The sequence below is a fragment of the Saccostrea cucullata genome, unplaced genomic scaffold, assembly GCF_032062105.1.
Source record: "Saccostrea cucullata isolate Sc308-1 unplaced genomic scaffold, CSIRO_AGI_Scuc_v1 ctg3701, whole genome shotgun sequence".
NCBI classification, from domain to species: Eukaryota; Metazoa; Mollusca; class Bivalvia; order Ostreida; family Ostreidae; genus Saccostrea; species Saccostrea cuccullata.
The window spans coordinates 1-67,467 of NW_026918355.1; the positions used below are offsets into that span (position 1 = coordinate 1).

General features: G+C 32.0%; 4 protein-coding genes across 4 annotated transcripts; all 4 read right to left on the reverse strand.

Annotated features, from left to right (window-relative positions):
* Positions 1 to 539: 539 nt before the first annotated feature.
* On the reverse strand, positions 540 to 5,026 carry LOC134263775 (techylectin-5A-like; the record flags this gene model as incomplete). The annotated part of the gene is made up of 4 exons (XM_062746156.1): positions 4,812 to 5,026; positions 4,257 to 4,402; positions 2,649 to 2,745; positions 540 to 704 (listed from the first exon to the last, which is right to left on the reverse strand). Coding segments are annotated over exons 1-4 (439 nt in total), but the record flags the coding sequence as incomplete, so codon positions are not given.
* A 6,805-nt stretch (positions 5,027 to 11,831) lies between these two features.
* On the reverse strand, positions 11,832 to 13,882 carry LOC134263723 (ficolin-1-A-like). Its single transcript, XM_062746108.1, has 5 exons — positions 13,858 to 13,882; positions 13,335 to 13,480; positions 13,038 to 13,134; positions 12,318 to 12,464; positions 11,832 to 12,070 (listed from the first exon to the last, which is right to left on the reverse strand). The coding sequence occupies exons 1-5, from the start codon at positions 13,880 to 13,882 to the stop codon at positions 11,832 to 11,834; spliced, it is 654 nt and encodes a 217-aa protein (XP_062602092.1).
* A 5,515-nt stretch (positions 13,883 to 19,397) lies between these two features.
* On the reverse strand, positions 19,398 to 22,026 carry LOC134263752 (techylectin-5A-like). Its single transcript, XM_062746139.1, has 5 exons — positions 21,736 to 22,026; positions 20,854 to 20,999; positions 20,554 to 20,650; positions 19,805 to 19,969; positions 19,398 to 19,719 (listed from the first exon to the last, which is right to left on the reverse strand). Exons 1-5 carry the CDS (start codon positions 22,016 to 22,018, stop codon positions 19,481 to 19,483), a joined length of 930 nt encoding a protein of 309 aa, XP_062602123.1. The 5' UTR covers positions 22,019 to 22,026; the 3' UTR covers positions 19,398 to 19,480.
* Positions 22,027 to 25,726: 3,700 nt separating this feature from the next.
* On the reverse strand, positions 25,727 to 29,515 carry LOC134263784 (ficolin-1-A-like). Its single transcript, XM_062746165.1, has 5 exons — positions 29,414 to 29,515; positions 27,748 to 27,893; positions 27,314 to 27,410; positions 26,976 to 27,140; positions 25,727 to 26,217 (listed from the first exon to the last, which is right to left on the reverse strand). The coding sequence occupies exons 2-5, from the start codon at positions 27,748 to 27,750 to the stop codon at positions 25,871 to 25,873; spliced, it is 612 nt and encodes a 203-aa protein (XP_062602149.1). The 5' UTR covers positions 27,751 to 27,893; positions 29,414 to 29,515; the 3' UTR covers positions 25,727 to 25,870.
* Between the last annotated feature and the right edge of the window lie 37,952 nt (positions 29,516 to 67,467).

A 67,467-nucleotide genomic window follows, 5' to 3' on the forward strand; every position in this document is an offset into this window, starting at 1 on the left:
GTAAATGCGTTGCCTGAAGAAAAAAAATATATCAGTGGTTATATTAGAAACATTTAATGTAATCAGATTAGTATAAGCTTATATTAAAGATGAACACGACTCGTAAATAGACAAACGCCATTTTCGATATCATTATCTACGATACATCAGCACCAGAGTATTCTCTTCAAATGCGCCATACCTGACTGCTTTATTATCACGGGTATAGTCGTGGCAGCAAGTGTTTGTGCTGCTTATCTTGCATTACTTTTTTTTTTAAACTTTTTATAGCAGTTATGTGTTACTGTGTTTGTTAGTATACTGCACTGAACTGTAAAACTATAATTGTAAGTTTCGTTGGTATCTTACTTTACTGCATTAGACTAAGAATTATGTTATATTATCGCGCCCGTCTCCACCTTCGTCGGCTGATTACACTGAAGACAGAATACGTCCTGCAAATTTTATAGGGGTCTGCAGTTATAGCGATTCTCCGAACAAAAGGGCGGACAAATTCTATTCACGAATCGTGTTCAGCTTTATTGACTGAAGGAACTTACCAGCGTCTCCACTATAACCTGAGACCTTTAAAAAATATCCCGACTCCTCATTCCCAACATTGAAGGTGCTGTAGCTTGCATGTCGAGAATTTCCTAAGAAATCCTTCAAGTCGAATCGTATAGTGTAGTTTCCTGAGTTTGTAATAGTGTGGATTTTGTCATTCCCTATAAAACATTTTCTGCCAGCGTGAAATATAAATATACAGTTTTCTTTGCATTTTAAGAAAGAAACAAAAATAATACGTATTCCAACCGAAAATTTAATGCATGAAAATGAAAGATAAAAACACGGAATGGACACTCCGTTTTGCGTTTGTACAGTTTTAAGTATATGAGGGCTGTTCAAAAAATAATATTCTGAACTGTATGCCATACGAATATGAAAAGAATTAAATCTATTCATATTTGCATTAAGGTAATGAAAAAAATGTGTACGGGGCGTCCATTGTTTTGTTGATATATACAATACTGTTGTCATCTGACATAAAACTTGACGTTCTCTCATAATTGAAACTTTAATGAATTTATAACTGTCTATATGACAATTTTTCATCACATAGTTTTATTGTGAGAAGCTGGGAATCAAGGGCTATTCGAGACACTGCATTATAAATGAATGATAAAGAACCGGCAAACTAGAGTGAAAAATGATAGCTTCATCAAAGCTACTATAAAACTTGTTCAAAAAAGATATATTCACTGAAATGTTTTATAGACAAATGAGCAGGTGGATTTCAATGATAAAAATGTAACGGGCATAAGAAATGAATACCGTCCTTGCCGACGAAAAAATATAACAACTTATGTACTGTTTGCCGTATTTCAACAAACAATATTTGATGCTGTATGATTGTTTTTACGTCAAAAAGTATGTTTTATAGACATCATGTCGGGAGTAGTTTAGACTATTTTTAAGAATCGTTTCACGGTAAAAAAGCTTAGTTATCAAAGGTCACCCTACATTTTGAAAAATGAGAGAAAATCACAGCATGTACAAATTTCTTAACAATAACCGGGGTATGTTAAAATATCAGTAATTGTATTTATCCACGTTTGTTTGATATTCAAACAGATAATGGAATATAAATTGCTTAATATCCTCAAAACAAAATTTCCAATAAGATGTACTTGACAAAAGCAGTGAAGGTCTGGTGAGAGCAAAGAATTGCAAGGGCACAAGGACATATTTTATATGCCATTTTTTTAAATATTAGTGGTACTATTGTTCAAATTCGTATTCGGGGAGACGGTTTTATATCAAGAGCAGTCTAGAAAGCAAAAATAAAGTTTTAAATGTTCATTAGAAGAAGGACACAGATTCAGGAATCCACTACATTAAATTTCTTCATGACAGCGTCCAAACCCGCACGCCCTGAAGAGTAAAGATGTTTTTTGGGATAAACAGATAGTAAATATTCCTTCACAATAACAATATTCGCCAGATCTTTGACCTTTTGACTTGTTTCTATTTCCAAACCTGAAAAATACCTCTCGCAAGGAAGAAACAAGTACATGAAATTATTGGATCTGCCATTTTCCAGTATACTTTGGGTCATAAACAAAACTTAGTTCTACAAACAATCAGAAATAGGATAGAAAATATTACGGACATGTGTTTTAATTAAAAGAGATTAATAAGTAAAATAATGAAGATTAAATTATTGTAAAGCGTCTTTTGCTTCTATCCACCTTGGACATTATTTATTGAACAGCTTCGTATCTCGTAAAATCTTAATTTTGCTATTTAATGATGTGAATTCAATTACTTAACAAATATAGTAAAATCGTGATATTCTTGTTTGATTCTGGATTTTAACTTCAATAAATGAAACAAAATAATCTCCAGAAGACATGTGATTCCCTTATGAATGACCTTAACAATTTGTTAGCCCTTTCCCCATATGCTAAGTATTTGTACGGCGTATGACTTAATGTAATTTGTTTCATTCTGTTTTCGGGTTTTTTTTTTCAGAATTACATAAAATACTTGTATTAAGATATATTGCTGGAAGAAAAATTGAATGGATTTTGCACCGAAACTTATTTCTTTAATATCAATAAAAATTTCGCTTCGAAAAATAATAATTCAAACTAGTAATATACATGTACCTAGCCAAAACTCATTTGACAGATTTCCGAATCCAGTTTTGTAGTCATTCCAGGTCCTGAAGAAATCTTCAGATCCATCCTGTCTCCTTTGAATAACCTTGAAAAAAAATATATTGAATATAAAATTATCACACTTATTAGGCTATATAAAGTTGATTGTTTTGTTTTCAGGCCCGGGTGTATCCATTTTGAAATATCCGCATTATTAATTGTATTATTTTTCGATTTCCAATATTTTTCTTTGTGATAACTCTTTGAAAGTTAGCAGAGTTGATTTTTTGATAATACTACCAGAATGTAAATTAGGCCGGTCGATAGGTCAATACTAAGGAAGCAAAATACGCATGCAAATCTCGTGCACATCTGCCTCTGTTTCAACGCTGAGGAGCCCAAATATGCATGCAAATCTCGAGAGGCTGTTTTTGTTTTTGATGTCACTGGACGAAGGCTTTTGAAATTGCCTGTTATGTAAATTATTCCATGATTCCCACAATCGTTGATGCCCAGGCATCCTCTAGTCACTAGACAGTGATTCCTAAAGTATTCTTGATAAAATAAAAAAGTTGGTATTGCGGATACCTATCTAGAAAAAAAAAACAGCTAATGTAGAATTTAAAAGAATAAAACGGCCTGATAGGTGTAGATCAGTTTACTGTTTAAGGTTGTTGCTAAAGACTGTAAGTTTTTTTAAATAAGCTCTACTTGTCTATTGCATAAAGATAAAAGAGTGTCTCACGCAAAAAACGTATACAACCATTATGGTATCTTCTGGCTTCTATTACAATATAATAGCGAAATGTTCCTTGATTAAAAGCTAACCGAACAATAAAAACCCGGAGTTTGATAATTTCTTTGAGTAATATAGTTCAAAAACATCTATTTTGCCTAAAAGTGCTTCCACAATCCCACTGTCCTCTCATGATCAGTAAAATAAATTTTTCACTCTATTCGAACGAATCTTACCCGAATTTTTTAATTTCGTTCTAATGAACCGAGAATTTTTGTAAAACTTTGATTAAACTGGGATTCTAGCAGCACTTTCCAAGTATTTTAAAAGACAAACTTTCCATCTGCACAATCCTATGTTTTGAAATATCCAACTCATTGTTCCTCTATTGTATTATTTTTGTCACGAATGACAGAGGAAAGGCTGAACAAGAAACTTAAATAGCTGACTGTCTTCGAAATAGAATAATGATATTCAATTAAAATAAATAAGCATACCTGTAAAATAAAAAAAAACTCCCTATGAAGTTCACATGATATTCACGATATTTGCCTTGAAACTATATTGAACGTATCTTTGTAAGCATAGCAAAATAAAAAAAAACATTTTACATGTTTCTATTCATTTTCTAGTGTTAATTCACCTATTAATGTCTTCATAATGTATCAGTGATTTAGTCATGGTTGAATTTTCTGTATGCTTCCTTATTACCCCTGTGTATGAAAGTCCATAGAAGAATACATTGACTTAATTGAATATCACTTAAATTTGAAAGGAAAAATCAATTTGAGTGAAGTTATTATTAGATTTCTGATACAACACATTAAAAGTAGATAATTGTGTATGTTGTCGATTTCAATTTGATGTAAATAGGTAAATACCGTCCATCCACCCCCGTCTGTCTCCTGATCACAGTAAACCTGAAACCAAGTTCCATTATTCGGGTAAATTGTGTACACCTTACTCTCTCTGTAACCTCTCAGCAACAGGTCTTGACAGTCTTTTGGAATAAACGTATTACATGTGTCTGTCCAAAGAAAATTTCACTCATTGCAAAATATTCATGTTGCAACTCTGTATGAACGTGTACAAATAACTTCACTGAATATCTAAGAGAAACCAAAATAGCATTAAAAGAATTACAACGTACCTAACGTAATTTCCTTTTTATATCAATTTTAAGTCTATATTTTAAAAAATTAGACACGATGTCTGAAAGCAAATAGTCATGATTGATGCCTTTTTGTATTTCCATTTTTTGTAATTTGGAATATATACGTCCAGTATTTAACTTATGCAAAATATTGACAAGAACAATAATTGAACTGAAGGTGGTTCTGGTCAGATTTACAAGATTGTATCAAAAACAATACTTAATATAAGATCAGATCAATTTCAAATAAAAGGAAAATTAAAGATCAATTATTTTTTTTTACCTTTTCCACAACTTTGTAATAATTCATGCATTGCTGTCAGTTTCGTGTTTATTTTACTGATATCCTCTTTTGTTGCCCATCCTGTCTTATAATCAGTTATCTCTCCTCCTGATTTAAGTGTGTCATTGCAAATAGCGTCCTTCAATTTTGTAATAGTCGTTTCTGTTACGCATTGATCAATTGGTTCAGGTAAAATTGCACTTGCAGCTGGTACCAATAGGAGTATAAATAGCATGCTATTCATTTTAATGCCGATCCTCTGTTGTTATCTAGAACAAAGTTAAAATTTAAATCACTCAGCGGAATCTTTCTCAGTGGATAACATGCTAAAATATGTACAATATATAAGCTCATATATATATATATATATATATATATATATATATATATATATATATATATATATATATATATATATATATATATATATATATATATATATATATATATATATATATATATACGACAGTTCTATAGAAAAAAAATATCGACCTCTGCTAGATCTTTTGTGATTAAATGGGTAAATAAGAACATCAGAACTTAACTGATCTGGAAGCTACGAATTTCGTGAAATGATTTTCGAATCCTTGCACTTTTACAAAGTAGTTTTTATCTTTAATATAAAAAAGAAATATGTCGTGGCTTACTATAAATATGTTTATCTATAATCAAGAACATTCAGAGCAGAGATTTGAAAAATAAAACCGCATTCCCCAGTAGTTTTACAATTTAAATATATGGAGATAATATACAGTACCCGAGCTCAAAAGTTTATTTATCAATACAAAAAAGAAAAAGAGACATTGTCCTTTGAAAGATCAGAGAATGTGTCCGGTATCGTGGAGGAGTGAGCATCCCCTGCACATCGGTCACACGAGTTTCGAATAAGACATGAGTGCCCTTCAATATTATAGAAAGAAGTTTAGTATATGTTTTAATATCTAGAACCCGATAAAAAGTAAATTATAAAAAGCACATGTACAATGTCACTATGCAACAACGACTATGTAAAAGTTTCATTTAATTTCATTTAGGAGTATAATAGACAATAAGATAATAAGATATGGGTACCCAAACCGTAACAGACGGAGAGGTACAGACAGACGAACAGCCAGATGAAAGGACGTACGTCCATCCCGATCACTGCATACTCTCAAACTTTTCAAAATGGGCATAATTAATTCTTTTCTTAAGGTATCTCACTCGTCATCTTTTAGGAAATAATCAAGCAAGATTTTTCACTTCAAAACTTTTTATTGTAATTCAATTTTTATAAAATACTTAAATTAAGCAATGTAAACTGTACAATATTTAATGAAAATAAACTGTGCAAAAATTAACGAAGAAGTAGGATTTGTGGGGGATTAACTTCTTGTGGTGGAAGGATATTATGCTAAATTTCTACAGATCTGCACAATTTGATGTTTAACCTGAGTTGTATATGCTTTTTTCGGAGATTATTTATTTTCTGTTATGATGTGCTAGGAATATTAAACAGGTCTCATTTTATATTCTTATTCTCTCACGTTTATTATAAAAAAAATTGCAGAGAAATGAAAATGATTTAAGATGTCAAGATAATATTCACATCTTTCTTGCCTGAAAAGTTTGACCAATAATTCAAAATTAACATCACTGGCCCCAACTCTTTCCCCTTATTTCAAACTATTCAATACTTGTGACTGATCAGCGCGAGTTGTAAAAGTTTTGATACTACAAAATATTATATTGCCTGTATAGATTTTTAGTTCCCCAAACACTTTGTATGTTTCTAGATCTGCTTTAATGAAATTAAAAGCGTCACACAATTATTTACGCGTTTTGATTTGCAAGATTTGTTAAAAAATAAATATTATTCAAACTATTTCATGTAAATTATGATTACATTTATTGCCATAGTTACATCTGATAAAATATAATAAACATGAAAGTAGTTCACCGAGGAATTAAAATTTAAGTGCAAAAAGGTCAGCTTAATTGTAACGTAGCTCAGTAAGATGCACACCCCCCCCCCCATTTATTTTCTGCGATTTTGATTCATGGTATTGAGTAATTATTCAAAAAACGCTTCTTAAAAAATCCTTAAGCAAAATTAACAAGTGACTAACCTTAAGAATTGAGGATAAATTTTACTTTTTGAAAGTGCAAGAATGTGTCAATCAAATGAGTTCTGGATTTGTAGTTTCAATAATTTTCAGATAAAATTAATTTATATTGTATCTTTGTATGAAATGCTTTAGGAAGAGTTTAGAAATGATAGTATATTAAAAAAATGAGATATTATAAACTTCAATTCTGTGTCTAACCCCATTTAAAATATGGACTGTCATTTGTGTCTTATCCCAAGGTATTTAAAAAAAACAGATTCTGGAATTGATATCTTAAATTAAAAAACTATATATTTGTTTAAATAAAGAATTATCATGAGCTAAATAATTCCAATGTTAAGCATAATTTGCAAAAACTCGAATAAAAAAATCATTTGGTGATATGATCGTATAACTGCAGGAATTAAATCTAGAATTGAAATGGAGATTGTTCACTTACCTTTGATATGTAAAGCTTATAAACTGTTACAAGTACATATACGATAAAATAACGTAAAATACATAAGGAACACTTCCTTTATTTCCTCTCGCCAAAATCATCGTGACGTGGAAAGATTTTAAATGTGCAGCATACTTTTGCACAGATGGTGCAATATAATGTTTATTTCTAAAGATCGTGTCTAATCATTTACTACGTCTCAGAGCCTCTGGTGGATCGTGCCAAAACTTCACGCTTTGACGGATAATTCCACACCAAATACCCCTGCAACATGTTTACCTATTTATCGAATGTTTCAATCCCAACTCAAACATTGGACTTCCTGTTCACCTAGCTAGACTTTGTTTCATGATCAAATTTTAAACAGGCAAAGCGTATTGAATATAATTTATTTCTGGTTGATTTGAAATTTTTGCAAATAAAAAGATATGTGGGATGAAGAGAAAATAATACGAGGGTTGTCCAAAAAGTTCGTGGACAATGACGTTTCTGTGAAAATAAATGGTTCTGTATTAAATCTGTTGTATATCAAAATATTTCTTATGAAAAAACAAGTCAGAATGATGAAGTTTTTATTGATGGAACGTAATATTTTTGTAAAAATTGGGGTCTTTAGAGGTCGCGGAAAGTGCGCACGGACCAAGGTTAAAATGATGTAAACTCTGATATAAAGAGTTCGACTTAAAATGATTATTTTCTATATAAAACACGTAAAAAATTAATAAAAAATTTATGTAACACAAATAAAGAGGTTATTATCATTTTAGGATAACTGAAATATCGCTTACTATATAGACAACGAAAATACACAAAAAAAACCTTAACAAAAAACGTGTCAAAACTCAGCAGAAGAAGTGACGTCGTCCGTCGGCACGGGGCAGCGTCCGGTCAAAAACTTAAGATTTATAACGGTTGAAACGATGTAAGATACACAATATTTGTTAAAACGACATAAAATTATTGAATTATTTTGAATGTATCGATTTGGGATTTGTATATACGATTTTTCAACAGTGTGTACAAATTCGAAGACACTACAAGAATTTAAAAACACATGTAATTAACTGTAAATGGAGATTTCTATTCATGACGTTGTTATAAATCTAGCGCAGTGTCGGACTGGGCTGTTCAGTTTGGGTATACAAAGTGTTAATTTAAATGACGCTCGTAAATTTGTGTGCACTGTTTTGAATTTTCAAAATTAAATAATTATAATCTATACTTTAAGATTATTGCTAGCACTTCGAAGTGCGTTGCGCCTTAAAAAAGAAATGTAGTGTGTGTCCATCAACATGTGTTAAGTCAAAATCCAAATGTTTGACGTTATAATTAAATTAGCGTAACGTCAGACTGGTCCGTGAGCTCAATCTGCGATCTTTGAAGACCCCGATTTTTACAAAAATATTAAGTTTCATCAATAAAAATTAAATAATTCTTACTTATTTTTTCATGAGAAATATTTCGATATACAAAAGATGCATATAGAACCATTTATTTTAACAAAAACGTCATTGGACAAACTTTTGGACAACCCTCGTGCAAATATAAGGAACTTACGTAACATAGTTTCTGTAACACCTAAACTTATCTCAGTATCATTGTAACTTGATCTTGAGGAAAAAACGACCTTTTTCAAAGAATAATTTAACAATATCAAATCTTCTTGGTTTTACCTTTATAATTGTGTATTTTGTTTCGAATAAAAAAAAACTTTTTACGACTGATATGATATTGAAAATTAATTCCTATATTCCTTAATATTTACATACATGAGTTAATCTCTGGTGATGTTCTTTATATTTAAAGCAAGCTACTTGATTCCCAGTACATTGTATGTTGAGATAAAACTTTCCTTTATCACTCAATGGCTTGGAATTAATCAATTCTTTGTGAAAAACCATTCGTGTTTTTTAAAACCATTTTATTTCTTTTGTTTCTCTCTATGATACTTGTCAATGACGATAGGGATTTTTCTTTGTTTCTACATGAAAAGAAAACGTTAAAGGAGCGGTACCTTTTGATCCGAAGACCAATGATCTTATTTAATTGGATATACACTTGAAGCAGACATGTAGACATATTGCAAACCTGAACACAAATCAAATTTTACATGAGCTTTCTTTTTTGCTCAAATGTATACGAGCCACCTTAGAAATCAATCCACTTATAATTAATTTATACAGGGAAATTTTCGCCCCTTTCGCCCTGTACTATTTTGAGCGAATTAAAAACGGGGCGAATATTAATTACACAGCATAGTTTCTTAAAAAGAACTGTGACTTTGCGAATATAAAACTGGGCAAAATTGTTTGCAAATGTAAAAAGGTGAAAAAAAACATGTATACAGTAGCTAACTGAATTTAACAATACAAATTTTATTTTGATTTTCTTGTCTTATTATTTATAGATTATTCATTTTTCATTTTCAGTTACGAACATTTCTTTTGTATACCCTACAACAAAAGGACAGTCAAACTAGAGCTCTATCTTTACAACTTAAGGGTCCTTCAAACCATGTGACTTGTGACGTATATAGAAAAAAAATACTTTTACTTCCGGTTTTTTTGAGAATATACATAAACGATTTGTCCTACCACCATTTGTACACAATGAACACACGGCAGGATCACGGAGTGACCGATAAAAAGGATATGTTTTTTTTTTTTTTTTTTTTTTTTTTTTTGAAATAAAAGAACAACAGACGTCTTGGATTATGTTAGTAAACATAATAATTCGTAAACAACAGGTACTGGTGGGTATGACGAGAAACGTTTAGGTTATTTTATTCCCTTTAGAGAAGTGGACAGGCTATCGCCTACATCCGTGGATGTAGGCGATAGCCTGTCCGCTTCTCTAAAGAGAATCAGGTTATTTATACTTTCAGGCTAATCAACCGAGTCTGTTTTTGATAGTTGAAATTTCGGCACACTAATTTATGTGTTACAATTATACATTATATCATTGTGTGTTTATAAATATTGATAAAAAAAGTGTGTGTTTCTAGTTTTCCTCTTTCATATTTAACCAGTTCAGTGGCCAGTAAATTACTTAATGTAGTATAGTGACGTATGCGGAGACTTGCAAAAGTTTTTGAGTCCCGGGCAACAGGAAAGATAACTCCAAAAAGGAACTTTGATGCCAAAGATTTTTAAAATGTTTTTTTTCTACATCAGTGGATTTAATTTTAATTCAATGTTTTGGATGTAATCTAACTCATTAATGTTTCTTCTCTACAAAAATAGCCCTTATTGATTTTTCTCGAGATTTATTTTAGAGAAAACGAGTTTTATGTTCTTTTTATAAATAAATAAATTTCTTTAAAAAATGTGTTGATCGATCAAATTAGGTTTTATGGTTATTCTGTGAGCTTAGAAATATACGAAAGGGCAAGACAAAATTGTTGTGCTAGGTATAAAAACGCCTTTTGAAAAATTTCTTGAAACGTGTGAAATAATTATTTAAAGAATCAATATAAAATACATTTTAGACCCTGGTCAGTTTTTAAAGGTTAATATGCTTGTTAAAAGCAATGCTCAATAATATGAGAACATAAGCTGTGGGTGTGTGGAGGACCCTTAAAATTGTACATCACAATCACAAGTCTCACAAGTCTTGAGTTTTTGTAAAGAAATTCAAGAATTTATGGTTATCCTGTCCCCATCTAATTAGCAGCATGATATGAAAAAAATTACCAGGTTTTGCTTGTTTTTGAATTAGTTTCGTTAGTACTTTTTTTCTTTAACATCCTTCTCGAAATTTTTCACAAATATGGAGGCTCAACCACTTGCTGCCGGAGAGCTGTTTTGAGCAAATTTAGAGAATTTTGTCCTATGGTCGTCACTTACGTCCAGTTGAGCTTTCAGGATTTTTTTGTGGCAGTACGTATACTGCAACACCGAGTCACGATTTATACTGTCTCACTTGCAGGAAGAATTTCATGGCAATCCGTTATCCTCTCATAAAAGCATTGTATGAATTACGGCCACAGTAAACTGACAGACAACATACAGATCTTTCATTTTGGTTAGGAACTACGTTTACATCCTATTCCCATTGAAGCTTGATCACTCGTCACCCTGTGATGCCATTGATTAGCTGCAATAATTCCCCTCCCCCTTTTTTTATGCGGGGAAGGGGGGACAACTCCTATTTCAATTAGTTCATCCTTTAATATTCTACGTTTATCTATGTCTTTAACATTGCAATTTCATAAATTGCTTCTATAACTCTGCAAAAATGGATATCAATTTATTATATCAATCTTATACCAATAATTAATCCTCTTTGTAGATGAATTTGATTAATATAATAAAAGGTGATGTGTGCATTTCAATTCATTTCGGGGTTCCTTTGCAAAATGATTTTATAAACATAATATCAAGACAAAATAAGCATGAAAAATAAAATTATTATGTAATATTTTTATTTATGTTTTAATTAAGTGTTTGTTTTCCGTCTTCTTTTAAAGCCATCTTATTTCCTGATTTTCATGTCAGCAAACATCAGGGAATAGTGATATCCTAGCCAAGTAGACCAGTTAACACCATTAGCATACGATGTGTGTTTTCCTTTTAAGAACAGACCATTCAGATTAGCCGCATGACAAACTTTGTACCACCATCCCCTTTTGATTCTATTTGCACAAGTTTTATCATCATCCCTATCCTTTGTGACAAATGTTGCACCATAATGTCGAGTCGAAAAGGAGTCGCCTGAAGAAAAAATAAGCTGAAATTTGTATAGTAGGAAAGGGAATTGGCACGAAGATATATGGGTGGACTGGGAATCGAACCTGAGTCTCTGTATTACTAGTTAGATACTCTAACCACTCAGCTATCCAGATCGAGATTCATAGTCCGTACAGCCAAAATTCGTCAAAATTAACATTAACATGTAATCAGAAAAGTATAATAGCTTAAAATAATGAAGCAAAAAAATTACCAGCATCTCAACTGTAACCCGAGACGCCCAAAACATATCCCGACTCCTCATTCCCGACATTGAAGACGCTGTAGCTTGCATATCTGGAATTTCTTAAGAAATCCTTCAAATCGATTCGTAAAGTATAATTTCCTGAATTTGTAATTGTGTTGATTTTGTCATTCCCTGTCCAAAAAAATATGTCAGATGTTCATACAGATTGTTTTGCATCATTGAAGATATGTGTATGTCTTTCTACAAAAAAGTCAGAACAAAATTAATGATAAACACAGCGAATCTTGTGTTAGGCTTATGAATCTGTGATAAAAAAAAAAACTTGGGTTTTTGTTCTAAAGATGTATGAAATTACTGAGTAAACATAGAAATTTCATGGAATACTGATTAAATAAAACTAAATATTTAACAAACGTTTAATAAGGATTTAAATTCTAATAAAGGAAACAAATAAATTCCAGATGATACTAATCTCAACAATTCTCTTACATATCACCAACTACATTTGCTAGACCTAAAAGTATCGGCTAATATATATACTGCATAATTATACTCTAATTACTCCCATTGACCTTTCAAGATTTCACTGACTTATTTTACTATCATGACAGAAAAATTGTGGTGGTCTTGAAATGTTTCCCAATTAAAGTAAGTGAATTATTTTTAATTGAAATAATACGTCTTTGCCTTAATGAAAACGTTTGCTTCAAGTCAACTACCACTAGTACATGTGTGTTTACATACCTAACCAAAATTCATTTGATATATTCCCGAACCCATTCTTGTACTCATTCCAGGTTCTGAAGAAATCCTCAGATCCGTCCTGTCTCCTTTGTATAACCTGTTAATGGTAAAATTTATTTAATACACTTATTACTTATAATATAGAAAAATTAATCTTGAAAAAAATAAATGTTACTCAAGAGAACACATGGCTAGAAGTATCTACTAGAATATGACCAAAATTACTATCATGCAACAACTTAAAATTAGGAAATTGTGTTTGTTGTCAATTTCAATTATATGTCACGTGATAATTACCGTCCATCCCCCACCATCTGTCTCCTGATCACAGAAAACCTCGAATCTTGATCCGTTGTTTGGAGAAATTGTGTACACCTTACATTCTGTATGGCCTTGTAGCAACAGGTCTTGACAGCCTTGTGGATATGACGTATTACATGTGGCTATCAAAAAAAAAATGATGAAAACATTTCTGATTTTTCAATTACCAGTAATACAAGTGAATGCCTAGAAATGCCATCGGAAAAAATGTATAAATTACAATAGCAGTCAAAAATTTATTGCTGTGTATTTTAGGTTATTCAAACTGGAAATAAACTCAAACTCGGAATAAACTTTTTACAGACCTGTTCTTTTCATCGAAAATCTTCATATGAAACATTATTATCATAATTATTATTGAAGAACTATATATGTTATGGTACGAAATATTTAGCTGAAAAATTTAGTAGGAAAAAAACTTTAATCAACATATTATGCAAAAATTCATTGACATGTTTTTATTTGTTTTTTATTTGTTTGACCAATGAAAGCAACCCACTTTGAGGGGATTTCCTTCCATACATTCGGCATTTCTTAAGTATAATTTCATTCTTACATTTAGCATAAGTTCATATTTTTAAAGATCAAGTACATGTACAATGTCTAAGAAATAATTTAGTTAGAGCTCATTATGATCAGATTTGCAAAATTGTAACTAGGGCAACACTTTATTTGTTAAGAACTGATTCTAAAATAAAAAGAAAATTAAAGACTTAATTCATTTTTACCTTTACCGCAACATTGACAACTTTGAATTGAGTCTAGCATTGCTGTCAGTTTCATGTTCATTTTATTGATATCCTCCTTCAATGTTTCACTTTTTTTGTAGATAGCTTCCTGCACTTTTACAATATTTGAGGCAAAATTGAAAAGTGTTTGAATTGAGGTCTTTTCTGTCGCACATTGATCTTTAGGTTCTAGTAAAATTGCACTTGTAGTTGGTACCAGTAAAAGTACAATAATACGATCTTCATTTTAGTGCAAATCGTCTGTTAATAACATCAAAAGCAAACTGAAAATCAGTATGTAAAATCAGAATGTCAAATTTACAACGGTCAGTAATATATATACAAAATAATTATAAATATAAAAACTATAACAGAGATAAATTGCAATAAAAATCAGCCTCTACCAGATCGCTTGTTGTAATATTTTAGTAAAAAATGCAAGCAAAATAAAAGGAAATCAATTGATTGTTTAAGTCAATAGTTTAAAATTCCACGAAATCAGTTGACACTTTGATTGTATAACATCATCATTGAAATAAAATCAACAGCTATAATTGAAAGCTCTCCACTTACCTTTCCTATAAAAAGCTTGTAAACTGTGAAGAGTAAGATATACTGTATATTAAAGTGTAGCACATGTGGTAAGTTGGTTTTATTTCCTCTCGCCCCACACATCGTGACGTCGTTCAATTAAAATTTGCAGCAAATTTGTTGCACAGATGGTGAAAAATCTTATTTGATTTTTTAAATCGTGTTTGATTCCTTACTCCGCCACAAAGCCTCTGGTGGATCATGTCAGATCTTCTACTCCTGAGCTATTTAAATCAGATATTTTGACAGATGATCTCACACTTGTTAATCTGGTAACATGTTTTCTCTGTTTATGGGGGGTCTCAATCCGGAATCAAACCTTAGTCTTTCGGTTCACCTTGCTAGTGTTCTCACTATATAGCTACTTAGCCATTGTGATATATGGAGTGATATTTAGACGTTAAGCCAGCGATGTTTGTATACTTGCAGAGTTAACGTTTCACGGTTCTGCTGTTCAATAAAAAACAAGTTTTGCATGTCGTCGGGTTTATAATTCAAGGATGTTTAGATTGAAGGTGAATGCGCAATTCAATAGTACGAAAATAAAAACAAATTATATTCCTCCTTTGCTTGTAACAAATCTACCCGTTGTTTGATTCTGGAGTTGTGTTTTAGTTCATTACCAAAAGACATATATGTCTGGTTTCTTCTTCGGATGTCTTACATGTACCTCTGTCTGATATTAAATTCCTCAGCTATGATAACAAACAGAGGTGCTACTTTGTAAAATTTTGGGGGTATAACATGTTTCTAATATTATCTTGTAGTGATGCAAGGCAACAGAATTGAAATATCTTTAATTTGCTGTTATTGTGCTTCTTGTTTGCCTTTTTTTTATAATCGTGTTAAAGCATTCACTGCAGGAATAATGGAGTTGTTCTTTTGTAATAATTAGTTGAATCACTAGTAGGTATTGTAAATCAATTCGCTAAATATTTCTTAACATAACTATTAAATACTAGTATTCTACATGTACTCTCCATTAAAACTTGATTAATGTCAATTTAACTCTTACGAATATGTATTCTTAATTATGTTAATCTAGATTGTATTTCTATGTCATTATTTTCTTTCATGTGTTTATTATATTTCTTTAATATTTAAAAAAAAATATTGAGGTTTCGTTCTTCGGCAATTTAGGCAAAATACATTTGCGTGGCATATTGGTTAGAGAGACTGGGGTAAAGAGCTGATCCTTTCCTCACGGGGTGAAATCCTACTGCGGGACTTTGAGATCAGTCAGGATAAGACCGTATACTATAAACCGCGCAGTACAGTGAATGTGCACAATAGAAACATTGACAATTTTTGTTATTCAAAATGTATTCATCATCAGGATGGTGATTTTTACTACGTCATTAAAATAGGATAATTCAAATTATGTTAAATAACTACATATTGAGGAGGATTGGAATTTATATTTATATTTATCACATGATGCTGCAGTCATGTGATTTATGCAAAATTACTTGCAGTTTCAGATCACCTATGAATATCACTAGTACAAGGGATGACCAAGTTAAAATTCTAAGTTAAAGTTTATAACTATTTTCAACACGCATTGTAGTTCCTGAAAAATGATGAGATCCTATTTAGATTGTGCAACTTTATTGTTAAAATCATTTTTGTATGATCAAATGCTGTTTTTTGTTCTGGTCAACGGCATGAAATATTGAGGTAATAAATATATTTTTTAAGATTTCATTAGTATTGCAACACTTTTCAGATACCTTAGTTCATCTAGAGTTGAGATGTAAAAGCTTCATATGATAAATTGAGTTTATGCCTTAATTTGCAGTTCGATTTATTGCATGTAAGACCCTCACCAATCCTCCGATATATTTTCATACGAAAATACTGCAGAATCAATTACATACGATGAATTGTACAGAAAGTGTCTTTTCTATAACTTGTTATGTTTGATTTGACTAACGACAAAACAGCAGGCTGTAGTAAGGTTTTATGTACTTTGATGGTTTTCTACCGGTAAAAATAGCAAAAGCACCTAATTCTGTTGTATTTAAAAGAATTGTTGGTTTTCTATGATGCCATAATTTATTTTCCTGTACAAATTAGCCATCGCCCCCTACCTGTAACCTTAACTGTGATGCGCAAAGTCCAGTGTCGAAAAACTGCTGAATTAAACTAGATACTACGGTTCATCTTATCCGAAAGGCATGGAAGCGATAGATGAAAGTGTCAAGTATAGGTCAGAAATTGTATCCCCTAACCAGCAAGTTTCCTTATGAGTGAAAAAATTCCGAGAGGGACAACAAACAATCAATCAATGAATTAATGCAAAAAAAAACTTTATTACAAGGTTGCATCCAAAACTAATGTTACAACTTCGATAAAGTTATACTAGTCATCTTCATTCATCAACATTATACATGAACAAAGGAGTCCTGAAATTTTCAAATAAAAATGATTTTTATACTTTTCAAAATATCGAATTTTCGGCCCTGTCTTATTTTCGCCCCTTTCGCCCTCTTCCTAATAAGGCGAAATCAAAACTGTGTAAATTCAATTTACACAGTATTATTTCTTTAAACAAAACTATGACTAAGCGAATTTAAAATGGGGCAAAATAGTTCGCGTATGCAAAAGGGCGAAAATAACACGGGGCGAAAATAACCCTGTATACAGTATATACAAAATGCGATTAAGGCAATCGACGCACCTAAATAACGTCATATGACGGATGCGCGCCGATATCTCGAGAGTATTTGAACTTTGCAATGACATTAAACAGAACATCTCCCCATAGATGTAGATTAAAATAAGACCACTATTTCTATTCAGATCAAAACGCAAATGCCAAGGTCGTAAATTTGTACATTCTTTTTATGTGTCAACATTCATTTCCGGGCAATATCACAAAAAGCTTTTGAGCTTTTCTATTGAAATTTCCTACCAGATCTCACATAGCCCACCTTGAAGTATCAAGACACCTCCCCCCCCCCCCCCCCCCCAACGCCCCTTTGACACCTGTAGATTTGCACACACAACCTCCTTTTTTCCTTAATCTAGTTTCAAAATAGTGTACTCCTATTTTTTTTTAGGATGCTGCATGTACACTCTGACTACAATTAGCTTTTTTATTTCGAATATCCCAAAATGCAAAATGGTGTCAAATGCATGCAAATATGGCATTTTCCCTATATTTTGAATAAAAGTCAGTTAAAAATCGGTAAGAGGATCATAGTGAATTTGTCTTGAATGTGTACATGCTATATACCCTTTTGAAAATACAATGTGTTCTTCACATGGATATTTGAATGTTAAATAACGATTAACATATCTCTCGGAAATGTTCGCGTATCTTTTAAAATATAAAAGATACAAGTACAAAGGAAATATAGGGATCAATCGTATCAATTTAGTAATTAGAACAGATCGATAAAAGGCCAGAAAGGAGCCAATGTATACACCAGAAAATGCGGGATTAGGAACCCCGGGGGAAAAACATCTCTTGTCGGCTTGCAATACCAATATAAGCCTATTTACTGACCAGGTATATCTAGTACTTCTCAGTCAAATCTAGTAGACAAACTATCTCCTTACAAAACCTTAAGTTAACACATGTCAAACAAAATATAACCTTGGCCAGATTGCACTAGCAAGAAAAGACATCATAATGACTGTAAAACTGGCAAACTGTTTGCTTTATAAAAATGTTTGTAACATCAACGTATTTGTTAGGAGCTAACCCAGTTGATTAAAAAATTAAACATACTCCGGTTCTAAGAAAAAAAACTAGGAACATTATTTATTTGAAATTTCATTTCAGTACTATTTGAGAAAAAAAAACATTTGATTGTGAACTGAAGTTCATCACTGAATTAAGACATTTCACTTTTATAGATTATCATTTAGCAAAAAAATAAAAGAAAAAAAAAACAGTCACAACATATGATATTATCCTATTTTGTTTTGATGTGCCATCTTTTTGCTAACTTTTTCATATGATGTTTTGATTGTCTTGTCTTACAGATACTTTTTCTAGTCAGTTTTGGGTTATCAGACATTATCATATTTTACGTAACTGCTAATCAAAGCTTGTGAATCTGATCCCCTTCTTGTTTGTTAAATTGCTCACATTTATACCGTCATTTTAATAAATGACATTATTCATCTCTATGAAAGTGTTCTATTTGACTTATACAAAATTAGCAAAAACAAGCCGCGGTGAGCTTGCCTATGAGCATAAGAATACATAAATGATATTATCGGATTGAAACGTGATTCATGGATTCAAGACAACACGTGACTGGTGGGTACAAGTCTATGTTTATCAGGTGTGAAGAAATACATTTCAATATAGACGAAGGTTTGAGTTGTAATTTCGATGTTAACATCATTTACAGTTAAAGTAAAAAAATCATTTCAATTGTTTTCTTAGATTAAATAAGCGGATGTTTCAAGAACTGACATCAGATTAATCGTGTATATATCATATGTGATGGTTAGTCGTAGATTCGGTCAAGCATGCCAAAATCTACATAGTAATATCGGTAGGTTTGACACTGGGAACAATAATGACACACAGCTTAAGGCAATGAGGAAAATGCAGAACTGGGACCAGTTGGAAAGGTGAAACTTTTAAGATATTCTGTAAGTAATTCATGGAATCATTTTATGCTTTTGGACGATACAACGTTCAAATCTTAAAAATGATTGAATAAACATATTTTCGAGAAAAAACAGGCATAGAAACAAATGAATTATTACATATTTTATTTATATATTTAAACTATTTCTGGTAAGATTGTATGCCTTTAGTATGTTTTGATTTAATTTCCTTTACTTTCTGATTTTCATGTCAGCAAACATCAGGGAATAGTGATAACCTAGCCAGTTACGCCAGTTAACACCATTAGCGTACGATGAATGATTTCCTCGTAGGTAGAGACCGTTGAGATTAGCGTAATGACAAGCTCTGTACCACCACCCTCCTCTAAATCTATGTGCACAAGTCTTATCATCATCACGATCCCTTGTGACAAATTTGGCGCCATTATGTCGAGATCCAAATGCGTCGCCTGAAGATAAAGAAATCTCCATTTTAGAAATATCAAAATGTAATAAGAAAAAGATAAGTTTAAAAAGATGACACAAATAACTTACCAGCGTTTCCACTGTAACCCGAAACCTTTAAAAGATATCCAGAATCTTCATTTCCAACATTAAAGGTGTTGTATGTTGCATATCGAGAATTTCCTGAAAAATCCTTCAAGTCGATTCGTAAAGTGTATTGTCCTGAATTTGTAAGTGTGTGGATTTTGTCATTTCCTGTCAAATAATATTTTATGTCGTTGTTATTAAAGATTTTTCTTTTTGGCATTTTTAGAAATAAATATGTGGATTTCTACAAGAAATTCAGAACAAAATTATAATAAAAACCTTTAGTAAGGCTTATCAATGTATAATGAAAATCAAGATAATAAAACCTTGGTCTCATTCTTTAAGATGAATGAAATTAGAGAGGAAATATAGGAAAACTATGCAATGCCTACTTGAATTTTACTCATTAAAAGAAAACAATGTTAAATTAGGATTAAAATTCTAAGAAAGGTAACAAAATAAACTCCACTTTGCACATTCCATCAATCCCTCTTATTCTCTTCTTAATTACTAATTACATGTTTTATACCATTTTCCTAGATGATACGTAAATAATGCATAATTATACTTTATTTTTATTGACCTTTTCGTGTTTGCCGACATTTATTTTACTAATGACAGAAAAAAAGAAACGTATGGTATTTAAACCAAATGAAAAGTTAGAACTTGTTTGAAATATTACGTCTTTACTCTATCCCCAATTTTTTCTCGTAGTAAAATGAGTGACACCTAGTACACGAGTGCATACATACCAAGCCAAAATTCATTTGATAAGTTTCCGAACCCGTTCTTGTACTCATTCCAGGTTCTGAAGAAATCCTCCGATCCGTCCTGTCTCCTTTGTATTACCTAGAGTAAAAGTTATTCAATACACAAACTACTTATAAGGATGGTTAAATCAATCATTTTAAATAAAAGTTTTAATTTTCAGCCCCATTACACATTCTGTAATTTTTTCCTAGAACATCACATAAAATTATTATCATGCAACAACTTAGAAGTGGAAAATTGTAAATGTTGTCAATTTCAATTTGATGTCACGTGGTCAGTACCGTCCATCCGCCCCCAGCTGTCTCTTGATCACAGTAGACCTGGAATCCAGTTCCTTTATTTGGGTAAATGGTATACACCTTACTCTCTCTGTAACCTCTCATTAACAGGTCTTCACAGTCTTGTGGGTATAACGTATGGCAGGCGTCTGTCAAACAGGAAAAACAATGATTACAAGTAAGTGAATGTTTAAGAGAACCACTGAAAAATAATAGATTACAGTAGAAGTCAGAAAAGTCTTCTCTTTTTTATATTTGAAAATCATGCAACTTTGAAATAAACATTTGGTGACCGTGTTTTATTTTTTTTTTTTTAGCAAATCCACATATGAAATATTATCATTTATGAACAATATTTGTGATTATACAAGCTGGGAAAATGTTTGCTAACAAAAAGAATTCAAAAACATATTTAGATAAAAATCATAAACATGTTTTTATTGCTCGAAACATGACATCAACGAGCTTTTTTAAGAAAATCCTTCTAATGTGTTCGTTATTTTTTTTTTAAATAATTTCATTTTATATCAACTGTAAGTTTATACTTTCAAAAGATCACATACGATATGTCAGTGTTATATCTTTGTTTGAAAAATGAAAACTTTTTTTTAAGGTTTTCTATACGATATCTTTGGCATTTTGAAACATAAATTTCATTTTTTTTATCAACCCTAAGTTTATATTTTAAAGAACATAAAATGTCTAAAGTCGAATATTAGGTCAAGTATAATTATGAACATTTATGCAAAATTTTAACTTAAATAATAATGTATCTGAGGCTGGTTATGTACAGATTTGCAAATTCATATACAAGGCAACATTTAATTTGATATCAAAACTGATTTTTTAAAATTAATAGAAAAAGACTAGCAACTTTATTTTTACCTTTCCCACAACTTTGTAGTAATCCAAGTATTGTTGCCAGTTGCGTGTTTATTTTTCTGATATCCTCTTTTGTTGCCAATCCTGTGTTATAATCAGAAATCTGTCCCCCTGATTTCAGTGTTTCATTGCTATTGCAGATAGCATCCTTCACTTTTACAATATTTGAGGCAAAATTAAGAAGCGTATGGAATGAGGTCGTCTCTGTTACGCATTGATCTATTGGGTCGGGTAAAATCGCACTCGTAGCTGGTACCAAAAATAGTACAAATAGTATGGTGTTCATTTTAGTTTAAGTCGTCTGTTAATTAGAGAAAAAGTAGAATTAAAAACAGTAGATTAAATCTCAACCAATAATGTTCAGAATTATATATAAAATATTTTAGCTCTTTTATATAAATATGACTGTTGAACAGAGATAATTCACAGTAAAATATTGCCTCTGCTAGACCATAACTACATGTAATCATTTGTCTGATAAAAATTCAGTAAAATATGATCTTTACAAGGCCATAAGTACATGTAATCATTTGTCTGATCAAAATTCAGTAAAATATGATCTCTGTTAGACCATAAGTAAATGCGATCATTTGTCTGATCAAAATTCAGTAAAATATTATCTCTGCTAGACCATAAGTACATGTAATAATTTGTCTCATCAAAATTTAAATTTAAGGAATCAGGTGAAAATATGACAGTAAAACCGGGGGAATAAAATCAACAATCAAAATCTTCATTTTCACCTACCTTCTTATGGAAAGTTGTAAACTGTCAATAGTTCCAAGATATCTTAAAATAAAATATGGAAGGCGCGCTTCTTTTATTTTCTCTCGCTCAAATCATCGTGACTTTGTAAGATTTGAATTTGATTTGCAAAATTCTTGCACAGATGGTGCAATATCATATTTATTTCTAAAATCATGTCTTATCCTTTATTCCGACTCAAGGCCCCTGGTGATTCATGCCAAAACTTCAACCTCTGAGCTGTTTAATACAAGATGTATCGGCTGATATTCACCCATCAATCAACCTGGTGACATTATTTTTACCTTTGTAAAAGGTCTCAACCTGGAGTCAAACCTTGAACCTCAAGTTCCTTTTATGCTTGCTAATAATCTCATCATGCATTAATTGCAAATTTTAACTCTTCACATTTTTCTATCATTATAGTTTTTCATGCACAAAACTTTGAGTATAATGATTGACGTTTTCCTGAAAATTTGCTCAAAGGAAAAAACAATGTTATGTTAATTATGTTGTAGAACCGAGAAAATCAAAAAGTAATCAATATAAAAACATCGTCTAAGAAATCGCAATTTCACTACAAAATAAAGACATTCATGTATTAAGTTGTAATATAAAATGAAGTTAATTCAATAAAATCCCAATGTAATAAAGCATCTAAGGCTGCCTTAAGGACGATGCATTGATTAATCAGCTGACATTTTTTTAAAGTTTTTGTTTCTTTTATGTAATATATACGTATATTTTTTTACAATAAAACACGCTTATAAAAAAGGACCAAGAACGGAATATTTTTGCTTCTTTGTCAGTTCCTTTGTCAGGATAATTTTATATTGTCATTAAGAAGATTACATTATATTTCAAGGACTCGAGGAAATAAAATCAATTCGCTAAAAAATGGCAATTATTGTTAGTATATTAGTTGTAAGCGTAATTTACTGTTACAGTAGTACTTTTCAAAAATTAATTTTTGATTTTCTGCAAAATCTTTTACTTGAACAGAAAAAAAAAACAATTGCAGTGACCTTAAACTCGACATTTGAATATATCGCTGACGTTTTTCTGTAAATTACCAACAATCAGTTTTATGTCTTCAAATGCTCGGCAGGCTCACCGCAGCTAGTTTTTGCTTAATTTGTTAAAGATAAACTCAAACTCATTCACAAAGATGAATAATATCATTTATTAAAATGACGATATTTAAGAAAATACTTAATACAAAAGAATGGGGATCAGACTCACAAGCTCCGATTGAAATTACGTAAAATATGAAAACTTCCTATAAAACAATAAGATCAAACATTTCAAGAAAAAAATATAACCAAAAAAAATGGCACATCAAAAGAAAAAGGGTGACACATCAAAACAAACATATCGATAATTACAAGATTGATTGATTGATTCTATGTTATTTAACGTCCCTCTCGAGAATTTTTTACTCATATGGAGACGCCACCACTTGCCGGTGGAGGGCTACAAATTTTGTTCATGCTCAGCACTCAGGGCCTTTGAGCAGTGAGGGATCTATTTCGTGCCAGCTGCTACTGCGACACGGGGCCTCTGTTTATACGGTCTCATCCGAAGGACCGGTCTCCACATCCCGCAGTGGGATTCGAACCCACGACGTAAGGATTGACTCTTTACTTCGCGACTCTAGAGCAGACGCTCTTACCACTGCGCCACGCTGGAGACGATAATTACAAGAATCCTATCTTATACAATTTATAAAATGCGAGAGTTAGGATTACAGGGGCGATGGAGGGTCTTCAAAATATACGTGATTCCAAAAATACTGTGGACAGCGCGGGAATAAAATAACAAGTGATCCGCTCAGCTGTCTACGTGATCCTAGCCCGCTAATCATTGGCTGGAATTTCACATAACATCGGCGTAACATCCCATCCTGCTATATTTATTTCTTAAATCACCACGCACATGTAAAAACAATATATAAAATACATAAACAACGCATTTAATACATAAATTTAATAATAATCATAATTGCTGTTGTTTTCTTATGTCGATGTTGTATATCCCGGTGAGCTTGAGAAAAAAGATACCATAGCCTGTGATTCCTACATTCCGTATATTGTTTAACTCTTTCGATCTTTGTAGCCGTTAATATTTTCTTTTCTAATTTTAACGTTTTGCTTGACAGTTGCAAACAGCAGATGCAAGGGAAGTCGCTTTGGCCAAACATTGAAGATACTTTTTATACATACGTCTGCAAAAAGGTCAACCATGTACAGGTAAAGGCCTTCACATTTAGACCTTTGCTCAGCACATAAGACCATTGAGCAATAAGGGTTCTTTAATTATTGTCCCATCTCTCAGCATGACCTATCATTTTACAAATTGAGAATTGAAAGACACGTTTGGTATATTTAACCATGAAATTAGAACAATCAAAGATTGCGTTTTTATTATTTTTTTTTCGTTTCCCTTGTTTCTCTAGTGTTTTTTTTAAACTAACAAGAAAAACAATTCGTTTTAACCCAAAGATTTAAAGATCGGGGATAGCTTTATTTATCAAATGAACGTTGTTTTCAGATATTTTGCTCATTACCAGAGGTAATTGAAATACCGTTTAAGTTGAAATTTTAGCGAGACTTTAGTTTGGCATTATTAGCGAGGGTGCTGCGATCGATAAAAATGAATATCGCTAAAAACTTGCGTTTTATTTGTAATAGCTTCTATAGTGAGCATTTGATGAAATCGCTAAAAATTAATTGCGTTTTATTTGTAAAAGCGTCTATAGTGACATTTTAAAAAAAAAAATCGCTAATAATGCTTCTTGCTAAAAATAAATTACCAAATTTAAAGGAAAAATCGCTTAATGTCCGTCTCGTTAAAATTTTCACTTATACGGTATATGACATATTTTTCTCAGCATTGTGAGTTTTGTGACGTAAAAATAAGTTTAAATTGTCTATTGCAACTATTGAAAATAATTGTAATTATGACAGAAAAAGATAAGAAAAATGTAAAATTCCAACTTTATTTGGTCTACAAAAATGTGAAGATATTGACACAAATTTCAGATGATGAATAATTTTTTGATGACACAAATTTCAGATGATGAATAATATCTCAATATCAGGTGTAAAAACTGTATACATGGAATTATTCGCCCCTTTCGCCCTATCCACACTTTGTAGAATTAAATCGGGACGACTTAAAAAAAATAGTATAATTTCTTTTATTTAACAAAAAAAAAAACATAAGCTAGGCGAATTTAAAACGGGACAAAATTATTTGCAAGTATGAAAGTATGAAAACGGGGCGAAAATAACCATGTTTACAGTAAATACGTAATGTATGATAATAAATCATTGACAACACAAAATAAAGGACATGTAAAGGAAAAATTTATTGTCTTGTGTGTCTATTTTTTTCACAAAATAGGCATAAAGCTCATCATCATTGTTAAATTTTCTTTACTGAATTTCCGACAATTTCTTATATTGCCCGTCTCTATTTCTGAGTCTACACTCTTGGCATTTGTTTTCCGGATTTTCATCTCAGTAAACTTCAGGGAATAGTGATATCCTGTCCAGTAATACCATTCCACGCCGTCAGCATACGATTTATGCTCTCCTCTTAAGTACAGACCATTCAAGTTAGCTCGATGGCAATTTTGATACCACCAACCACCTTTATATTGCTTTGCACAACCGTGTGCATTATCACGATCCTTTGTGGCAAATTTTGATCCTTTATGTCTAGTCATCAATGAATCTCCTGAAGAAAATTAATGATATTCGATTTAGTAGACTGTCTTAAAAAATCAAATGATGGTTGACGTTCATCTAACCTGCCTGAAAAATTATGTTTTCTTCTGTTATTATTTATATATTTTTTTTACTTTAATCGATATAGTGTAAATTGGTATTTTAACTATTTTCCTATCAACAAGCTTATACTTATTACATGGTGTATACATATATGAACATGTATGATTTCTAGGTTATAGCATGTTTCATTGATTAAATGCACATTTACGATTTTTTAGGAATCAATTAAGTGTTTTAGATTCTAGAACAAAAACCTATTGTCCTAAAACACGGAATAAAGATGTAATCATTCTTCGTAATAAGCAATTAGAAAATGTAAAGCAGTAAAATTATTTTGTACACTTATTCGTGAAGGTAGATAGAGTTTTTTTTACATGTAAGAATAGGCCACAGGAAGACAGAAGGGCATTTCAAAGACTAGTTGTAAACATAGTATAGAAAAGAAGACAATTGAATATTCTTCTCTGCAAGCTAATCAACTGATATTTTCCAAATCTGGATTTTTTCCATGACTAAAGAGAAAAGATTCAAAGAATTTTTCACTTGTTTTAATCTGTAAGATGACCTTAAGTCCCCTCCAAAGAAAACATTTGTTTGTATCATCTGTCTTTAAGGTAAAAATTAGAGGAGTAACTAGTCAGTGGATTTAATAAAATTAAATTAATTATTCTATTAATCAGTTATAAGTATTCATCATCAACTTACCAGCGTTTCCATTATAATCTACAAGGTTTAAAATATACCCAGATCGCTCATCTCCGATACTGAAAATATTGTAGGTTGCATATCTGGAATTTCCGGAGAAATCCTTCAGATCGATTCCTAACTTGTAGTTTCCCGATGATGTAATTGTATGGATTTTATCGTTACCTGTAGAAGATGGAATAGGATTTCCTTTTTATTCTCAGAAAGTGACTTAACATATAGATGTGGAGAGAGAGAGAGAGTTAAATTGTAGTGTCAAAGGAATATAAAGAATCATTTTTGAATTCTTTTGCATCGATATATGGTCTTTCTAATGAAATTGTCCATTAATATTATACCTAGCCAGAATTCATTTCCCAGACTTCCGAACCCGTTTTTGTACTCATTCCATGTCCTGAAGAAATCCTCTGATCCATCCTGTCTCCTTTGTATAACCTAGAGTAGAAACAAAAATAGATTTAGAAAAATCATTTTTCTATTAAACTCACTTATTTATCAATAATCAAAATTTTAATCATAATTGTCACTTCTTTATTTTTATCTTGTAACCATTTCTTTACTCTACTTAAAAACATGAAAATATAGATTGGGTTGACTTATCTTTGTTATTCAGCTAAATAAAGTCGAGAAAATTGAAAGATAGGCTTTTCCGATATAAAATAGAATTTTATCCTTAACTTTCATGCATCATATTAATTGAAGTAATGATAATAGTAGGAAAATGAGACTAAATGTCCTTTGCATTTAAAACATACAATAGAATGTTTATTACCATCCATCAACCCCCGTCTGTCTCCTGATCACAATAAACCTAGTATGCAAGTCCTGTCTTTGGGAAAATTGTGTACACCTTGCTTTCCCTGTATCCTTTCAGTAAGAGGTCCTGACAGTCTTCTGGATAAAACTTGTTACACGTGTCTAAAAAAAAAAAATAACGTCAGTGATTTTTATGGAAAAAAATCAGATTGAAAATTAAGTTGTTTGAATATTTCATAAGTAACTGTGTTTTAATAAAAAAAATATATACAAATTGGAAAGTCGGTTTCTTAAAAAAACAATCTACGAGGGTTGTCCCGTAAAATCGTGGACAAGTTGTCTAGTGTAAAAAATAAACATCACTGCGTTATGAAATTTTCACTATTATTTAGTACATATTTTAGTAATATACGCAACAAATTTCAGATAAATATATGCATAAATAAACAAATTATGTTATTTTATACAGTGTATTGTATCACCTTACGGCGCATGGATTATAAGTCAAAGTGCCTAAAACAGCATTACGTTTTATCTTTGCTGAAAATGAAGTTGGATGAGTCCGACTTAAATTTAGGAATTTCATTGATACACATTCTTTAGTCACCATAAACAGTCGAAGAACCAATTTGATTTATCAGTAAGTTACGGACAATATTCTCACCATCATTTAACTAAAAGAAAATCTCATATCGGCGGTCTACTGTGACAGCGTCTTTTGCCAATACATTAGGATTTTGTCCGTATGTTTTCTACTCCCCAGGGACTCGATCAAAAAAGACTTCGCTAAGAAAACTCGTATATCATTTGTATACTTAAGATATGGTGATATTTTTATAATGTTTTTTCTTCTATGGTCATTTCAAGTCTATAAAGGTGTCATTACAACATCGAATTAAAATGCATCTGCTCTCCGGTGCGCGGTAAAGTCATAAAACGTCGCCGATTTTCGTGTGTTGTGTTTACCACTTTTCCATTTCGAATGCTCGAGAAACTGCCAAGAATTAACCAAATGCCTTAAATATTTTTGTGGAATTGAATTAGGATAATTTTATCCAAATCGTATATATTTAAAACTTTTATTTTGAAGTCAAGCTTTAGTATTCTTTAATAAAACCTTGGTTTTTTGTCCGTGCGCCGTAAGACAGTACCCCGTGCACATTCAAGCAATTAAATCTTTAATTTTGCCTATATTTTATCCAAAAAAAATTCATGCACTAAAATATGATAAATAAACATTTACTGAAATTTTCAGCTTAATGCGCCCATTACTTTTCGAGAAAAACGCTTTGTCCACGATTTTACGGGACAACCCTCGTATTTAAAACATTTGTACTTCTACAATATAATTTAATGGCATATTTGTGTCACTAATGCATGACTTGTTTTATGCCTTTACCAGTTATTTTCTGAAAATCTTCAAGTCTAGATTACTCTTGTTCTTTTATTTTTGAAGACCAGATAAAATGTTTTCTATATGAAATTTGAATCCTCCTACGATGGCATGCAATTAGAAATCAAAAATTACCTTATTGCATTAGCAACTAGAAATGTCTAGTATATTATTGATTTAAATTAAAGAAAATCAGGTGAATGTATCTGTGTCTTTTATCTTGATTTTTCCTTGATACACTGCAACATTTCAGGGGATTCAAAATATCACAAAGAAATATTTGCATTACCTCTTAAACAGTTTTGGAATAAACTGTGCATTAAGACCAGTTTTTGTTCAATTTCCTTGATATCTTCTTTTGTTACGAACTTATTGCTGTGCCCTTTTCTTTGGTTTACTCCCGTCGTTATAGTTCCATTTCCATTGCAATTACCGCTCTGTTGTTGAACAACTTGCGAGGCAATAGTTTGAAGCGAATGGAATGAAGTTTTTTTCTATAAAACATTGATCAGCAGGTTCAAGTATACTCGCAGTTCCCATGGCTTCCAAAAACAGTAAAAAAAGCAAGGTGTTCATTTTAATTTTCTTTAAACTGTAAGAATAGAATGGATATTCAAAACTGAAAAGTAAAACATAATTTTAATAGATATTGCTGAATGAAATAAATACAATAGAATAATGAAATAAGAACAAAAAGGGATGATTTTAGTAAAAAAAATAACAAGGAAATGGTAATTTTTAAACGTACCTTTTCCAAGTAAAGCAAGTAAAGCTTGCAAACTGTATCAAACAAGACTCCGATGAGGTCCGAGATGAGGGATTGTTTTGTTCTCACCTTCATTCAAATGACGCTGTTTTTAGACTCATCTATCATCAATTTTCGTGTGACAGGTGGTAAAAGACATGTCGATTATTGTTTTTCAAAACCATGTGTAATACCTGACTAAAAAGCATTGCTTCTCATGGATCGTGCCATCACGTTTACCTCTTGGATATTGCAGATTAATTGATTGATATACTCAAACATATTAACCTGGTGACATATTCTTAATGTTTTGCAGAAATTCAAGTCTCGCTTTAGACTCTATGAGCAAACACCTTAGTAAAAAAAGCATTTTTTTTCTCACACTACAGATTTTATATTTGATCAAAGCAGAGACACTGGCAAGGCTCCGTATCTAGAGAAAAAAAATAATGCATATATTGTTTTTTAAATCATACAAAAGTGATTGAAAAACCAATAAAGCCTAATTTATAGGAGTAAATAAAACGCACATGTGCTTCCTTCATTTAGCTAAAATCATCTTTACAAACAAAAAAAAAAGTAATGATGAAGTCGGTGAACATTGTTTTTCCGGAGACAACCAGACAAGGATTAATTTACCTTAGCTGTGCTAGGAAGGGCAATGATTGACGGATTCTGAGAATTGCTTTTATAGGTCGTGAGAAGGAAGTTCAAGCTAGTAACAATGATAGAAAATACGTAACAAATCAATGCCAATATTTGTATGGCATCATGTTTCCAATGAAATTAACACAAATATCATAATAAAAGAAATAGACGAATAAGGTCTTAATAATAATAATAATAATAATAATAAGGAAGCTGAGGAAAATAACTTTTAAAAAGAACGATGCTTGTATATCGCATTTTTAGAAGTATGTTCGACCAAATATCAAATGCATTTGGTAACGGTGATACAAAAATTAAACAACATTTTCAAAATATTTATAATTAACTCCTTTGAAATAAATGTGGTATAGAAAAATGTTATCATAACAAAAAATGTAGTTTTTAAGAAGGGTGGGGAGGGGAGAGAGCAAATGCATTGCGAGTTGTAAGCATTGATTTGACAAAATCTAAGATGGGGTAGGGGGAAATATGTATAAAAGCCAGAAACATTGTAATCTTCCCTAAGCAAGAAGTGTTATGTCAATGCCACATACAGTGTAGTAATTTGCCTTGAAGTCAGTGATTTTTTAATGTATATCAGTAAGTAATTGTCGACATTTGTATGAAAGTAACGCCGTTAGATATAAACTCTAGAAGGACCTTTAACAAACTACAATCTATCAATCTAGTTCTAAATTGTATTAAATTTTACGTTAAATAAATCTTGTGTCTAAATTAGGGGTAATCTATAATAAGTGCAATGTCCTTTACATTAATAAATCACCTCATACTTAATTAATTTTTGAATTCAGTATTTTCAAAGGTTTTAACCTTCTTTCTAGCTTTTTCCAAAAATCATACTCCATACTCATTTAGAAAATTTATTAACCATCTGATAACCTTCTGAATGATTCTCCTAATTCTGCATCAGTTGTATAGTTTGATTACATTTGAGCCTTATTGTCAGTATAATTTTTTTTATAGATCCTTAATGAGACATATGTAAATAATTTTAGCAAATAGTATTAAATATTACAAGTCCATTAAACACTACAAAATAAGACCAGGGCAAACACGGACCTCCAAAACATCGGATTTGGGATCGGGTGCCATGGAGGAGTGAGCATCCCCTGCCGACCGATCATACCCGTGCTCTGGTCATAATAGGGAAATAGCAAAAAATTGTCGTCAGCTCAGTGTATAAATAATGGAATAACAATTGACTTATAAGAAAACGACAGTCAGCATTTCATTTAAAAATAAATTGTATTTGCTGACAAGGTCCTTATAAATATATCAATCATATTATTTAACATCCCTCTGGAGAATTTTTCCCTTATTTATTACCTACAGAAGCTTTAAAATATGCGGAAAAAGAAAAAAAATGGTATTCATCCTCTCTTCTTCGGTAGAAGGTTGTGCAGGGGTTGAAACCCCCTTTTTGAATTCACAAAAAAGTAAAAGTGGGTTGCATGAAACTCTCTCTTTTAAATTTGCTAAAATGGGAGGTGTCAGGAAGATAAGAGTCCTGATTTTTTTCCCCGGATACGTTTACTTTTGTCTATTTTTAACCCCATAATTTTCGTAAAACGTTTTTTTTTTTCCATCAATATAACATCATAAACATTTTATTTTGAATGATCAATTCGAAGGTGTAACATTATATCAAGTCCATCATGTTCTTGTTCTTGTTGGAAAAGTAGAAGACACTCACCATTATTTTTTCTCTTGTCCTAACTATACTGAGGCTAGGAAGGAATTTTTCGACAAGTTTCTGAGATTCGATAAGGTTCACATTGTTGACACCCATACGTTACTGTGGGCCGATTCTTCTTTAAGTGTTGCTGAAAATCAATATCTTTTTCCATTGTACAATCATATATTCAGCAATCTGGCAGATTTAAATGATATTTTGTACATAATTGTGTATAGAGATTGTACATTACACACGTCATTGCATGCAGTTTATTATTAATCATGTTGTAAATTTATTAATATTTTTCGAAAACTGTGTAACACACATGTGGCTTAAATTTTATAAACTTTCCATGTAGGGAGAGGGCGAAATAAGTTTTGAGAACTTGTGCCCAATCCCATTGTACATGTATATTACGATAAAATATGTTCAATTCATCAAATCGAAAATATCATTATTTTCGTCAAGCTGGAAAAAATTAATATCTGTTTTTTTTATTCAACATTGCGTCTTTCCATACATACAAGAAGTTAAAATGTACAAAATAGAAGTATGGTTGAATATAAAAAGGTATGCACAGATTTATTTCAAAACATTTAAATTTAAAGGAATATTTTTGTTGTCGCTTTCAAAACCAATATATATAATATAAAAAAAACATAAATTCTAATATATGATAACTTTTGCACACATTTTTTTTCTGAAAAAAAAATAACGTTTTGGTAATTAATTCTAGACCAAACTCATTTTCAAATCACGAGGGAGGGGGTAATTCTAAATTAAGATTTTACATTACCATCGAATTCTAGAGCGGAAAAACACGTTTTATTAGAATTAAAGAAAAACCTTTTTGTTCGCGGTTGCGTTCCCCAACTAAGACTTGTTTGTTCAACATTCAACAAATTGATAATTAAATTATTTAAAATTTCATACCAAGCTTATCAAGATTTTTGCCTGTTGTTCGCTACAGAGGAAGGGGGTTGGGATGTCCAGACTTAGCAAAACTATTCATATAAATAGTAAAATACACATCTGTGTCTGTCATACGTTTCTTCTTCATTTTTCAAATGTTAATACAAATAAGGGTGTTTTTACGCGCATAAATAAAATTGAGTTGATTTTTATTCAATAGTTTTTAGCCGTGTCATTGAAACATTTCCAAGTTTATCATATTTTGTTGACTTTACCTTGAAATTGAAAAAAAAACTTGACCTAGCGAAGAAAAATAATCAACGAACAAGAAAAACTTTTTCTTCATATCAAATGGCTTTACTTATAAATTCCCGTTTTAGATCCGTCATCCAATCGTTTTATATTATATTCTTGTATTTCAACTGATTTTAATTTCCTAGCAAATTTTTTAAATACCCCTAGTTGCGTTTTTGTAAAACCAATTGATTAATATACAGATGACTCTTGATGGCTCGAACTCCGATCTCTCGAAGTGAACCTCCGGTCCCGTTTTTTTCCTTTATATGATTAAGCAAATTTACTCCTGGTCTCTCGAACTTCTATCTCTCGATCCAAAACCTGCGTCCCGTTTCACATAATTCATTGGATTTTACTCTCTATCTCTCGAATTTTTAATTGTGTGTGTATACACGCCGATCTAGCGTAAAATTGAGCCTGGACTTACCTGGAAAAACAGTAAACGCCTGGGGCTGGCATGGAGGTGTTAATTGGGTGTTTACATGGATGACACTACATCTGTGGGTCGTCCGTGTGTTGATATAATTAATTGGTTATTATCGGTAAATTACAAACAAATTCACAACTTATTTTGATTTAATTGAAACCGTGACGATAATTTTTAGAAAATAAATTAATAGGCGTTCGTTTCAAAAAGTTCCCATAGACTTTGAACTTTTATTAGAGTCTACATAATCCCAGTATGCCAATTATTGCACAAGAAATTCCTTTCTCAAGGACTGGATACCGATTAAGAAAATCGGATGAAGGACCCGATCAAGCCGCGGATTAGTCAAACCGACAATTGCTTTTCGGGTTTCATGAATAATCATGAAATAAGAACAAATAAATATTGAAACTTCGGGAATTCATTTTTTTTTATTAGAAATACGATCGTTGTTGTTAATATCAACTATGTTAGCAGTAAAATACGATAGAAAACGTGCAATAACTTTACTTACATATACTTTCGGTATTTATAATTGTAGAACATCGATGATCGGAACTGAAAATCCCGGATTTTATTTTCTTTCTATCTCTTGAACCCCTCGATCTCTCGAACTTTTCTTGCGGTCCCTTGAACTTCGAGAGATCGAGAGTCACATGTAGTTGGTTTTACAGAAACGCAACTATGGGTATTTAAAACTTTTGTAAGGAAATTAAAATATTATCCAATGCGTTTTTTAAATCGTAAATATAATAAATCTATCACCATAATCATCTGATCAAGGTGGACATCTGGGCTTACGGCGATTGGCATGGCTGCGCAATTATTTGTATCGATAGAAGCTAAGGGGGTCATAAAACAGCACGATGGGGATATATCAATGTAAACGAATTTCACACCTTTTGTTTACAAAGAATCAAAATAATCAGCTGGAATTTCATGGATTATTATATTATTCGAATCAGAGACATCAATAAAGATTAATGTCTCCGGTAAAAAAAAAACCTGCATATTCTTACTTGAAATGTAAACATTGTATGCCCTACATTTAAATGCTGCTGTATCATATACGAAGGTATAAAAAAAAAATGGAAGAAAATTAAAATTAATAGCCAATATTAATTATGAATAAAGAATTAATTAGGATGCTTGGTTGCTCGAAAAGTTTATTATGACCGGAACCAAACTTACGCGAGTAGCGATCCCGGGTCTCCCGATCATTGTTTGTCTGTTAGTAGGAAAATTAAAACACTAATTATATTTTTTCTTTAATTCTCCTGGAAGCCCAATTTCATTACATATGTTCGCAAAATCAGTACTTGCCCACGTTTAATTACGATCTGTTTGTTTACCTTAATTTTTAACATGGTATTGATAATCGTAAATTTAATTCGTGCGGTGAGTCGGGAATTATGGAATGCCGATCTCGATTATTTTTCTCCATTAAAATGTATAACATTTTAATAAATGAATACCTTTAATATATCTTTTTTTCCCTGGATAATTCCTTTTTTTCGTTTTGTCAAATTAATTCCTATATATTAAAAAACTGAGAGTTGCAGGATAGGATAGGATAGGATTAGACTGAAATCACAGGATAGGATTGTGGATGCAGGATTCACGATAGGATAGGTTAGAATTGTCAACTTATAGGATAGCAGTACTGTATATGTGTCCCATAGAATTCCTGAAGTTTGGTTATCATACTAGAGACGTAGGTGGAGTCGAAATGAATTCTTTCTATGAAAACATTGCTTTCATTTGCAGCCGTCCAAAATCGAAGGCAGACCAAGGTAAACCTAAGATGGCCATTTCCCCTTGCACCTGAACCTAATACTTATGTTTATGACTTAATATAGCTCTCCCATCATGAACTTTCATGAAATCCACCTGATTGTACAGCTCATGGACATCCTTTTTGATGATAACTTCACCATCAAGAGAATAGGGACACTTGATCTCCAGTACACCTTCCTGACAACCCTCTGGCATGCTCTTGTCCACAATTCTGCCATCCCTAGATGCTCCAATAGATGGGAATAATGGCAGGAGATTCAATCCAACTGGTTGGACGACACTTCTGCAACTTTCCTTATCATTTTTAGGTAATCCTGTCTGGCCATCTCCTCTTGGTCAATTCCCCACTGGACTGCAGCTGGTGTTGAGGAGTACCTGTAATTGGGATGTTGTTATCCCCCCCCCGGAAACAAGGTTTGGGGGTATATAGGAATCACCTTGTCCGTCTGTCCATCTGTTTGTCTGTTTAGCTGTCCGTCTGTCTGTTCAGCTGTCCGTCTGTCTGTGCAAACAAGTCTGGTCCATATCTTTCTCAGGTTTGGGGGAAACGTAAATTCCGCTATAATAGTGGTATCTCACTATTATAGTGAAATTACGCTATATTTCCTGCCGTGGATACCCTCAATTTCATCCGATAACATGCAAGGCGTTTAAACCGCAAGTCATGGTGGGTATTAAAATGAACAAAAACTGTCATGCTTGCATGTTTTGAATTTTAATAAATTTTGTACCGTTGCATTTAATAATGCCAACACTCTTTTTTTAACGGAAGTTGCATTTTTAACATAGCAATCGATGACTGCGGGGATATTTAAGCCTGTTTGAATTTCACTTATTGCTCATTAGTGTGCACAAATTGATGCTTGTTACAATTGTCATCTTGTACTGAAAAGAGTTTATGGAATTAAACAAGAAAAGATTATTTTTGTCTGCATGGTTACGGGTATTGAGGCCCGTTATGGTAAACGGAAAGACACTTTATGGCAAACATAAAAAAGAGTATATTGATAAACTCGATTTCTATCCTTTTTACAAAATCAATTGATAATAAATTTTAAAAAATACTTATATAAACGATCCTAGAAAATCTATCTAATTTTTAATTTCGACTGGTTAATTGTTTATTTCAGAAAAAATACTCAATTTATTTCGGGAATATTTGAAAAGAGTGCCTGTAACCTTATTTTAACACATGTTCAAATAATTACGATTTAACAATCTATTTAACTCCGCACATATGTATCTTATTTAACACTTTATGGTTATGCACTTAAGCAAGAATGATTTACATGTAACTTTAAAATCTGACAGAAATAACTATAGTTTTTTCTTGTTATTTGATATTAATAAAATATTTATATTTAATTATATTTATATGAAATAAAAGTATAAAGCAAAAAATCATATTAAGAGTATTAATTTTTAAGTGTGAACAAAAAATTTTGTTGATAAACATTCGTAAACTATAGTTAAGAGTCGTTAATCACAAATCGTGAAACTATATTTATCAGATAATCTATGTTTTACGATCGCAAATTATAGTTTTTGGTATTAAGTGAAACATAGATTATAGTGTTAACTATAGTTTACAAATGTAAAATATAGATTAACGTTGTTAACTATACTTTACAGTCCATAAACTATAGTTTACAACTGATAAACCTAGTTTATCAACTGTGAAACTATGTTTTGCTAATTTTTGTGAATTTGGCGTGCCATAGAAGTATCTAAAACATCCTTGAATCAATTTATATTTTCCACAGTTAAAAATTGATGTAAAGCATCAAATCGGCCGCAAACAATTTACCATTTGAAAAAGTACTTTCACAATTTTGGAAGCATATCCATGCAGTGGAAGTACAAGATGTTCAAAGCTGAACTGGAATCTTGAGAAGCGAATACTATAAACGTATTACATTTAGCTTTGTATTCTATTTAGCAATTTTGGTAGAAAACAGAGTTAGCTAACTCAAGTACATCGCTAACTATCTTATATATTAACTTTTATAACTAGCAACTTCAGACAGTGCTAAATCATACCTTCGCTGACTTGTTGAAAAATGAATTTCCGCCAAATATTGTACACGCCAAATGTAATACATTCACATAATTTTCAATCAATTCCTTTATCAATGACTTCATAGGCGTCAGAACATAAGGGGGGGGGGGCTTAGCCCCCCGTTTTTTCCTCTTTTTTTTTGCAAAGAGACATTTTTTATGTATTGAAAATTGGGGTTTACCTTTTTTGTTGGTTTAACCCCCCCCCCTCTTTCAATTTGCTTCTGACTCCTATGGACTTTATTACATCGATAAATTCATCTGATGAGCAAATGCACATCAATATCTATGTACATGTACGTACTTACTTTAAAAAAAGGTGATATTTATTTATAATTCTTTAAAGACAGTCTGAAATTAAAATGACCGAACCACATGCATCCTGGATCTTGATCATGTGACAATTCCTATGGTTTTGCAGAATAGGCTATGCTGCAAGGCGCTGGGCAAAATGTGGAAACGAAATATTCCTTGTATCAGTAGCAGTATTTGCAGCTAAAACATATTCAAAACAATTTTTACGAGTTGAACAGTTTTTAATTTTTTATTTTCCATGCACTTTATGTACCATGTCATTATGATGCGACCGGAAAATCATAATTTCCCTTTATATCTATATATAGTACCTTTCGTAAACTCTTTTTATATAGTCAAAAATTATCAAATATCCTGATGAGAAATGACAATAAAATTGAAACACTATAACAATAACATTTTAAATTTGTTTCTAAATTTAAGCATTTAAAAAAAATATATTTATCTTATGATTTTCTACATGTTATTAATGAATTATTATACTGAACTATTACAAAAATAACTTAGCAGTTCCCATGTTCTTTATCTAGCACAACCATGCACAAAAAGATCCGCCGCGGCAGCGTCCGATAATAATGTGTCTTTCCGTTTACCATAACGGGCCTCCATACCCGTAACCATGCAGACAAAAATAATCTTTTCCTTGTTTAATTCCATAAACTCTTTTCAGTGCAAGTTGACAATTGTAACAAGCATCAATTTGTGCACATTAATGAGCAATAAGTGAGATTCAAACAGGCTTAAATATCCCCGCAGTCATCTGTTCCTATGTTTAAAATGCAACTTCCGTTAAAAAAAGAGTGCTGGCATTATTAAATGCAACGGTACAATATTTATTAAAAGTCAAAACATGCTTGCATGAAAGATTTTGTTCATTTAATACCCACCATGACTTGCGGTTCAAACGCCTTGCATGTTATCGGATGAAATTGAGGGTATTCACGGCAGGAAATATAGCGTAATTTCACTATAATAGTGAGATACCACTATTATAGCGGAATTTACGTTTCCCCTATAAACCTGTTTCTTACAGAGGAATATTAGAATCTACTACTCCACACAAAGATTGCCCATGACCCAAAGGGTGTGTCATGACCTTGACCTTGGTCATGACCTTGATCCAAGGTCATTTTGGTAAGTTCAAGGTCACTGGAAGAAAAATTTCATAATTCGTCATATCTTTCTTATGGATGAACTTGGTAGGTCCTCATTTCACACAAAGATTGCCCATGACCCAAGGGTGTGTCATGACCTTGAACCAAGGTCATTTGGGGAAGTTCATGGTCAATAAAAGAAAAATTGTATAATTCTTTTTTGAAATATATTTTTATTATAAAAAACCTACCTCTGAAAAACCCAGCCCGGGGGGTGGGGGGGGGTGTTAGGGGTATTTTGTCCTAGTTGGACAATTCTAGTTTCTAAATGTCACAAACAGTAACAAGAATAACATTGAAATTACTACGGGTCCAATTGAGCTCAAACATATTTGCATGGAAAAAATGGGTAAGAAAAATTGCATGTAAAAATATTTTCTTCGAAGATTAGTCACATCATTATTATTCAAAATTTAATGTCTGTTCTTTGCAAGACCTGACAGGTAACAAGATTTGTGTGTAAGTATAGAATTGAAATTTAGATAAGTAAGAAAAACTAAAGTTTAATTTTTCGACAGAAAATGATTCATACCGTTGAAGACTAGAACCAGAGAGAATTCTTGATATGAGGCTCCTAGGATGTTCCCCTGCTCTAATGATGTCTCCAAACATGGAAAAAGTCAGGCGACCTTTGTGGAGTGATAACCATTTTTGACTGTTGTGCTGTGACCTTGTTCTCATCTCAACAAAGGACACTAACTCCTCACTAATAGGTTGCCGAATGTTACTGAAATGTTTTAGACTACTGAAAACCATTTTGAATCAATGCATTGTATCATCAATTTTTTTTTTTTAAAAAATAGACAATGAAATATGTTGGTGATCGGAACAAATCCAATATATATATGCCATGCAGGGATTCAGACAAATCCACCAACTTTCGCAATTCAGTCTCAAGGGGATCCTCATAAGTTTGTATTCATGGCTGTAATGACTTTAGCTATTTACCTATAGATCCTTCTTTTCTCAAATTCATTTCAGATAAATGTGCTGACGGGAGTTTCATTTGTCTTGGTACATTCTATACACACAGTTTTGATGTGCATGAATTCCCTGAATCTTTCTTGATGGAATTAATTGCTAAAAGAAGGCTCCCAATGTGACTGCATGATTGAGCCAAACTAATAATATAAATAATGTAGCATTATCTGTACTGTATTTCAAATTAATTTACTCCATTGAAAAGATTATGTCTATTCTATTTATTTTTTTTTGTGCTTAAAATAAATTTGAGTAATAATTTTGTTTATCATAATGATTATTTGCAATATAAATTAGATTCAATTTATTCTGATGCATGTATAAAATCCGACCCTATACCCTAATGTAGATATTCCAAAGGGTCTGGAAAAGTTAAGGAAATCCATGGAATTCCAATCATTTCCACTAATACCTCGAAAAGTGTGTCTGGAATTTTTTGGAATATTTTGGAATTTAAAAGAAAATGGACTTAGACATTTTTTGGCTTGGAAAGTAGTGGAATTCTTTGGAAAAAATTGTAAAATCAGAAACTTAGCCATTTTTTATGCTGGAAAACTGTGGAAAATTACTTGACTGCCGTCATGAGAAAAGGACTCTAATCTTTTGACGTCACAATGCTCAGAAAACGACGTCAAAGTCGCGGTATTGGAAACACGGAAGTAATTTTTGTTGACTGCATTTTGTAAACAAGAAATAAAATTAAATTTCAAAGCGTAAGAAAAATTTGAAACTTGATACGGACCGTTTTTAATTGGTATATGATATATTTACAATTTAGTAAGTAAATCCATTCATAATTTTGTTTAAGTATTTAACTTGATGCAGATATACGGGGCATTGGACATGCATGTTGCTAGCTATGGAACAGCGATCAAAACGATGTCTATGCATGACTAAATTAAAGATGCTGCATATTTATTTTCTAAGCAATTTACAAATGCTTAATTGAATTTTGAATTCATGTTAAGAAATCTTAATATTAAAATGTATATTCCATATACATGTATATTTTTTTCAGAGAGAGAGAGAGAGAGAGAGATCTATGCATATACACTGTATAGTAATCACTGTTCTTATAAGCACTACTTTTTTCTGAAAAATATATACCATAATTTAAAACGTATTCAGTCATTTTAATTTTAAACCATAGTTTATCATACTGATATGCCCCGATAACCAGCCTTCGGTGAAATGTCGATTCTAAAATGTGTGTAAAAAAAGGGGGGAGAGGGAGGCGAGCCAAAAAATCTCCGAACAAAAAGACCGGTAAAAGTTAAAACATACCGGGTAATCCCTCTTTGATTGAATAAAGATACTGGTAATAAGGGAGATCCAAACCTTTTACATAAATAATATAATTTTTTTTTGCTAAATTAACAGTAATAGAATATGCTAAGGGAGTAAATATGGATGATAGGGATGCCACAAAATTTTGCCAAAATAAATTTTGTTTCAAAAACTTATTTAAAATGATCAAATAAATACATTCAAAGGAATTGTATGGTAGATATTACCATTGTTTCAAATTTCTGAAATTGTTCAGATGAAATGAATGAAATCCCAATGGAACCTATATTGCAATATATTAAGAAATTGAATACAGCTATTGTAGACTTTTCCCAAACGCATTATACCCAGTGTTGAAGAAATTAACAATATACTGTAAGCCAACTTTTTTTCGCGTGCGAGAAATTTTCGCGAAGTTCGCGAAAGCCTCGCCATCGCGAATATTTCTAGCCGCGAACTGGCCCTTAGAGTGTTATGTGTCTATAAATAACAGATCCAAAAAGGCTTGATCGTCGCGAACTAGTTTATCCCTGCTGAATCGCGAAATAAAGTCGTCGCGAATAAATGTTGGCTTACAGTATTACATCGACAGTGATATTATGGATGAGGATTTTTATAAACCAAAAGGGGAAACAACTATAGCTAAGCAAAGTTTTCTAAGCACGAATTTCTGGATAACATCAAATACAATACTGAAAGAACAAAAAGTATGTGACAAATTGTTATGGGTGTAATTTCCAAAAGTTATGAAAATGTTTAAAATCTTTAAAAACTTTAATGAGCGTGAAATATATATCACTGAATATTCATGATATGAAATAAATAAGTCACATTTTGCGTTGAAATCTTCAATTCTGATCATCAATACATGTATCAAAAAAAAAAAAGCCCGCATATCTCGACATTAAATTCTTAAAGTTCCGAGATAAGTCTTTATATCATAATCCTAACATGACTCTGCGGAAAGTAATTAATAAATAAACATTAATTTTTCTTCTTTTAGATAAAATATTGGCCATTACAGTCGCACGCAAGTAGCAACGGATGTTGGGGTGTATATTGAAAGTCCGCCCGCCACCTCCACACACATACACACATTTTGTTGCATCATAGTCAAATTCGTGCACTATATAGGGCAAAAGAATAAGGCACTGTATTATGTTTGATTAAGAAAATTTGATACTGAAAGAAGACTGAACCTAACCACCCCCTCCCCCCTCTCCAACGGCGAAATTGGATTCGAGTTTCGACACACACACACCTTTTTTTTGGGGGGTTGAGTAGGTTTTTTAAAGGTAGATTTATTTTTTTCCTATCTGAACCCCCTCCCCCTTTTTTAAACGAGTTGTGTGGGTCAGGCGAAGGTACGAGTCAAATGGGTTTTTTTTCATTTTGATATGTTTGGTATGTTCTGAAGTAATAACTACAGAAATATGGCTTGCCTAAATATTTTCAGCAAAAGAGAGTCAAATTAGAGCGGTATACTATTACTTAATTAACAGCATCGCCTCATACAAAAAGCAATTAACGAATGTTGGACGTAATAGTTCATTATTGGATAAGACAATCGCATCTAAATGTGAAAAACTTATAAGGTATCAAGTTAATTAGCCTTTGTCACAGAGGAAAATGAATAGATGACCGTTCGTGGTCGTAAAAAAATTGTTTTGCTTGTCAAGGAAAATTTGGTGGTTGTGAGTTCCCAAAACTGGTTGTGAGTTCCCAGAACTGAAAAAATATAGCTCCCCCCCCCAACTGAAATGGCTTCCTAAGGGCCTCCCGTTCTTGCGTAAAAATATATTAGTATTCATTCAGTTTCAAATAGATTTCGTCAAAATTTAGAACAGCACAATTCCCATCTCTTTGATTAAGTTATACAAAATTATACATAAATCAATTTTTTAGATCATAGTAGCTGTCCTTGTAAGAATAATACAAATGTTGTGTTTAAGTGAAACAGGGTACAGGTGCCACAAATTTAAAAAAAAAGTTAATGTGCAGAAATATTTCTAACCGACTTAATTGTGATTTACTTCTTTAAAAAATAAGAAATTAAAAGACGGTTTCAAATTGAGGTATAAATTCAAAGAAAGTTTCAATTTAACGTACGGTATATAAATAATTCAGATTCATTTGTCCTTTATTAGCCTATTTACTACGTTTCTACTCCATAACTAAGACGGCGAAGAAAATGAATTGTATAATCAATGGAAACTTAGAGCTTTAAACGTTTTAAATAAACTATTAAAAACGATTGATTGTATATAGTTTAACGCCCCTCTCGAGAATTTTTCACTCATATGGAGATGCAACCACTTGCCGGTGGAGAGCTGCAAATGTTGTCCTATACTCGGCACTTAGGGCCATTGAGCAGGGAGGGATCTTTTTCATGCCAGCACCTACTGCGACACGGGACCTCGGTTTATACGGTCTCATCCGAAGGACCTGTCTCTACGTCCCACAGTGGGATTCGAACCCGCTACGTAAGGATTGACTCCTTACTTCCTTGCGTGGAATAAAGAACGTATATTTTTGTCATGAATGTTTATAAAAGGAATAAACGTTTTCAAAAACACGTTTTCATATCTTTGCGTATCTGAATTTATTATTTCTCAATTGAATTCTTCGGTGATACAGAAAATACATGGTGTTTTTTTTTATCTTAACAGTTATAGGGAATAAAGGTACGTGCGTGTGTGTTGGTGAGTGGATGCTGTCTCATAAGATTTTTTTTTGAATATCGGGATCGATGTGCTTTTTACGAGGGCTGCCCCGTTTTGCGCGCTGTGTCCTTCTGCATCGGATTCTCTCTCTCTATATATATATTTCTTTAAATCTTTACGTGTTACAAGTGCTTTATATATTTTTATAAATTGAATTAGATAATTTTATATAAAAAGAATAATTTGTATGAATATAAACAAATACTATTTTCCTACTGATTATGTTATAAAGCGTTCCTAGATTCTATCTAGCCCCCCCCCCTTTTTTTCTCTAAATTACCAGATCTGCTCTAAAATTAGCATAAAAATAGTAATAACATACGAAATCTTTTAAGAATAGTTAGATACTAGTCGCTTGGAAGAAAAAAATTAATTACTTTCTCAAGTTTCTAACTCTCAAAACGATTGATGTTAATAACATGTAATTTCAAGATTTTTTTGAAAATTGAATTAGACGCAGGCGACGTCATTACGTTTTCACTGAGTAACGTCAAAATTATTTTAGGAGCGCCTCACTAAACTGTTCATTAAATAGGGAAAAGGTGAGATATTTTCAAAATTTATGTATATTTGCATTCAGAAAGAGTCCGGCTATCAAAATTTACCAAAAAGTCAATTTGTGAAAATTTGACCTTAAGGGCCCTTTTCTCGTGACGGCAGTCACTTAGATTTTTTAACTGTCGACTAATAGTACAATAACATCGGGATCGAAGTCGGGCTCGATGAACAATTTACAGTGGGACGGACAACTTCGGAATGGACATTTTTCCGATCTTGCGCACCCTTTTCCCTTAAAGCTATCCTCTTGAATTTTTTTTAAATGGTTGGGTTTTTCTTCCTTAATGAATTTCTGAAATAAAAAAAAGCAACATTTTCTGCTAGTTTTTGAGATATTTAGTGTCAAAATTAAAAACCCCATGGGGAAACATGTACTTAAAATTACCTTTCCTGTCTTCGCGGGTACTGTGGTTTCATCAAATTTCGTTGGCATCAATTTTCGTGGATTTTGTAAAACAGGCATTTTCGAGGAAACGTAATTTCGTGGACAAGAGCATTGCCTACACAAATGAATAACAGATTTCTTAATTCAATGAATATTGAATTTCGTGGATTTGCTCAACAACGAAATCCTCGAAAATTGGTGCTCAACGAATATTGATAAAACCACAGTATGTTAAGGAAGCATATAAGTCATTTATCTGTAAATGTAGACTTTTTGAATAAAATCACGTTTGCTTAATATTTACAAAAATTACTGAGAAACGTAAACTATTATTATCTATTGCATAAAGATAAAAGAGTGTCTAATGCAACGGCGTGCACCACCATCACGGCATCATGTGACTACTATTAATAGCGAAATTTTCCTTAATAAAAAAGCTAACAGAACAACAATACCCCGGAGTTTTATAATTTCTTTGAGTAAAAAATGTAGTAGAAAAACATCTATTTCGCCTAAAGGTGCAGCTAGAATCCCTCTGTCCCGTCAGTAAAATAATTATTCCACACATTCGCACGAAACCTTACCCGATGTTTTGATTTTTTTACGTATGAAACGCGATTTTTTGTAAAACCCTATTTAACTCGTGATTCTAGCAGCACTTTCCAGGTATTTTAGGAGGCAAACTTTCCATCTGTACAAAACTTGTGTTTTGAAATATACGGCTTATTGTTGTTCTGTTGCATTATATTTGTCACAAATGATAGAGGAAAGGCCGACCTATACGTATAGAGCTGAATGTCTTTGAAAGAGAATAAAATCGATGAAATAAATTAGCATACCTGTTATATTAACTGAACTCCGTAGGAATTTCACAAAATATTCACCATATTTGCTTTTAAACTCCATATTACGTATCTTTTTAGAAGCGGTCTTAGCCAAATTCTCTTTACACGACATGATCTATTCCCAAGTTACTTGATGTACATAAATGACGTCATCGATGGTAGATTTTAATCAAAATGACAGAATATAGCATAACAAAGTATGAACATTTTATTTTTGTTAATCTTTACACGTTCCTATTAATTTTCTAGAGTTAAATTACAACTCATAATACCATTTAACGAGACTGAGTCTAATTATTTCTGCCCTAGGGATTTTGATAATTTTTTGATACTTAATTTTTAAGGTTATATTTATTGTTTTAGGATTAAAAAGTCGAATGTTTACCACCCCGATTTCTTACGGGGCCATCTCAAAAGTTGTCAAATTTTACTATTGGACCCTATGGAAATTTGTTGTTTTGTATTCCTGCCCTAGTGATTTCTTTTTTATTTAAGTAGTTGAAAGTTAATGTAAAAAGTCACCAAATTGTGTAATATCAAAAAACTTCACCATCTAGATTGGTCTAGGTATTAATTTTTTAATTTATTTTTCGAAGCTCAATACCTCTAAAATTGCCATATTACGGTATAAATGCCTATCATATAATATGAATAATATGAATTATCAGCGCATACAATTTTTTCAGTAAAAAGAGCAATTTTTAGATTGCTAGTGTGTTTCTTTGGAAGTTCTGTCATGAGTTTTTAGTATAATATCCATGGACGTCTTGAACATACAAGCCAGTCAAGCGTCATTCTTCAGCGTCATGCATTGCTTACAAAATCCGAAAATGGAGACGTTGTTAGTGCCATTTCAACGTTTTTTTCAATTATAGTCGTAAAATCGCATTTTCAGATCAGTAGGAGTTACAGGTATTTTTAATTTTGTATAAAAATAAAAATAATTTTCATAGGTGCACTGTCACACAAATGACCGCATGAAATTAAAAAGCTGCGCAAAGTGATGCGCACTCGAATTAGACTCGGCCTCGTTAAACAAAAACTAAACTTGACGTCATCTCACCTACTATGACGTCACAATGTAGCTTGATTTAGTCAAGGTAGAATATTTTATATGCCTCCTTATTCCCCCTGCGTTTGGATATTGATCACCAATCTGATTTATTCTCTTTATTTCTTAATCATTAGGTTGGGTATCTTCATCATGTTAATATTGTTTTAAATGAATATATAAGAATGAAATTTAATTGCATCTGTATGTTTCTCTTAATAAATCTAACTGAAATAACCACTTAAAAAAGGAGGTACAATGAACATGATGAAATAAGGCATTTTTATAAATGCATTCATAGCTATATACTACGGTACTTTATTTACTACTACATGTAGTAAGTTTTTGAAATTAATCCCAACCACCATGATCACATCCACTAGCTCGACTATTAAAACTACATTGGATAAGTTAAATTAAGGTTTTACATACATTATGTTAATTATACATGTAATTAATATTAGAATTTATATATTGGAAGGGAACAAAAATTCTTTATGTTTCTAGTTTAGAAAATAAAGTTCTGAAATAAAGGACATATGCATACATTATGTTAATTATACATGTAATTAATATTAGAATTTATATATTGGAAGTGAACAAAAATTCTTTATGTTTCTAATTTAGAAAAAAAAAGTTCTGAAATAAAGGACATATGCAAGGTACCTTACCTACTGATAATTTATCAAGATATTCTAAATTTAAACTTATAATATCACCACATTTTCTTAGACACAAAAAATCAGCAGGCCTTACCAGGGGTTTTGAAGAGATATCAAATTGTAAAAATGTTTGCATTATTCAAAGAAAAATACAAAAATTACAAAACATATATTCCAGATTTTTTTTTTCATCAAACATTGTTTTAGAAGAGGTGTACAAATCCATATATAGACATTAAAAGTATTGTACACAGGTCCTTCATTTAGTGAAACTCCTAAACTCCAGGGAAGAACCTAATAAAGTTCAAACTATGTTGCATATGACCTTAAGAAAACTGAATTTTCATCCTGCATGGTGCAGTCAAGCGATATTGATCAATATCGCTTTTTTCATTGAGATATATCTAAATGTATGTCAAACTTGATATTTTTTTCTTATGATACTTAAACTTTCTAATTTAATGCGAGTACCCCATAAAAGTACGCACCACCCCACCCCATCCCCCCCCCCTTTGGGCTTAATTTTTGAATTTATTCCCAAGGACCAAACTTTTATTAAATGCATAAAAATACTCTGAACTTGAACTTGATTATTAAACCTTAAACAGACACGATGTGGCATTATACTCTGATATGTAACATCCTAGCTGACAAAGTTGCAACTTGTGGAAAAAAAGCTATCCATGCCAATTAAAACATATTCCTCCTCCCTTGGATTAGACAAAAAACTAATAAACGTGATAAAAAAATTAATTTTTGACCATGTATACACCCCAAAAAATCTCCAGTCTCTATGTGGTAATACATGTATCTACCACATAGAGCTCCCTGATTCCATTTTGCCAGAAATAACCCCCAATCAAATTCATAGCATGCTAATACAGTGTAACTGCTGTGTAATAGGCTAGAAATACTTACATCACACAAACTTTCTTCAGACACTGACTGACAGCAGAATTCTAATGGACATTTTGGGGATGATGTCAATGGAGTAATTCACACACGCTAAATCAATCACACTGATTTAAAAACTTGCGTGAATTAACCCTTGTTAAAAAAAGTTAACTTCTTACTTCCATTATGTCATCTTCTAGATAGGTGGTCTTCCCATAAAGCGCTCTTTTGGAAAAAAACAGAATTGCCCAAGTATAGCGGGGCCGCCATTTTGGACGACCAAAGTTGTGAAGAGAAGAAAAGCTGACAGGAGTCCTGATTGGTCAATAAACCGAAAATCTTTGTAGTGGAATTTGACAGTGAAATATAACTGAGAAAAATGATATCTGACTTATAAGAATATGTAAAAGGATATAGGACTTATAAAGGAAGACTTGAGATGAGGGGTGATATTTTGTCGGACCATTTCATTCAGTGCGGATCTATACCAGTTGGAAAGGAGCCAAAATTCAAAGGAAAAACGCCGCGGCAGTGTATATTTTTCGTGGTGGAATTTTGAAGATGAGGTGTTTGACTTGGCTTTAAAGTGACTGATTTGTTGAAAATTGATTATATAAATAAGTGAGAGTGATTGGAATTTGTAGTGAAGTCTATGGGAAAACATTTGGTGGTGTTTGTCCTATTTTGACTTAGACAAAGTGTTCACTAAAAGGCCGAATTGACTTTGACCTAGTGTTCACTAAAAAGCCGAAAAGATGATAACTCAACTGCAGTAGATTTATTTTTTTTCATTTGGAATTTTCAAATCTTCTTATATCAACTGTATATAAAATGCTCAATCTGGTCTATATTGAAATTAATATTTATTAACTTATTCTCAAAATTAATTTACCGTTACAAGCATATGGAAAATGTTCATTGAAGTACAGGTTGCTCCCCCCCATAAATACTACGATAAAGTAATACAAGGGAAAAGCAGTATAATATGCCAATAAATGGTACGGAAAGAAGTCGACATCTGAAAAAGTTGGCCTCTACTCCGAGTTTGGGCAATGTTATGTTTTGTTTTGTTTTTTTTGTTTGTTTGTTTTTTTTTTTTGTTTTTTTTTTTGTTTTTTTTTTGCTTGTCAACTTTTCCAGTAAGTAAAAAAAAAGAAAACAATTGTCTGGCTCCCCTCTTTCAAGAACAATGTTACGTGCCTGAAACATCAGTTGATTTATTTTTCATTTCCATGATTTTTTTTAATTGACAGAATTAACTATCAATTAATAAATGTTTTGTGTAGTACCAGATGGTATAACAACATGCTACATTGCTATTCGATAGAATAAATTTTATACATTTTATTCTATATAAATAATTTTTATCCCATATTACAAATGCATGGAAATCGCGTATTAAGTATGATAGAGGGGGCACATGTATTCAATCATTGTTTATTAACTTCGACGCAGAGAGCATGGTCGAACCACTCTATACACAGAGGATTGAAAATCTATTGTAAGATTCACCCTCAGGGCTGTATTCCGAGGGGTATACATACACACACATGTGTATATTACAGGATTCGGATCCACACCCACACACTGACAACTGCCATTTCTTATTTATATTGCATAATAATAGTCGTCCCGTCTTCAAGCACTGTCTACATGTACTTTCAAAATGTTAATTTAAGATTTTAAAATTAGGCCACACCAATAAAATTTCTTGTTCTACGGACAACTGACTCCAAAAAGTTGGGGCGAGCGAGCGATTTGATAATTTTATTATTAATATTTTTATGTACAATAGTTTCCAGGCGAAGAGGTAAAATAGTGGAGCGAGCGTTTATATATTTTTTTGTTTTCCTTAACATTTGTAGTGTAAATCATTATAATATCGTTTTCAGATCCCCTAATCCTATAAGACATTCAATATTCCATATTTGTACATAAACAAACAGTCATAACAATACTATTACCACGGTTTCTCACTTTGATTACATAATGACTTAACTCCATATGTAAAAAAGAAAACAATTTAAAAACATACAATGATTCCTTTACATATTTAGAGTACTGGTTCTTTATTTCATAAAAGTACAAAATTGTGTAAATAAATCCATAAATCTCCATTTATGAGGTTTATCACTGTTCAAAAGTGATTGTTGCTTCCATCTTTTACATACAGAATTAACAAAATGTAATTTGATCAAGATTTATGATCACATAAAACTCGCCAATTCCAACAGAATTGCTGTTATTATTATTTCTCTGTATTTATGCACAATATCAGAAGCTTAAAGTGGCCCCAAAATTCACATTATTAAAAAAAAATCAGACATAATAGAACCGTCGACAAGTATGTCTCATTACAACTTATCATTTACAATTAATGCAAGCAGTGATATATTAAATATAGTAATTCACAAATATATGATAAAATATAATTGGCATATACATGTAATACAACTGATATATATTTTAATATAAAGTATCAAAGATTTTTATCAAAGTTTAAATATCATGACAATTATGGGAAATTACTTCGGCAAATCGTTTAGGAAGATGGATACTTTAATTTCTTCTGGGTGATTTAAAACAGCTTGGAATTAGTACATATAAACACAAAATCTGTTAAAGAATTGTCAGCGGTGGAAATGATTCTGTGGCTTCATGGAAATATTATCTACTTCCAGTTCGCATGCCCTGTGGTTCAACTTAAGGCCTTTTTGAATGATTGATCCATGTCTGCACTATATGAACAGTTCTTGTGGTCTTATTGCAGTTTATTTTCAATCAGGAAAAACCACCAAATCCTGCTGGAAATAGTTGCTTCAACACTCTACAATCCCAAATGAATAAATCAAGTAGCTCAGAAGTCTCCCTAAAATAAAATGGATGCATTTTATTAAAAGTTTTTAAATATACTTATTCCAAACAATTAAAATGATATATGAACCTTTATCCAGTCTTAATATCTTGCACTTACATTAAGGTATCTCCAAAATTTGATTTATGTCCATGGTAGGCTTCTCTGCCTAAACATAACAGATCTGGTCTATCCAATCTTCACAGTTTACCACGATGGAGATATGAAGTTAATTTGTTTCCTTGTCGTAACTATACACTGCTAAAACAAGCTTAAAAATCCACTGGACGCCAGACCAAAATTTTAGTCCCTACGAATCTCGCTGTGATAAGCTTTAAAGAGTTCGCGCAACTGTGCATCATTGGAGCTAATGACGAATGCGGGTGGTTTCGCCCAAAGCATCTGTTCGCGCCGATTTTGAACAATCATATACTGTCAAATTAGATCGATAGGCAATACATCAGAGTGTCAAGTGTTCGAGAAAGCCTCCTTTCTCGTGCAAATTCATCAATGTTGTCTCATTTTTTGACGAAACGTGATATTTTCTACTTAATTCCAAACGCAGACATGACAAAGTATTTAAAATAAAATGAAAAATGGGGCGGAGAATGGAAGGAAAATTTCCGGAAGCGGGAAATTTTAAATAATATTATTTTTTACGTTTCTCTAAAATACGAGCGCGCGGGTCCGTCGAACAAGAAATTTTATTGGTGTGGCCTTATGATTCATTTCTACCTCAACTGAGGAAGTATACATAAGGCTGAAAGCATGTTTTTTTTTTGTTTTGTTTTTGTTTTGTTTTTTTTAATTTATATCAACAATTAAATCTGTTTATTTTTTTTCATTTAAAGTTTTAAAATGTTGTTACTAGGATCTGATTTTGATAGAATTTAATTATATATTTAACATTTTTTTTTCTAATAGGTTTTTAAACTCTTGACATATTTTAATTTAAATGTCAGTTTGTTCAGAAGTAAGTAAAAAGCAATAAGTGATGCAGGCACGTACGTAACATCGCTTTTGAAAGTGGGGAGGGGGGGGGGGCAGCCGGAGAATTTTTTTTACTTACCTGAAAAAGTTGAAAAGCAAAATAAAAAAAAATTGCCCAAACTCGAAAATCCTATTTCGTAAGGGGGAGGGGGGTATTGTGACAAAAATAATTTCAATGCCAATTCCTTTCCGTATCCATTTTTGGGGGGCTTTCAATACTATATTTCCTTCATGTTACTTTACATTAGTATATAGTTGGGGGGGGGACCAGCCTTTCAGTGAACATTTTCGCTAGTAATTTAGTATTGTTGGCAAAAAAAGTGGGGGCAGCCCCCCTCCCCCTCTGTTGCTACGTGCCTGTGATAGGGGTGGAAAATCTAGATTTGGGGCGTGAAGATATCGTTTCTCGGAAGTTAGCAAAATGGGGATGGGTAGGTTTAACTCCAAACTCTAGTTGCTTTAATATTAATCAAACATAATGTAAGATTATCAAAATAAATAAAACCAAGAATTTTTATAAAATTTCCATGAAATCCAACTCGGATGAAAAATAACACAAATAAATTTAGGTTCATTATAAGTTAAGACACCCTCGCCCAAAAAGATGGACGCGTCCAAACTTAACAACACACATGGTCAATATCTAGAAGTAAGGTCTTTTGTCAAGTTTACGAAAAAAAAATTATTTAAGGCTGCATTGATGGGAAAATAAATAATACATAAAATAATAGTTTCAATTCTTGCTTTCAAAATGTCTCATATCCGATCGATCTAGTCTTCTTACTACAGGATCCGTTTTACAGAGTTATGTCCCTTTCAAGGATGAAAGATAAAGATTTAAAAATTAATACATATGGTCATTTCATTAACCTAGAATTATTTTTTAAACAAACAATAATTGCTAATGTATTTTTTATTTTACAATAAGTTAGACGATAACTTTTTTTTTGAAAGTTTAGTAGAGAAAAATGACAATTTATAGATTATTGATTTAAGATATCGTACGCAATCAAAGCTGTCCCCGGAGAAGTGTAGGTATATAAGAAATGTAATAAAGAATTTAAAACGTATATCATTTCTTGTTTTCATGTTATATTGCTCTTAAAATTCTCTCCAATTCATAGATATATTTCACGTTTACGAAAAATTTCTTTCAACAGTCTGATATGATCAATTCATGGGAATTACAGTGTAGAAATTTCTATCAACAGTCTGATATGATCAATTCATATTGAAAGTAAAGAAGAGTAAACTACACCATCTACACTCACGATTTATAGTTCTAAAACTGTAGTAGTTAGGAACGGAACAGGAAATGTGGAGGGTTGCAGCTAATATGCTACTACATGGTTAACATTCAAATCCTATTCTTGCGCTATTTTCTATGAATATTGAAATGTTAAGAATTGTACTACAGTAGCTATGACTAATGTATGTAAATCAACATCAATAAAGTAATAACGTACAGCCAAAACAATATTCCTTATACATTTGATCGTTAATCGGTAAACAACAATAAAAAAAAGAGAGAGAAAGAAAAAAGGTCCCCCCACCACCACCACCACTACGCTGCGAATATTATGGAAAAAATTATAGAACTTATTTTAAACCCCATCCCATCCAAAAAGACAACAGAAATGGCTTTTATATGCCTGATTATGTGTGTGGTCTTCCTAGAACGATGAAAAAATAATAATGATGCCATTTTTTTAGATATAGTATTTGGTTGCTTTCTCCCGACCGACTGAAAATTTTTATTAAAATGACAAGAATCAAAACTGTTTTTAACCTCCCGACAGTGTGCGATATTTGTTGATGTTCTCTCTCTCTCTCTCTCTCTCTCTCTCTCTCTCTCTCTCTCTCTCTCACTCTCTCTCTCTCTACCGCTGATGCAATAATTTTAGACCGAGTCATAAGAGAGAGAGAGAGGAAGCCATTGATGGCCTGACCACTAAATGCAGCTGCTGACATGCAATGTACCCGATTATTTTTGATTATTATGATTTAATTGCAGGAGTTTTGAATCTTGAAAAACAGTCTTGATTAAAACTCCTTCTATTAGTGTTGTCATGAAAGAGATGATTTGTAGATGGATTTTCAATTTATTAATTCTTGAAAATCTTTTTAACTTTGTACAAGAGCAATCAAACTGAAATAAGTGAATCGCACACCTTAAATTTCACACCTTTGAAAATATATTGGAAAATTTTGCCCGAAGGAAGGTTCTCACACCTTTCAGAGTTTAAATCTATACGATGATATACACATATATTCCAGAATTCATCTCTACAATGACTGATCATTACAGGTGCCATTTCCTGTTTATTATCCAATTGTGTATACATAGCTTGATTCAGAGTAACTACTCTGAAAATTATTTTTTTAAAGTTTTCCTAGTAAAAACACATTTCAAAGTGTTGATGGATATTTTAAATTATTATTAATAGATCCTTTTTTTTTTTTGAAATTATACTAATTGATAATTACTGTGTTATTACCAATGAAAACAGTCATTGGTATCTATTAAATGAAAAATTCATTATGTTTTGATGTGAGCAGAGACATAATAACTGTTATTTAATTCATATGCCTACATATAAAATATGGTCTTTTCTATTACAAATACAATGTTCGTAATGGTGCAGATTACTACCACATGAAATTAAGGATTAAACATCAGTTCATGTTCACATGTATAAAATAAAAGGAGGTATATCAAACTGTGCCATATAATTAAGATAATTTATAATACATTTAAGTACTTTGATGCAGTCCTTGAAAAACTTTATTTGGATTATCACAATCCAAATTTTAATTTTAAAATTGAAGTAATACTGATCAAGAAAAATTAGTTAAAACTAGACCCCTCACGGCCATTAATACTAGGAATCAGTCCTTTTTTTTCATATCATCTTTAAGTTCTCGGGATTTTGATCATTTTTTGTTCAACAACTATTCAGAGATTCTTTATCATTTTCGAGTTATTTCCATAAGTAATATTTAGGGGCCAACCCTTCAAACCCCTAATGAGGACGTTTAGCATAAAATTAAAGGTGCATATTGTTCAGAACATTATTTTAAACATCTTTTGTTCAATATTACTTATCAAAATATTTCCCACTTTTGAGATATAAAGCGTCAAAGATTTAGCATTCTTGCCCCTTATGGCCCCTTATTATGTAACATACGACATTAAAATCATAATATATAGCTGTAGATTGTTGAGATAAACATTTTTGCTTCAGTAATGTATATCAAAATATCGGCTATGAAAGAGTTATCCATTGAAGATTTTTGGCCCCTCTCGGCCCTTAATTTGAGTGTCCAGCCCCTTTTTCTGGATTTTACCTTAAACCTCTCACGATTTTGAATTCTTTTTGTTCAACAACTATTCAGAGATTCTTTTTTGTTATCGAGTTATTTGCAAAAGAAATATTTAGGGGCCATCCCTTCAACTCCCTAAGTTTAGCAAAAAATGAAAGGTTGCATATTGTTCAGAACATTATTTTGAACATCTTTTGTTCATTATTACTCATCAAAATATTTCTCACATTAGAGATATAAAGCGTCAAAGATTTAGCATTCTGGCCCCTTGTGGCCCCTAATTATGTACCATACGACAAAAATTTTAATATATAGTTGTAAATGGTTGAGATAAAGATCTTTGCTTTAGTAAGGTATTACAAAACATTAACTGATAAAGAGTTATCGATTGAAGACTTTTGGCCCCTCTTGGCCCCTAATTTGAGTGTCCGGCCCCTTTTTCTTGATTTTGGCTTAAAGCACTTATGATTTTTAACACTTTTTGTTCAACAACTATAAAGAGATTCTTTTTCGTTTTCAAGTTATTCGCAAAATAAATATTTAGGGGCCAACCCTTCATCTCCCTAACGGGGACGTTTAGCGAAAAATGAAAGGTTGCATATTGTTCAGAACGTTATTTTGAACATCTTTTGTTCAGCATTACTTATCAAAATATTTCTCACTTTCAAGATAAAAAGCATCGAAAATTAAGCATTCTGGCCCTTTGTGGCCCCTAATTATGTAACATACGATATTGAAATTATAATATCTAGTTGTAGATTGTTAAGATAAACATTTTTGCTTCAGTAATGTATAACAAAATATTGATTGTTACAGAGTTATCGAATAAAGACTTTTGGCCCCTCTTGGCCCCTAATGTGATAAGTCAGCACTTTTTTCTTGTGAAATATCTTGTCTTTCTGCACAATTATTGCTCAGTATGTTTTAACAAAATGATCATACTTTAAAAGGTATGATGCAAAATGTCTCAAAATTTCAGTCATGATTCATGTCCTAATTTTCGACCCCTAACGAGCTTTCATATTAAGCACTTCCGGAATATTTGAAAGTATAGGTGCAAAACTATAATATGTTGTCTATCAATCCTGAAAAGGACAGCATTCTAGCTTTTGTCGTTTTTGAGTTTTTGTCCATACAAAATGGTCACTAAAAATTCGATTAAAGGGCGATAACTTCCGACCGGAAGTGATTTTTCGGAAGACTGAAAACCCTAATTATGTTAATTGTACACATGCAGACTTCTTTCTTTCATGGGAAATATTGTCCCCTATTAAACTCACCCAATCTTTCTTATTTGTTCTCTTCAATGATTTTATTTTCTTGTATAAACATGGACTTTCTAAATCTTAAATCATACATTATAAAGCTAAAAAGAGAATTGAAATTAACAAAGGGAGAATCTATCACCAGGTTATATTCAGCCAATCGTACTGATGTGTTCTCTTAAATGGTCATAGTCTTTTCCTTTTTCAATGAACTTTGGCAAATATGGTTTTATTTTTTCTTATAAAAACATGAACTTTCTCAATCTTAAAAGAAAAACTGTAAGAGGACTGAAATTTTCCAAGGGAGAATCCATCATTATGTTAGACTCAGGCAATTGTATTTGTGTGTTCTCCTAAATGGTCATAACTTTTACCTTTTTCAATGAAATTTGGCAAGTATGGAATTTTTTCTTATAAAAGAATGAACTTTCTAAATCTAGAATTATATATTGTAGATATTAAAGGACTGAAATTTCATAGGGAGAATCCATCAACATGTTAAACTGATTAGGCAATCGTATTTGTGTGTTCACTTAAATGATTATAACTTTTTTATTTCTCAATGAAATTTGGCAAGTATGCTTTTTTTTTTCTTGCAATGCCAAAAACTTTCTAAATCTTACAACATAAATTGTAAGAGAAATGAAATTTTCATAGAGAGAATCCATCACCAGGTTATATTCAGTCAAACGTACCAGTGTGTTCTCTTAAATTGTCATAACTTTTAGCTTTTTCAATGAAATTTGGCAAGTATGGGATTTTTTTTTTCTTATAAAAGCATGAACTTTTTAAATCTAGAATCATAAATTGTAAATATTAAAGGACTGAAATTTTCATATGGGGAAAATCCATCATCATGTTATGCTCATACAGTCGTACTGGTGAGTTCTCATAAAGACACTTTATATAATTATTTAATAACTTTTTTTAAGGAAAGGGATGTTTTTGAATATTTCAATATAATTCAATATTATAATAATTGAGATACATTTCTACTACTTATTTTAAATTATCTCAAAATCCCTAACACAGGTAAAGGTTGACATCTAGGGTATTTCACTGTGTATCTATTCATGTAGATTGTTAACTCCTGTTCACACCTGTACAAAATTAGCCCCTCCCTCATCTGGAATAAAAATACCGCCCAGTAAAAATCCTCTGACCATTTATTCTTCTTCTTTTTTTATATTTCAATGATTTTTATAGCTAATTTGGAAGAAATTTATTGTAATAGCATGTATTTAGTAATTCTCACTTTTTAAAAGTATTAAAAAAAATTATTTGTATATATTTGTAATACAGTATTTGGGAAAGGATTTTTAATGTGAGACTTAATTTTTTCTACTCAAGGCTCGGTATATAGGTTTTAAAAATTTAAATAAATTGATCAACAGAAGAGCTTTTTAGCTGCTTTATAAACATAATAAATATTCAAAAACAAGAGGCCCAGGGGCCACAGCGCTCACCTGAGCACATTGGGCTTGAATTTACCCCCCCCTCAAGGCGTTCATCATTTGAACAAACTAGAATCTACACTACCTGAGGATGATTCCATATAAATATCACAAATCATAACTTTTGAAGTACTTGAAAAGAAGATTTTAAAAAGTTTCCCTATATATCCCTATGTAAAACTTGGGTCGGCCATTTTTACCCCACCCTAGCCCCGGGGGTCATAATTTGAACAAACTTGAATATGCACTACCTGAGGATGATTCCACATGAGTTTCAACTTTCCTGGCCCAGTGGTTCTGGAGAAGATTTTTAAAGATTTTTCCTATATATTCCTATATAAATCTTGGGTCGACCATTTTGGCCCCACCCTTGCCCCGGGCGTCATGATTTGAACAAACTTGAATCTGTACTACCTGAGGATGATTCCACATGAGTTTCATCTTTTCTGGCCCAGTGGTTCTGGAGAAGAAGATTTTTAAAGATTTTTTCTATATATTCCTATATAAATCTTTGGTCGGCCATTTTGGCCTCACCCTTGCCCCGGGGGTCATAATTTGAACAAACTTGAATATGCACTACCTGAAGATGATTCCACATGAGTTTCAACTTTCCTGGCCTAGTGGTTCTGGAGAAGAAGATTTTTAAAAATTAAAAAAAATTTCCTATATATTCCTATATAAATCTTGGGTCGACCATTTTGGCCCCACCCTTGCCCCGGGCGTCATGATTTGAACAAACTTGAATCTGTACTACCTGAGGATGATTCCACATGAGTTTCATCTTTTCTGGCCCAGTGGTTCTGGAGAAGAAGATTTTTAAAGATTTTTTCTATATATTCCTATATAAATCTTTGGTCGGCCATTTTGGCCTCACCCTTGCCCCGGGGGTCATAATTTGAACAAACTTGAATATGCACTACCTGAAGATGATTCCACATGAGTTTCAACTTTCCTGGCCCAGTGGTTCTGGAGAAGAAGATTTTTAAAAATTAAAAAAAATTTCCTATATATTCCTATATAAATCTTGGGTCGACCATTTTGGCCCCACCCTTGCCCCGGGCGTCATGATTTGAACAAACTTGAATCTGTACTACCTGAGGATGATTCCACATGAGTTTCATCTTTTCTGGCCCAGTGGTTCTGGAGAAGAAGATTTTTAAAGATTTTTTCTATATATTCCTATATAAATCTTTGGTCGGCCATTTTGGCCTCACCCTTGCCCCGGGGGTCATAATTTGAACAAACTTGAATTTACACCACCTGCGGATGCTTCCACATGAATTTCATCTTTCCTGGCCCAGTGGTTCTAAAGAAGAAGATTTTAAAAGATTTTTCCTATATATTCGTATGTAAAACTTGGGTCGGTCATTTTGGCCCCACCTCTGCCCCGGGGGTCATGATTTGAACAAACTTGAATCTACACTACCTTAATATGCTTCCACATGAGTTTCATCTTTCCTGGCCCAACGGTTCTGGAGAAGAAGATTTTTTTTAATGAATTTAATTTTGAACAAATTCATGATTATCTCCTCTTGGAAAAGGGCCTGGTCCTTTATTTGAACAAACTAGAATCCCCTTTACCCAAGGATACTTTGTGCCAAGTTTGATTGAAATTGGCCCAGTGGTTCTTGAGAAGAAGTCGAAGATGTGAAAAGTTTACAGACAGACAGACAGACGGACAGACGGACGCCGGACAAAATGTGATCAGAATAGCTCACTTGAGCTTTTGGCTCAGGTGAGCTAATAAATATTAGGTTTTCTATAGTCAGACCATACCTGCATGCACATTTAATGAATCAGGTTTTGTATTTTTATTCCATAACACTTTCCAAACGCTACCATGATTAAAAATTCATTTACCATGTTTACACAGTAAAAAAGTAAAAAAAAAATAGTCCTTGAATAGTCATTGAATACTTATAACTTTCTTATCAAAATTATATCAAGTTACATTTATATCCACAATTATATTAATACTTACATTTACAAAAAGAAGACTATAATGTTAAAATGTAAAATTATATATATATATATATATATATATATATATATATATATATATATATATATATATATATATATATATAGGATTAATTCACGTGCATTTAAATCAATTTAGTCTCATTTATATTCACTTCATGGAGATATTGGTTTAACATACTTGAATTAGTCCATTTTCACCTCAAAGCAAAGTGAAGCACGTGAGTAAATGGTCAAAGTTATATCAACAGGTACAGATACAGAGATACTATAGGCTAGCTGAATAGAGCCTTGGGTAAATTCACCATGCATCAGACGCCTAACGGGTGTAAAAAAAAGAAATACATTTTATACATTTATCATCGTGTCCTGTGCAGAAACAAATAGGAGATAGGAAGGCATGCTATGCTATAACAAATATGACTGTCGTGTATCAGACAGTAACACAATAACAGAAGTACAAGTCTTATAACTGTGACTTTGACACAACTGTAATTGAAAGACGTGTTAAGAATTTAGCAAAACACTGTCAGAGTTAATATCTTGAATTCATTATTATTCATGGTAGTATCTTCATTATAATCATAATCATTCGAGCAAATATATTGTAACATTAAACATGTCAAATATATAATATATAAGTACTTTTGGGAATTATAGAAGTACAACTGTGGGCAAAAAACAAAACAAAACAACAACAACACATTACCTTTTTTTATTTTACTGTAAAACACTTGTAAACACTGTAAAAAACTTGTCTTAATCAGTAACTTGAAAATAAGGCAATTGACAATAATATAAAATTCATCCATTATTCCAGATACCATGAAAATAAAGATAAATAAAGAACATTCTATAGGATTTTATACCCAATGTATGAAAAATGTGGGGGAAAAAACCCCACATATAATTTTAAGTCATATATGGGGTTAAAAACCCCTCAAAAAGTTCTATGAGTTTATTATGCCCATGGGGGAAATTTTTAACCCCATGGGGTTTCTGTGGGGTTCTTCATGGGGTAATTTTTAGTACATGTTTCCCCATTGGATTTTTATTTTTGGCACTAAATATCTCAAAAACTAGCAGAAAATGTTGCATTTTTTTATTTTAGAAATGCATTAAGGAAGAAAAACCCCACAATTTAAAAAAATCCTAAGATGATAGCTTTAAAGAAAAAGGGTGCGCAAGTTCGAAAAAATGTCCATTCCGAAGTTGTCCGTCCTACTGTTAATTAATTTTAACAAAACGCCGAAATTCAAAAATGTTGAATGCCATGTTGATGTTGCCACAGGAGTCGGCAGTTTTATCAATAAACCAATGTAAACATAACCTAGTACATGTATGAGCTTCGCGAGCGTAGCATTGGTTAAGTTTACATTGTTTTATTGATAAAACTGCCGACTCCTGTGATGTTGCACAGAAGAAAAGTTGGAACAAGAGTGTCACAAATAGGGTGATCATGATTAGCTTGGGATGGAACTTCCATTGGAAGAAGATGAAGACATTTTAAAGACCGGTAGGTGCAATATTGTACAGCATTTTATGTTTCCTTGAATGAAGAATGCTACTGCTACTTTTGAATAATCCGGGCACCATACATAAAATGCCCGACGGTGAAATCGCTAGGGCAAGCACTATTTCTGTAATAATTATTCAACAAATCTAAACATATCATTAAGATCATGGATTTTAACCCGAATTCCCTTGTTTGGAATCAATTGATGTAGTAAAGAATTTTACCTGTTCCTTCCTTTGTTCAAGATAACTTTTACAGAGTATGATGTTCATGTAATTAATTAATAATTGTATATTTTGTAATGCATGTTCGTTTTGTGACCATTTTCAGCTCTTATCTTGCATGTTTTGATTGTTTTAATAGTTGCTGAATTGCCTGAGATGATTTTTACAGCCCTGGAATTTGATAATAATAGAATCATTCATTACTACGAGTGTGGGATAGTGAAATTCCACCGAGGGGACAAGATTCACAGTCTAGGACGAGGCTTTGCCGAGTCCTTGACCGTGAATCTTGGCCCAGAGGTGGAATTTCACTATTCCCACACGAGTATGTAATGAATGATTATTTTTCTAGCATTATTTTATCCAAAATAACGGCCTGTCAATGACGTCGCCATATTGGGGCTAAAAAAATATTTTTATTCTTCCATCTAATTAAAAATCTAAATACACCATCGGAGAGAGCGTATCTGAAAATGGTTTACACGTAGTGTAAACTGGTAAGATAAATTTCAGTTCGTGTAAATTAATCAGATAGATAAAAACTGGGAATAAAAGACTTATCTATCCGAGAGCGATAAAGAAGAATCATTCCGCGATCTAAAATTAGTGCCATTTAAAAAGTGAAAATACGACAATATTTTGAATGAAAATAAGTTTATATTAATCAGTTAAATGACAACATATTAAGTATGTGTAATATTTTTTTTACATTGTTACAATTTCTTTATATAAAGACGGAATGTTTACGTTATCGTTCGTGGCGTAGTAATACACAGTGTGAGACGGAAAAATCTCACACTGCTGTCTCACACCGGACAAGTCAATCTTACACTGGTGATTATGCGAGAAAAATGGATATACGTATAGAAGCTGAGCCAATGAATCACTAGGCTTGTGAATATGGTGAGAACCAGCTCAAATTACCATTCAAAACAAATAAAATAACTTTGATTTTATTAATCCATGTCTTTAAGCATAATATTTTTAAAAAAGTGCAACTTAATCTGAGATTCCTTTGACTCTAATTCCCGCTTTTATATTATGACTTGTGCGGGGGAGAGTCAGAACGGAGGCGATATTGAAAAGTGGAAATTTGGCGATACCAACCGGGATCGCAGCTCTGCCTACCTTTTACAATTTTATTTCGAGGAGCTAACTCCCGAAACGCGAGAAATCAGTAAAATAATTATTCTCGTAACTGCTTATCGTCCTTAAAAGGATACTTTCGCTGTTTAAACTGCTCTATCACCAACAAATGAAGCATCACTTGAATTCGGTCGCCTCCTTGCCATTCGACTGCTTTGCGCATGACGTCAGCACACAAAAACACAAACAAACTATCACGTGAAAATATCATGTGTGGTGTTAAAACTGTTTTACCTCATATTTAACATAGAAGTCGTTTTTGACAGTTGTTTTCCTTATCAATAAATAAATAAAACATTATTAAATTGTCTTAAATGGTTTTTCACAACACTTTGATATTTTCCCGAAATGCCCACACGTGTTTTGAGCACGTGTTACTTTCGAATTGAATGGAATTTTGTGTATTTGTGTGCTGGTGTCATGCACAAAGAAGTCCAAGAGTTACTAAACTACGACAAGTTAGAGATGAAATTATAGAAGAAATATATAATATAGATTATGCTGAAAGTGAAAAGTAGAATTCATGAGAATATTTTTGGCCATGTAAACGACCTCTCATGACCATTATGATATAATAAATGTTTTTTAGTCATTTCGCGTATCGTATGCGCTCGCACATGCATGCATGTTTGTGCAAAATAACCTTCCTTCTCACAACTTAACATGCACTGAAAATTGTTTCATTTCAAGCAGTTTCCGAGATTATTCCGCAGACAAAAATACTTAAGTAGAAATTCTCAGAGTTGTCTTTATTCAGGTAACATGTAAAGCATTTATGGATATAAACTGAAATTATAACGTTAAATGATAATAAAGTAAGTTAGAATATATAAACAAGTCCTGAATGGAATTTATGAAATTTGTCTTTCTCGCAAACCAGTACACAGCATATTGCTACTTGAAATCGGTAGCCAAAGTCATCAATTCAACAAGATTTTCAATTTTTTTCTTGAATCTGTACGCATCATTGACAAGAAGGGCAATCCTGGCCATCAGTGAAATACCATCTGAGCCAAATGCAGCAGCAATGTAAGCCGCTATCAGTGCAATATTTTTGGCTCGATCGAACCAAGACATATCAAGAAAAAGAATTTGAATAATCTTCCAGAAAATTCCTATGGCATTGCTTTCCTTAACCAGGTGAAAAAGGGCTTGAGCTTTTCCCCAAGTATTCCCTGTTGTCCAGGCATTAACAAATTTATCTGCCATTTTGGTGAAAGCATCCTGTCGAATTATGGGTTTGATTTCGTTCATGATGTTTCTCAACTGAGTATCAGTTAGGGTAGTGCTTATCCCAAGGACACTGGTCACCATCATAATACCTTCAATGACGAGGCTTGCTTTTTGGTATACAGATGCACTGGTGACCCCTTCTATCGAGTTAAGTTCTATAGGTTCAAGGAATTCTATGTTTTCACGATGAAAGGTTGCTTTGACCCCTGTTAACTCCATAGTAAATGTTTCTTGATCGATGAATGCTGATGCTCTCTCATAATCTTCTTCAGACAGATATTCTTGTAACCTTTCTTGTAATTCTGCATCTGAAAGCTCAGAAGCATCGCCAAAATCTTTGAAAGACGTAATTAATTTTACTTCTTTTGAGGCGCAAATCTTCATTTGTTTTTCTATATCCATTCGCTCGACATCCGAACATTTCATCAAGTGCGGTTCCGCGATTTCTAGTGCCTTCTTTAGAACATCGTCTACATTAGCTGTAAAGAGATACATTTGTCTTTCTCTTTATCTATGCACTAAATCCCTGAGTACAATACTTTGAGAACATTGTTACGTACTTTTTCCAAGTAGAATATTTTAAAAATCAATTATTACGTAACATCAAAGCTAAGCGTGTGTTTGTATCTATAAAAATAACTTGCAACAGTTTTTAAATGTCTATAACATTAAAGATCAGGATATTCGTAATATAAAGTTAGTTTTATTAAAATATGTTCTCTGTTTATAGTCTTACGAATTGATCTACAATTATAAAGATCAGTTATAATCTTCTATTCATTACATTTGAACATCTTCAATATCAGGTCATTGAATTGTAATCCAGAAAATATTATAGATTTGTGATAAAAACTGGAAGATAATTGTTAAATTCGTTCAATGTCGAAACGAACATTCATTGATGAGTAATTTCTTGTGTTGTTATATCAATTGAAAATGTAAATTCTAGAAATAGTTAATAGTTTAGTTAAACATTTTAATAACTAAAGATAAAATCTAAAAGAAAATTAAAAGAAATATATGTACGTTTGGATGAAGCAGCCATTCCCTCAGATGTATTGTCGGTTTCTAAAAAAAAATTAAAAAAGATTTCAAACGATTTTTTATAATGCTTGTAGAGACGTTTTCTGATAAAATATAATATTTTAAAACGATAAACATATCATATCTGAACTTACCTATAATTTTCTGAAATTTTATTAATCAATAATAATAAAATGCTACATTTCTCTCTTCTCTTCATCCACATTTAAATTTTTAAATCATTTCATTAGCAATATTGAATCTACTTCTCTTAAGAAATTAAAACCTGTTTTAAAAAAATTATTCCATTCCAAGTCATAAAAAATTACCTTTCATCTTCACAAAGCTGGGTTTAGAAATCCCTTTTCCTCTATGAAATTTCAAGATATACTCCCTTTTATATAGTCTTGCTAATAAAAACCGCCCCAACTCTTACTGATAGCTTTCCTTATTGGTTGTATTCAAATCAAATAAAAAGATACTTACAAATAATGATTAATTCTGCAGTTTCTCATTAAATATATGGAGATTACAAACTATATCCATGTTCAAAGGTCCATCGATTCAATTTAACAGACCAGAAAATAAATTAACAATTCTTCATTCAAACTTCCTTTTTCGTTGTTTAAATCATAAAATGTATTATAATTACTGATTGAGACCCATTGTTGACAATTAGGTATAAATAATATAAAGCCCAATGCTAATTTCTTGTAAGATTCACTCAAATTGGAAGTGATAATAATGTTATTTTTTTTTAATCTATTCATAATGGGGAAAGTAGCAAGACTGTGCCTTATCCTATTCTAGAAGCTAAAACATTACATTAAAAAGTGATATTTTGTAAGTCAGTGAATGACTTAAATAACTGTTTTAAATTGATTATACACAATAACCAGATGGAAAAGTTTCTATCGACCAAAGTTGATGCTTGAAATTTGATAAAGTTGCACACAAAAGTGCCCCCAATTTTTATGCTAAAAGGGGCAATAGTCAACTAAAATAGTAGACAAGAACGATAATCACTCAAAAATAGTACTTAGATTTAGGTAAAGGATTTATGCACGATAAATCACTCATTTATGCACGATAACAGCAGCTAACACAGTGTGAATTAGCTGCAGAAATGTAGCTCTCCGATAAAAAATATTGGCAGACCGGATAGCTACAGTGCTACCCATTGAAAAAACTGTATATTTATTGTGCATATAAAGTGTGCTTGGTTCTGGATTTGTTCTTCCAAATTCTTACTTCAATTGGAAAATAGCTAGATTTATAAAAGTTTCTTACTCCTCAAGTACTGAGGTAGATAACATCTGTACAAAGCGCATTTGACTTAATTATATGTATCTTGCAAACCAAAATAGCAGTAAAAATAGGCAAATTTTTATTATCTCAATTAAAGGGTCAGGAGGATGTGGTGGGGGTGGGAGTCTTTGGCTGTTAACAACAATTTAAAGGAATGTTTTGTTGTGGAAGAATAAAAAAAAATATATGTTAGGAACACAGGGTAGGGACATGTAATAGTTAGAGAAGACGGTTTCAAAAACATGGGGAAATAAATTAAGAAACATCGCACTTTTTGTGCGCAATGAATATACATTTTTTTTCAATGGGTAGCACTGTAGCTCTCCGGTCTGACAATAAATATTATTTTGGAGAGATGCAGTTCTGCAGCTAGGTGTGAATTAGCTTAGAACATGTACAATAAGGGAATATCATTGACACACAAGTTATAAGTACAATGAGTTAAAAAAAAAAAAGATAAATATTTACAGATATGAATTTGTTCACTCTTTAAAAAGAAAGCTGCTTTTGAACATGAATTACTGTCTGAATTGTTTTCAATAACCTGATCTAAATACACTGACCCAGAGGTCACATATCTTTATTGTAGCT

Excerpts from the sequence above, each read along its gene's own strand:
- LOC134263784 (XM_062746165.1), bottom strand. Across the intron at positions 27,141-27,313 it reads GGGAAATGAATTCTGGCTAG|GTAACGATAAAATCCATACA; the intron begins GTATAATATTAA and ends CATCTTCTACAG. Across the intron at positions 26,218-26,975 it reads AGATTATAATGGAAACGCTG|GAGATTCATTGATGACTAGA; the intron begins GTAAGTTGATGA and ends AATTTTCTTCAG.
- LOC134263723 (XM_062746108.1), bottom strand. The coding sequence starts at position 13,882 with ATGTATGGAAGGAAATCCCCTCAAA. Across the intron at positions 13,481-13,857 it reads TGGAAGGAAATCCCCTCAAA|CCACATGTAATACGTCATAT; the intron begins GTGGGTTGCTTT and ends TTTTTTTGATAG. Across the intron at positions 12,465-13,037 it reads ATCAAATGAATTTTGGTTAG|GGAATGACAAAATCAACACA; the intron begins GTATGTAAACAC and ends TTTTTTGGACAG.
- LOC134263752 (XM_062746139.1), bottom strand. The coding sequence starts at position 22,018 with ATGAACACCATACTATTTGTACTATTTTTGGTACCAGCTACGAGTGCG. Across the intron at positions 20,651-20,853 it reads CAGCTGGGGGCGGATGGACG|GTAATACAAAGGAGACAGGA; the intron begins GTACTGACCACG and ends CTTTTACTCTAG. Across the intron at positions 19,720-19,804 it reads GGGTTACAGTGGAAACGCTG|GCGACGCATTTGGATCTCGA; the intron begins GTAAGTTATTTG and ends CTTTATCTTCAG.